This window comes from Neovison vison, chromosome X (genome assembly GCF_020171115.1).
Source record: "Neovison vison isolate M4711 chromosome X, ASM_NN_V1, whole genome shotgun sequence".
NCBI classification, from domain to species: domain Eukaryota; kingdom Metazoa; phylum Chordata; class Mammalia; order Carnivora; family Mustelidae; genus Neogale; species Neogale vison.
This window is the reverse complement of record NC_058105.1, coordinates 110,227,781-110,299,869: the sequence shown is the minus strand read 5'-3', so window position 1 is coordinate 110,299,869 and position 72,089 is coordinate 110,227,781. Positions and strand designations below refer to the sequence as shown.

General features: G+C 41.3%; 4 protein-coding genes, 1 non-coding gene and 1 pseudogene across 5 annotated transcripts; all 6 read left to right on the top strand.

Annotated features, from left to right (window-relative positions):
* Positions 1-4,301: 4,301 nt before the first annotated feature.
* On the top strand, positions 4,302-5,363 carry LOC122897223 (melanoma-associated antigen B17-like). The gene has a single exon (XM_044235409.1). The coding sequence runs from the start codon at positions 4,302-4,304 to the stop codon at positions 5,301-5,303; it is 1,002 nt and encodes a 333-aa protein (XP_044091344.1). The 3' UTR covers positions 5,304-5,363.
* Positions 5,364-12,531: 7,168 nt separating this feature from the next.
* LOC122897761 lies at positions 12,532-12,721 on the top strand (annotated as a pseudogene).
* A 20,707-nt stretch (positions 12,722-33,428) lies between these two features.
* Positions 33,429-33,531, top strand: LOC122897809. Its single transcript, XR_006382649.1, has one exon. It is a non-coding gene; the product is annotated as a U6 spliceosomal RNA (small nuclear RNA).
* A 3,813-nt stretch (positions 33,532-37,344) lies between these two features.
* LOC122896698 (melanoma-associated antigen B17-like) lies at positions 37,345-38,328 on the top strand. The gene has a single exon (XM_044234754.1). It carries the CDS (start codon positions 37,345-37,347, stop codon positions 38,326-38,328), a length of 984 nt encoding a protein of 327 aa, XP_044090689.1.
* Positions 38,329-43,305: 4,977 nt separating this feature from the next.
* On the top strand, positions 43,306-44,331 carry LOC122897026 (melanoma-associated antigen B5-like). The gene has a single exon (XM_044235160.1). It carries the CDS (start codon positions 43,306-43,308, stop codon positions 44,329-44,331), a length of 1,026 nt encoding a protein of 341 aa, XP_044091095.1.
* Positions 44,332-49,706: 5,375 nt separating this feature from the next.
* LOC122896914 (melanoma-associated antigen B5-like) lies at positions 49,707-50,789 on the top strand. The gene has a single exon (XM_044235004.1). The coding sequence runs from the start codon at positions 49,707-49,709 to the stop codon at positions 50,787-50,789; it is 1,083 nt and encodes a 360-aa protein (XP_044090939.1).
* Positions 50,790-72,089: the final 21,300 nt, after the last annotated feature.

Here is a 72,089-nt window from a genome sequence, read left to right as displayed (position 1 = left end):
GAATTACTGATGCTGAGTTTCAGGTACATTGGGTTCATTATTCTCTTCTCTGTAATGTGTGTATGATTGCTTTAATTATAAGTATCATGCCTTTAAATTTGATAATCTACATAAAATGAATAAGTTCTACAATACATAAACCTCTGTACTGAAGATAGTCAAAACCTATAGAACCATCAGAATTTCCCAAGACAAGTCAGGTTTGGAAGCCGATTATACCAAATGGTTAGGGGAAAACTAAATACCATCTTATTTAAATTCTTCCAAATCATACAAAATGATGGGAATTGGATCAACCATTTTAACAGAGTAGCTCTCCTTGATACAAATGCTAGGTAAGAATGCCCAATAAAAGAGAATTCGAGCAAAGATCACTCACATGGAGACAAATAATCTTTAAAGTAAATTTACAGATATTCAATATAAGCATGAATTAAATGAATAAACAGGGTGACTAAGAAACACAATGGCTGTTATCACAGAAGAAAATACTAACAAATGGAAATTACTACATTCACAGAAAAAGAAAATGCGTTTGTAAAAGTAAATATTTTTCTCTACACCTTTGCTTTCAGTGCTACAGACACCAAATGAATGAGGGTTTGGGTTTTTATCCCCCACACCAGCTAGGTATCTACAACTCGATTCCATTCTGACAATATTTACCTGAAATTAGCATCAAATCTCCCAAGTTAAGGGCTCATTCCCGTAAGACGATCATATACTTAATCACAAATCTGGGCCTCCCATACTTCTGACTGGCTATAAATCAGGGGTTCCCACACACCCCTCTTTGGGTTTGAAAATTTTCTAAAATGGCTCACAGAACTGAAGAAAACGATTTAATTACTAGGCTACTAAGTTATTATAAAAACAGAATGAGCCAGTAACACCCAAACATAAGAAATGCTTAAAGCTTGGTGTGGGAAAGGGGCACAGGGCTTCCATGCCCTCTCTCCAGCAGCAACCCCCCACCCCCAGTACCTCCAGGATTTCAGCAAACTGGAAGCTCTCCAAAACACTCTGGTTAGGTTTTTGTTGTTGTTGTTGTTGTTTAAGAGAAAGAGGGTGCAGGGGAAGGGCAGAGGGAGAGAGGGAATCTTAAGTATGATCCAAGCCCAGCACGGAGTCCAAATGCTGCGATCCATCTCAGGACCCCTAAATGATGGCCTGTGCAGAAATCAAGAGTCTGACGCTTACAGACTGCACCACCCAGGTGCCCCTGGTTAGGATGTTTACTGAGGCTTCATTACATATGCACAATTAAGTAAATCACTGGCCACTGCTGAGTAAGTGAATCTCCAGTCTCTCTCCCCTCCCTGGAGGTCAGGAGGTGGGGCTGAAGTTTCCAACCCTTTAAATATGCAGTTCAGGGGCTCCTGGGTGGCTCAGGTCATGATCTCAGGGTCCTGGGATATCCTGGGATGGAGCCCTGCATTGGGCTCTCTGCTCAGCGGGGAGCCTGCTTCCTCCTCTCTCTCTGTCTGCCTCTCTGCCTGCTTATAATCTCTGTCAAGTAAATAAATAAAATATAAAAAAAAAATATGCAGCTCATTGCCCTGGCAGGCAGCGCCCATATTTAGTGGCTTTCCAAAACCACCTCATTAACATAAACTCAGATATGGCTGAAAGGCACTTGTTCTGAATTATGCAAAAAGCACTCCTGTCACCTTTATTGCTCTTATCACTTAGGAAATTTCAAGAGTTTTGGGTGTTATGTGTCAGGAATGGGGATGAAAGCACGACACGTATTTCCTATTATAAATCATGATATCACAATTTAATGATATGCAAGAGTAAGGAAAAGGCCTTTGATAAAAACTCATCACCAGTTCAAGTTAAGGAATTTTAGCAAACTTAATTAGAGGTGAATTTCCACTTTGTATAATCTGTAGTAAACATACATAAATGGAGAAAGTTCTAAAAATGTCCAATAAAGTAAGAAACAAGATATGGATGTTTGGTACCAATTTTACTATCTGAAATTAAACAATTTTCCTGCTTTGACATGTAAAGATGTTAGAAGTCATCACTACCATCCTTCCAATAAGAAAAAAAAAGCCAAGCAAACCGAAAAGTCAATAATTGTTCTTGACCTATTAAGAGAATTGAAGTTACACGGCAAATCAATGACCCCCAGACTGAAAGAGACAAGGGAATCACAACTTACTGGGAGCAGAAGCCCCTGGATTCAGGAAGGGGTAGGAAATCTTACACTGTAAACATCCCCTGGCATCAGGGCAAAACCGCAGTGAGATACCACCTCACATAGGAAGGGGGGCATTGGAAATACTCTGGTGTAAGTCACTTGTACTAATAGTGACAGTACAGTGTTATTTGAAACAGGATTTGAATAAGGTGTAAATGTCTAATGAAAACTCTGGAAGGTCACAGGAAGGAGTGGTCAGATGAGGGGTACCCACATGATTTATCAGGAGGACTCTCAGAGAGTTGAAGTCTTTGGTATGAGGCCTTAAGTTAGCAAAGGGGAGGTATCACAATTCCCACAAGAAGTCAATGAAAGACACTGAGAGACAATTAAGGGAGTCCCCACCAAAGTGAACAGTCCCCCTGCCAAAGCTACCACCTGCTGTCAGACCTGGGAAGCCCTGGGAATAGGAGCGAAGCTCAGACCCCCAAATTCCTACTAGAGGTTGGGTACGAAATGACACCATTGGTCTCAGGCCAGCACACTCAGCACAGCAGAGGGAGAATCCACTGGACTTGCTAAGAGTCACTGAAAGCCCCTTTGTAAGTTCTGAGGGACTCCCCTCTACAATCCAGCACACCACACACTACCCACATTCACTCCCCACCCCAACCATAGGGCCCCGCCCACAGAGTCCCCTCCAGCCCACCCCCACCCTCCAGGGTCCTCCTTGGGGCCCAAACTCATAGGAACGGAAGTGGACCTCCTGCCCCTCAAGAACTTCCTCCTGACCACGCCGTGGGCAGTGAGGCCTTGTCGGACAGCTCCTGCCTAGGGTGAGCCCAGACAGGGGTCCTGCATACTGTTAGGGGTCAGGGTGTGAGGAGTCCCTGTTACAGCTGTGGGGACACACCCTCGACAACCCCCAGCACCTACTCCCCTGGAAAGAGGGGTCCAACAGGCGCTGCCCTGCTCCGCCCCTGCTCTCGGGGCTCGGAGGCCCCAACATGGCGGTTAAGCCCCAGATCCCTTCACTTACCTCGCAGGGTCTCAGGGATTGCAGGCTTTGGCCGGGGACTGCCAGACTCTGGCTCAGCTCAGCACAGGCAGAGACCCCCAGGCCTACTGGTGGGAAGGAGACGGGCTTTGTGACGATTGGGGGGAATCCATACCCCAAAAGAGAGGTCACATGGAGTCTCCGCCTTGGTCTGGGAGGGTCCGGGCTGGTCTAAAGACTGAGGTGCTGCCTCACTTTGTGCTCCAGAAACTCGGGGAGGTAGGGGCCCAGGTCTAGGGGGCTGGCTGCCCGTCAGCAGAGGGAGGATTTCCAGGTCGTGCCGGGACTCAGGGTGAGGACCTTCCGGCTCCTAATGAGTCTCCAGCACCTGCCGCCATTAGCATGAGTGGCCAGAAGCGGGGCAAGGGAGGACCCGGAGTGAGGACCGCGGGAACCAGGAACAATAGGGCTTGTCCTCTCCTGTCGATCCTTAATATGCCCAGAAAGGGACGTCGGGCTGAGACATCCCATCATTTCTCCCATCAGGTCTCAGGCAGGTTTCAGCTTTGATCCGCAGGGGCAGCCTGCAGTCAGAGGAAGGGAGGGTCCCAGGTCCTACATGGAGTCAGAGTGGGGGTTCTGCGTCATTCCGAGGATCCCATGAACTCAGGGCAGAGAAGCCCTCCCATCAGTGGTCAGCACTAGGTGCCCCTGACTTCAGTGGTGGGCTGTGAAGGCTCCCTCCTTCCCTTCTTGAGGGTACCATGTAAGATCCCAGATCGCCTTCAGAGCAGGGGAGGGGGTGGGGGCCCAGCTCTTCCCAACACTTAACAGGGGACCCTCCCCTCCACCCCCCACTCCTCAGGCCTACCTAGACACTGGGGTCTTCACTGTCAGGAACACTGACGTCACTCCCGTAGCGCCCAGGCAGGGCTGGCTGGCTGGGGCCCAAGGCTCACACCACCTTCCTCCTCAGGGTCCAGGCTGAACAGGGTAACGGAGCCCTGTGGGGTCCTAGAGCAGTGCCCTGGGGGCCCGTGCAGGGGCGTCCGTGGTCAAAACCAAGGTGGGATCTCTCTGCTGAAGGGCCCCCCCACCTCACTGTCCCCCCTTTCCAGGTGCCCTCACTGCCTGCCAGCCCTACCCAGAGTCACCATGCCTCGGGGCCAGAAGAGCAAGGTCCGTGCCCGGGAGAAACGCCACCAGGGCCGCGGTGAGGCTCAGGGTGTCGGGGATGCTCCTGCTGCTGTAGCAGCAGAGGAGGAGCCCCCCCCTGCTCCCCCGTGCTCCCCTGAAGAGGCGGGTCCATCTTCACCACCACAGGGTGACTCAGCCCCTGGATTTCCTGGCCCAGGGACCCCAGGCCTGCCAGGTGACCAGGGTGCAGAGAACCCGGCCGCGGCTGCCGCCCCGGCCGCCCCCCTGGCTGCCCCCCTGGCCGCTTCCCAGGCCACTCCCCAGGCCGCTCCCCGGGTTGCCCTCCGGGCCATCCGCAAAAACCCTCTGATCCGCAAGGTCGGGATGTTGGTGCAGTTCCTGCTGGAGAAGCACAGCTCTGGAGAGCCCATTACACGGGCGGCGCTGCTGAAGATCGTTGGCAGGAAGTATGGCGAGCACTTTCCCGAGATCTTCAGGCTCACCTCCCAGCGCATGGAGCTGGTCTTCGGGCTGGAGGTCCGGGAGGTCGATGCCCGCGGCCAGTCCTACGTGCTGGTCAGCAAGCTGACCCAACCGGGCGAGGGCACCCCGGGCGGCAGCGGCAAGGGGCTGCCCAAGACCGGCCTCCTGATGGCGCTCCTGGGCGTGATCTTCATGAAGGGCAACCGCGCCAGCGAGGAGGAGGTCTGGGAGTTCCTCAACGTGCTGGGCGTGCAGGAGGGCAGGAGGCACCTGGTCTTCGGCGAGCCACGCAAGTTCATCACTGAAGACCTGGTGCGCCAGGGCTACCTGGAGTACCGCCCGGTGCCCGCCAGCGACCCTCTGCGCCACGAGTTCCTTTGGGGCCCGCGGGCCCGTGTGGAGACCAGCAAGATGCAGGTGCTGCAGGCCCTGGCCAAGATCAACGACACCTTGCCCAGCTGCTTCCCCCAGCTGTACGAGGAGGCTCTGCTAGAGGAGGAGGAGCGCGTGGTGGGCCGTAGCAGGCGCCGGTTCTAGTCAGGCAGTTGGGGCAGCTGCTTTCCCCTGGGGTGGGAGAGGGCACTTTCCCAGTAGTGCCGAGCCCTAGGGATGGGAGGGAACAAAGCATAGGTGTTCTCACAGTTAAGAAAGAATTCAACATTTTAAGTAGTGGGGTTTGAGGTGGATGTAGTTTTAATAAAACATATCTTCTTTTTGTTCCTTCCTCACATGAGTTATTCAAGGTAAAGATAGATAAACAGATACTAGCTGAAGATATTTAGTATTTTTTCAAAATTTTTAATAGAAATTTTACTTAGCTTCATAGTATAAATATATAAACAACGTGGGCCATACAGTTTTTGCTGTTTAAAAAGGTTTTAATGTTCCAGTTTTAGTATTTATGAAACAATTTAAAAATACTCAATAATTTGTTCATGATCCAGACAATATAACACGCCATCAGAACACAATTTACATGGAGATGTGAAGGAATCCAATAGCAAAATAGTTGGGATCACAAAGTGTATGAAAAAGCTTTTAAAATTTAAGATGTTCAATTCTCTATTTCTTTTAGTCTTTCTTCCCTAATATTAGAAGTTATCTACCCTGGATTTGTGTGATTTATTAAAGACTGTTGAAGAGCAACTGTATATTCTCTAATATCTACTCGACTAAGAACAAAAAAAATAGGAGGTTGATAACTTGGGGTTTCAAAATAATCATAAATATCAATGATTAAAGATCCAATATTTCCCCATAAGTATGCCAAGTGCTTTACAATACAGTGTGCATTCCAACATTCCTACAAGACAGGACTTAGGAGACTCCCTTTTCTGACAAATAACTGTACATTTCTCACTTTCATAAGGTTGGCAAGTGATAGAGCTAGGGATGGTCACAGGGATGTGAAATCCTTGGAGTAACACAGGGAGGCCCCTTCCAGAAGAGGGTTTTAACAGAAGTCAAGGCAGTAACACTGAGTAACAATAAGAATACTTTTCCCAGAAAGAATGAGGCTATATACAGCCTTCTCCCTTGTTGGGCCTGAGAGACCCAGGTGTGGAAACATGATGAATCATACTCGCTTCCTCCCATGGCATCTCCTATAGGGGAGAAACCTCATCAAGTCAGCAGAGGGAGAATTTCTAGATTGTAGCAGGAATCAAGGTGAGGACCCTGAAGACTGAGGAGACCACCAACCCCATAACAGTGGGGGCTGAGGCACCAGTCCAGATCCTGACCAAGTGAGATCTAAGGGGGTCACCAGCCTCAGAACAGTGCAGTCCCATAGAGCCTCACCCCTTCTACCAGTCTAGAGAGAATATAGACCGGTGGGCGGTGGGGAGCAGACGGGGGTCATGCTTGCTTTAGCCTCTGAAGTCTGGAGTATGCCCATCTTAATCTGATGTGAAGTTCCTCAGTAGTGTTAGCAAATTGTACAAGGGGTCCAGTTTTTTCCCTAACCCTTTATATTTTCTATTAACCAGAACAATATAACATATTATTGGCATAGGGACTGTCATGAAAATGTGAACTAATTCTATGGGAAAATTACTTGGGAATCACGAAAAAGAAAAATTGGACAATAATGGTTAAATTCTTGGCCAGGCTCATTCTTTTAGTCTTTAATATGTATCTGCATCTCTACCTGTCTATATATATATATATCTATATAAGATACATATGTAGATATATATGATTATATACATATTAAATATATATGTACATGTATGTATGTGTGTGTGTATATATATATATAAAATTCATACACACACACACACACACATACCTGGATTTTCTCTGTTTATTCAGGATTGTGGGTGAAATAAAATCCTAATACATTAGAAACCCTGCTTACTGTCTAATTACCAAGTATTAATTCACCATCTGCTCTTTGGGAAACTCCATTGTAGTATGGGGGAATAGAAAGAAAAAGAAGACTGAGCCACTGCCCATAGATTTACAAGTCTAGGAGAAGCTGTCATCAAAGGAAGATGGTGAGATATACTCTAAGACCTAAAAGTCAACAAAAAAGAAGCAGTGAGGAAGAAGAGGAACTTCCACATGAGAGCAGTCAAGTGTAGATTACCTGAGGCTGGGCGGTTTGGAGCTGTGACTCTGGAGGTCTTCAGAGGCGGAATGTGTTGGGCTACGTGAGGCTAAGCGAACCCTAAGCAAAGGACAGACATCAGATTGTGTGTCTGGGAGTGGACAGACTGAAGCCTGGAATGAATTCTTCTTTTTTAAAGATTTTATTCATTTGACAGAGAGAGACACAGCAAGAGAAGGAACACAAGCAGGGGGAGCGGGAGAGGGAGAAGCAGGCTTCCCACCGAGCAGGGAGCCTGATGCAGGACTTGATCCCAGGACCCTGGGATCATGACCGGAGCCGAAGGCAGAGGCTTAGCGACTGAGCCACCCAGGTGCCCCTGGAATGAATTCTTAACAGCAACCTTGGGAATGTGGGAAAACCAGAGACACCTCTCCACCTGAAGCAGGAATAGATGGGGTCCTGCACTTTTGTCCCACTGCTGATGAACACAGTGGACAAACCAGGTGTTTCATGTACATCATATCTAAGAAACTTCTAAGAAACAGGGTTCTACTCTCTTAATGTATGGTCAAGAAGCCACCAAGTTCACACTCTGCCTTGGATGAGGAGAGCCAGAGCCCACTCCATTGAAATGGCATTGTAATTAGGTTTTCTTGAGTACAGTTCTGCAAATTCTAAGTCAGGGACCACTGAGCTGCACCTAACTGGGTAAGACTCATACTGAAATTAAAATACATACCCCTCGAATAAGGACAATTTTCTTGCCAGGAAACATATTGGCTATTTTGGTGTTTTCTGTCCTGCAGTGCATATTCTCTGACATAGGCTGAATGAAAGCAAACAAAAAAAAATTACAAAGGTGTGGGTGGTATCACCTGGGACCAAGATGATCTGAGTAAAAGTTGTCATTAATAAGAGACCCAATATTTGCCAATCAGTGTACTAGGTGCTCTATATACATGGATGGATGAAGGCCCTGGCCCTCCACATCCCACTCTGGAATCCCTTAACGGTGTGGTATTTGAGACTGGCCTCCGAACAAAGACACGGATGAGGGAGCTTAACCAAGTGGTCAATAACCAAAGCCTCCCTCGCAATTTGGGGATGAGGAATGACTCGGGATCTGACTATGCAGCAAGTACCTGCTGACGCTGAAATCAGAAGCCCAGAGCACTTCTGAGAGAGGAAAGTGGTTCCTTGGGAGACACACTGTCTTGTAACAGCAAAGATTAAAATAGTTGAGCACCGTTCTGTTGCCTCTTATCTCAGTCCTTGCCCCAGAGGAATACCTTGGTTTTTCCTCGCCTACTGGGGCTTCTAAAGTGTCCTGCCTGCCCAGTCATGCTGAGGGTTGCCCAGACTCACGAGTTAAGGTTTTGACCATGCTTTAATAGAAAGAGAACATTCTTTTCCTACTGAGATTCTGGAATCTACTGCAATGGTTAACCCAGAAAGAAGCTTTTATGAGAAGAAGATGTTCCTTCCCTGCTGAAGTTTTATAGGATCCTTTGGATAAACCTGATGTGATCTTGTATTGTGAAGCACCTGCCACATGGTAGGGTCTTAAGAATGTTGTAGAATTTTAAGGCAGACTTAGCCTTGCCAGAAATGCCACCAGGAGTGGAGGAGATTGTTTTCATAACAAATTCTTTTTTTCTTTTTACATTTATTTGAGAGAGAGAGAAAGCATATGCAAGGGAGGGGGCGAAGGGAGACGGAGGGAGTCTTAAGCAGACTCCCTGCTGAGTGCAGAGCTAAAGTGGGGCTTGATCCCATGACTCTGAGATCATGACCTGAGCTGAAATCAGGAGTGCAAAGCTTAATCGACTGAGCTACCCAGGAGTCCTGTGTTAGAATTTGTTATAATGCTCTTTTCCTGAGCATCTACTGTGTAACTTTATGGGAGAGACTAGAGCTACTCATCCATAGGTGTCTTGTCCTCCTCTTTGGCTCACCAGTAGACTACGCTGCCCAGTTCGCTTGTAGTTAGGAAGGGTCATGTGACTACCCTTGCCACTGAAATATAAGTGGAAGCATTTTTTTTTCTCATTTCTGGGCCTATATATTTGACAGAGTGTATTCCACCTCCACACTTTTCTCCTTTTGCTCTATAGCGAGCACTGGAACCCCTGTTTAGGTGATGCATAGAGCCTGAATCACTGGGTCACGTAATAGCACAGACTCCCTCCACCCCCGCTTCCAATCCACATCCAGAAATGCGCCTTCATTCGATGAAGCTGTTCAGACTTCACATTGTGTCTGTGGCATCAGCTAGCAGTTGCTTTAATACACACCTCCTATTTCTGTTGTTAGACTTATTTAAGTATTTTAATTACCAAGATAATGGTGATGTATTCTTGCAGCAAAATAATTCAATACAGAGAAATCACAACTGCCTACTCTACATCAAGCCTAGTAAATTCTGTAACAGCCTCTGTGGTGAATAAAATTAGCCCATGACAGGTATTATCTTAAAAATAATTCTATACTTTTTTTTTTTTTTCCTATCAGGACTCATTTATTTTACAACTGGGAGTTTGTACCTTTTGACTACCTTCACCCATTTTACCCACTTTACTTTCCACCTCTGGCAAAAACCAATCTGTTCTCTGTATTTAAGCATTGGGGATTTTTTTTTTTTTTTTTTTTTGGTTGCTGGTGGTGTTTTTTAAAGATTCTCACATATAAGTGAGATCATATGGTATTTGTCTTTCTCTGAATTATTTCACTTAGCACAATGCCCTCAAGGTCCATCCATGTTATTGCAAATGTCAGGATTTCCTTCTTTTTAGGAGTATGTAATATTTTATAGGTTATATATGATATATATAATAATATGTTTAACTATAATAATTAATATAATTAATATAATTATAATTATATAATTATAATATAATATATTGTATATTATATATACAATATAATATATAATACAATATAATATATATACAATATAATATATAATATATTGTATATTATATTGATTATATTATTATAATATATTAATATATTATATCATATATTAAATATAATATTTTATTTTTTATTTTATTATTTTATTACATTTTATTTATCCACTCATCCATCAGTGGACACTGAGGTTTCCATGTTTCCATGTCTTGGTTACTGAAATAATGCTACAATGAATGTGGGAGTACAGATATAGTTTTGGCTTAGTGTTTTCATTTCCTTTGGAGACACAGATGTGCTATAAAAACTTATTGTGGGGGTGCCTGGGTGGCTCAGTGGGTGAAAGCCTCTGCTTTCGGCTCAGGTCATGATCCCAGGGGTCCTGGGATCGAGCCCCGCATTGGGCTCTCTGCTCAGCGGGGAGCCTGCTTCCTCCTCTCTCTCTGCCTGCCTCTCTGCTACTTGTGATCTCTGTCAAATAAATACATAAAATCTAAAAAAAAAAAAACTTATTGTGACTTCAACATACACTAATCTTTTCTTCTGTCATATCTAATCTGTCATTAGTCCAAAAGAGTGTATGTTTTTATCTCAGGCACAGAAGTTAGTACCACAAAGTTCATTTGTGTTCCTTTGTCTTATGTATCTCTGTTTACCATGTTTTATTTTTATTTTTGTTTTTGAAAAGAAATGGAATATAGTTATAACTCTTTTGATGTAATTGTCTACTCATTCTATTAGCTATATCCTTTCTAGATAAATTTTAATCACTTAATTTTTATTCCTGCTAGTGGACATATTCTCCTGCTTCTTTGCATGCTGGGCAATTTTTAATTGGATGCCAAACATCGTGAATTTGGCTTTGTTCACACTTATCAAGCCCTGGTGTGTCAGATACTGTTTTTTTCCCAATACCTATATATTTTTGAGCTTTATTCTATAACTCAGACAAGATTCTTAGAAACACTTTTTTTTTTTTTTTCAATGTTTGCTTTAAAGGTTTGTTGGGTGTTGCCAAACTGCATAAATCTAAGACAAAGCCTGCATCATGACAGAAGCAACTTTCTGAGTACTCTCTCTCATGCTCTGGGCATGATATGGTTTTCCATTCTGACTTGTGCAAGTAGGAAATACCCCATGTGGAGTCTGAAATTCTCTCCCTGTGCACCTCTCTCAGTCTGGGACTTTGCCCTGTGAACTCGAACTTCCTGGCCACCCTCTGACCCTCAGTCTTATCTTCTCAACTCCTAAGCTATGGGTTTCACTTTAACTACCAGTCTCTGACCTATAGATTCAAGGCAACAAGCTGGTGCAATTCTGGGCTCACTTTTTTCTTTTCAGTCTCTCGGGGGTCAACTGTCTTTCCTTTCTTGATGGCCAATATATTGGAAATAGTTGTCATATATATTTTGGCACTTTTTCCTGTTTTCTTAGTTGTTTCTGGCAGGTATCTAGATCCATTTCCTATTGTTCCATCTTCGCCAGAAATATAAGTAATATAATCCAAATTTAAAACCTTAATTTTGGGGCGCCTGGGTGGCTCAGTGGGTTAAGCCGCTGACTTCGGCTCAGGTCATGATCTCAGGGTCCTGGGATCGAGTCCCACATCGGGCTCTCTGCTCAGCAGGGAGCCTGCTTCCCTCTCTCTCTCTGCCTGCCTCTCCATCTACTCGTGATTTCTCTCTGTCAAATAAATAAATAAAAAATTAAAAAAAATAAATAAATAAAACCTTAACTTTGGGGACGCCTGGGTGGCTCAGTTGGTTGGACGACTGCCTTCGGCTCAGGTCATGATCCCGGAGTCCCGGGATCGAGTCCCGCATCGGGCTCTCAGCTCCACGGGAGTCTGCTTCTCTCTGACCTCCTCGCTCATGCTCTCTCTCACTGTCTCTCTCTCAAATAAATAAATAAAATCTTTAAAAAAATAAAATAAAAAAAAAAATAAAACCTTAATTTTTGTGATCAACAAATGCCTTCAAACTGTAAGCCATCCAATATTTGAAATACATTAGAATAAAAACTTGGATGGAAAGACTGTGGAACACACACAAGTATGTTTGTGTGTGTATATATGTATGTATGTGTATGTGTATACATATGTACATATATTCACAGACACATGCATAAGAAGCAGAGTATAAACATTCAGGGCAAAATATCAAAAATATTCCTTTCCTCCTTGTGGAAAGGTATATGATTACTTAATTATTTATGATTTCTATATTTTCCAACACTGATAAAATATATATGCATTTCCTTTATGTTTATAAAATTCTATAAATATTCAAAATTTGAATTACATACCTTGCAGTGGCAGTATCGTAGCCAATGAGGTTTATCCGAGGCGCGATTATTGCTAATTGATTTACATACCTTGCAGAGAAACTGAACCTATAGGATGTTTGTGTGTATGTGTGTATGTGTGTGTGTGTGTGTGTGTGTGTGTGTGTATATACACATACATACATCTCTGTGTATCTATGTATCTATCAATCATTCTAGAGAGATTTATTGTAGGTAATTGACTCACATGATTATGGAGGCTGATAACTTCCAAGATCTGCAGGATGAGTTGACAAGCTGGATGCCCAGGACAGCTGCAGGTTTAGTTCCACTATGAAGCCCAGCAGACTTGAAACTCCAGTATTTCGAGTCTAAAGATAGGGGAAAAAATGTCCAATCTCAAAGGCAATCAGGTGGGAAGGAATCTCTCCTAGACCTTGTTCAATTCAGGCCGTCAAGTGATTATAAGAGGAGTACCCACATTAGGGAGGACAACCTATACATTTAAATGTTAATCTTATACAAAAACACCCTCACAGAAGCACCCAGAATCATGTTTGATCATGGCACCCCATGGCCCAGTTAAACTGACACATAAATCTAAAATATCCTGACACTGAAATTAAACACACATTCTCAAAATTTACCTTTTAATAATTAGGAAAAAATTTTAAAATCTATGGACTGGGCTATATGCATTCAACCAACTTAAAGGACTCCATCTAGAAAGATTTAAGTTTTATTTTAAAAGCAGAAATATATACATATGCATATACCTACATATAACTTATACAAATCTTCTCTGACATGATTGGATTCATTCACTATATTCAATATTTATATGAATTGCTGCTAAGCAACTAATCATTGCAACAACATAAAACACTGATCACTTTTAGTATTACACGTTGTATTTCTATGTTTGTTAGCCGAGCTCATATAAAGAAACTGTGCTCTTTATTTTTTTAATTTAATTTTTTTTCAGTGTTCCAAAATTCATTGTTTATGCACCACAACCAGTACTCCATACAGTACATGCCCTCCTTAATACCCACCACTGGGCTCACCTAGCCCCCCCCATAAAACCTCCTCCCCTCTAAAACCCTGTTTGTTTCTCAGAGTCCACAGTCTCTCATGGTTCCTCTCCCACTCTGATTTCCCCCAACTCACTTCTCCCAATGTCCGCTGTGTTATTCCTTATACTCCACAAGTAAGTGAAACCATATGATAATTGACTCTCTCTGCTTGACTTATTTCACTCAGCATAATCTCTTCCAGTCCCGTCCATGTTGATACAAAAGTTGGGTATTCGTCCTTTCTGATGGAGGCATAATATTCCATTGTATATATGGACCGTATCTTCTTTATCCATTTGTCTGTTGAAGGGCATCTTGGTTCTTTCTACAGTTTGGTGACAGTGGCCATTGCTACTATGAACATTGGGGTACATACATACACTGGGGCCCTTCTTTTCACTACATCTGTATCTTTGGGGTAAATACCCAGTGTGCAATTGCAGGGCCATAGGATAGCTCTATTTTTAATTTCTTAAGGAATCTCCATGCTGTTTTCCAAATTGGCTGCACCAACTTGCATTCCCACCAAGAGTGTAAGAGGGTTCCCCTTTCTCCACATCCTCTCCAACACACATTGTTTACCATCTTGTTGATTTTGGCCATTCTAACTGGTGTAAGGTGGTATCTCAATGTGATTTTGATTTGAATCTCCCTGACGGCTAATGATGCTGAACATTTTTTCATGTATCTGTTGGCCATTTTTATGTCTTCTTTGGAGAAGTAACTGTTCAGGACTTCTGCCACTTTTTGATGTGATTATCTGTTTAGTGTGTGTTGAGCCTGAGGAGTTCTTTATAGATCTTGGATATCAGCCCTTTGTCTGTAGTGTCACTTGCCAATATCTTCTCCCATTCCATGGGTTGCCTCTTTGGTTTTTTTACTGTTTCCTTTGCTGTGCAGAAGCTTTTGATCTTGATAAAGTCCCAAAAGTTCATTTTAGCTTTTGTCTCTTCAATAAATGGTGCTGGGAAAAATGGACAGCAATATACAAAAGAATGAAACTCGACCATTCTCTTACACCGTACACAAAGATAAACTCGAAATGGATAAAAGACCTCAACGTGAGGCAGGAATCTATCAAAATCCTAGAGGGGAACATAGACCTCTTCGAAAACAGCCACAGCAACTTCTTTGAAGACATGTCTCCAAAGGCAAAGGAAACAAATGTAAAACTGTGCAATTTAAAATATGTAATATTTTCACTGCTGCCATTAATTTCAAGTAGTAACTGAAAATTTATTTCTTTTTTTACTTATTTTCATGAGGATGATGTCAGATAAAGCAGATTTCCCCTCACAGACTATTATTTAACACATCTCCTAAGTTAACATGTGAGTATCTTTCACAAAGTAAAAACCATGGAAACAGAACTGGGATCCATGATTTACTTAATTCCTCTCTCCTACTGTCAATGCTGCTAACCTCTCTATTGTTAGTTACACATCACATACTTATTTTCTGGTGTCGAAATTCTTCTATTACAAAGTTTGCATTTATAAATTGTCCTCATAACAAAGGCACTAATGATTTTGTTCACATTGATATAAATTTCCATTATTTCACGCCCAAGTAATTTTCTCCCTGTGGTCTCACCTGCTCCGTTAGTTTCTTTTCCTTTATTAAAGAATTATATTCTCTCTTCTCCAGTGAGCATGTTTTATTTCCTTGTGTTTGAACCATGGTCTTCTTTTCAGAACTCATCAATTCCCAAGTTTTACCACATGCTTTTGATCTGAAGGTGATTCCGCAGATTCGCCATCACACAGGGCATATACATATTAGTTAGCAGTACAATTCTTAAACTACTTTACTTTTTCTCTTTAAAAGTTTGCCCGTATTCTCTAAAAAAGGTGAAAAAGAATGAATAGACATCAGTATTTTCCCTGATACGATTTTATAGTTAGAGCAGCACCTGAGTATTGCAAATGGAAACTCGTCTTTCGTTTTCCAATTTATCACCTTGTTTCTTTAGCATGCCTTTGCTGCAGATCTAAACGATCTGCTGCTGCATTCTTGCTTTTAAGTAGTTATACATTCCTACCAGATCATAAAGCAGTTGCTGTTATTTTTTTTTAAAAGATTTACTATTTGAGGGGGAGGCAGAGGGGGCCGGGCTGAGTGTGGAGCCAAACATGGGGGTACATTTCACGATCCCGAGATCATGACCCTGAGATCACAACCCAAGTCAAAACCAAGAGTCGGACGCTTAACTGACTGTGCCTTCCAGGAGTCCTAGCAGCTGTTATTATTTAAATGATTATAACATATGCTATCATTTTTGCCCTCTCTGTGACTTGTGTGTTCCATATTCCTTTCTGAACATGGGCATATATATGTCTGCTGTATTGAAAACCCACTTTGCCCAATATTCTGTTTTATCAAACTGGCATTAGATATTCAGATTCCATGTCCCTGAACACCCAACTCTCAATGAGCAAATTTCTTAACTCCTCTGTATTTTACTCAGATTTGAACATCAAGGTAGGACAATCCTCTTACCATCTAACACTGCATCGCATCTTTTATATCTATAGTCTTTGAAAAATGTTTCTGTGTCATTTTCTTACACACTTTCACTTTCCTTCATAACACGGCTTGATTTACTCATCAATATAATTCAGTCCCTTGAGTCTCAGGAACAATTTAAGGATATTTACAGTAAAAAGACTTTGCAATAAAATAATACAATAATTTAAAATTTGAATGATTAAAGATAGCTTTTTTAAAAAATTAGAGTAGAAATGCTATGTTGAATTCAATGAAGACCTAATACACAAAATATCTGTTGTAGATCCCTGTTTGGGAACAAAGTTTAGTCCTGTCCTTTCTAACATCCAATGTGAAAAGGAGATCAAAATACAGTAAGTAATTGATAAGGCCCATAAAACGAAAACAAAAGCCTTTATCTGACATAGCTCTTTTTCAGACTACCAAAAGTGAAGGACAGAGAAATAGAAAAAGAGAGAGATCCATTTGCCTTCTGTCCTTCAATGTCTGAGGAGGAAAGAGCGTAGGTGGCTCACCCTGTTCTTAGCTCCTCCTTCCCGCGAATGTGGCATCTGCCACAGCAATAACATTGTCGCACAGGATTATTAAGTAAATGCAATCTAATTCAGATGGTAAAGTTTGAACACGCACTGATCTGACAGGGGGTAGAATTCCTGAAGTTTTTATTTTTTTTAACCCCACATGTATTGATTCATGTAACAATAACCATAATCAGGATACAGAACTGTTCTCTCACCATATAAAATGTCTCCAGCACTCCCTACCTGAAGTCTCACCTTTCCCCCAAATCTTAAACCTGGACAACCAAGGATCTGTTTCCATTTCCTATAATTTGGTCATTTTGAAAATGTTTTAGAAGTGGGATTTTATGGTATGTAAATTTCACACTCAGGTCAGCTTTTCTGCTCAGCAAATAATCTCAAGGTCCACCCAGAATGTTTCTATCATCAATTTCCCCTTCTCTTGGGCTTGCTTCGGCAGCACATATACTAAAATTTCCCCTTCTCTCTCTTTTTTTTTTTTTTGACAGAGAGAGAGATCATAGGTAGGCAGAGAGGCAGTCAGAGAGAGGAGGAAGCAGGCTCCCCGCTTAGCAGAGAGCCCGATGAGGGGCTCGATCCCAAAACCCTGGGATCATGACCTGAGCCAAAGGCAGAGGCTTTAACCCACTGAGCCACCCAGGTGCCCCTCCCCTTCTCTTTTTAATGCTGAGGAGTAGTCCATTGTATTGATGTACCTGAGCCTTTTATACATTCCCCAGTTGAAGGACAGTTGGGTACTTAAGTTCTCTTAAATTTCCGACTGCTACAAAAAAAGTTGCTGTATGCATTTGCTCGTGACGTTTTAGCTGCTGTTTGATCATATGGTAGGTGTGTTTAACTACACAAACCTGGCAAATTGATTTTAAGAGATCCTGGACCATTTTCCTTTCTCACCATCCATGTATGAGCAATCCAACTGCTTGAAATCCTCACTAATACTTGGTATTTTGAGTAATTTCTATGTCAGCTAGTATAGCAGGTGGACAGTTGCATGTCATCACTGCATGAACTCACAGTTCCTTAATGGACCTTCATGTGGAACATAATTGCATCTGCCTCTTTTCCATTCATAGATCCTCTTCTGTGAGATGTGTTCAAGTTCTATGCGTATTTTCTAACGGTACTCTTTTTTCCTTATTGTTGTCTGGCATATTTTTTCTTATTTCGTTTGGGTCCAAGTGTTTTGTCACACATGTGAGTTGCAAACATATGCAAATCTTCCTGTCTATGGTCTTTATTCTCTGTCTTTCACAGTGTGTCTTTAAAGCAAAAGGTTTTAGTTTTGAGGAAGTACAATTGATCAGTGCTTTCGTTATGGATCAAAAGTTAGGTCCAAAAATGCTTCACAGTGGAAGGAAGGCACAAGCCATACACAGCTGTACTGGCTCTGGAGCCTGCTGTGAAAGGTAAATGGTGAGATCCCAGAAGGAAAAGGTCTTAAAGTTCCGCCCTTTTTTCTTCCCAGTGAGCCTTGGAAGACTGACTTTCTACTGCTACACTGTAGGAATCAGAAGAAGCACCTCAGCCTACACAGAAGGAAGTTGTGGCAGGGTGACTCCAGAGAATATAAAAACACCTGAAAACTATAGATAAGTACTAGAATTTTTAATTATCATTTTAATAAACTATGAAGAATGGATGAAAAATAGAATAGTTATTATCACAGCAAATCACATGGTAAGACGAAGTAATTCATGGAATTTTTGAGATGATGCCTACATATATATGAACACGAAGTCACTAACACACACAGTTGGTAGGTGTTCTTACTATTCCATATATATCTTACTATAATTGGTGTCCCCTCCAAAATTTATACATTGAAACCTAGCGTCATTAGGCCTTGAGGGAGGAGCTCTAGTGAAAAGGCACCTGAGGGATCCCTCACCCCTTCTACCATGTGAGGACACAGTGGGAAGTCAACAGTCTGCCACCTAGAAGAGAGCCTTCACCAAAGCTACCACATTGGCATCCTGATCTGAGACTTCCAGCCTCTAGAACAAGAGAAATTTCTGTTGTTTACAAGCTGCCCAGTCTAGTATGTTGTTACCAGCCCAAATGGACTAAGACACGACACTTCACCTGTCTTGTGCACTATGCCTTTTGCTGCAGATTCTTTTTCTTTTTCTTTTTTTTTTTTTTTAAGATTTTATTTATTTGACAGACAGAGATCACAAGCAGGCAGAAAGGCAGGCGGGGGGCGTGGGGAAGCAGACTCCCTGCTGAGCAGAGAGCCCCATGCGGGGCTCGATCCCAGGACCCTGAGATCATGACCTGAGCCGAAGGCAGAGGCTTTAACCCACTGAGCCACCCAGGCACCCCTTGCTGCAGGTTCTTCATCTCACATCTGGCCTGAGCAAAATCTCAGAGCTTGGAGGGAGGTGACATTGATAGAGAGTCTTACCAAGGGGCAACGGTTACATAGGAGGACCTGCCTGGGGGAGGACTGAAGTGACCACAAACCGCAGAACAGAAGCATTCCCACATCCTTGCCTCTGTTTTCAGATCTGAGAGGAGCCAGGCAGCTGTACTCAGCCTTGGATGGGTGGTAGCCAGGATCTAGAAGGATGTCAGGTCGCTGCAGCAACAGCAGAAGCATCCTTCATTTCCTCCTCTCCTCTTTTCTAGGTGTTCCCCAGACGCTGCCTGCCACTAGGACACAAAGCATTCTCCAGGCCTCTCAGATTCCCCCACCCACCACCCAGGGCACTGCAGATTCGTCATGCAACAGAACTGAGGAAGATGCCAAAAGCCAAGAGGATAAAAATCCAAGCACTTCACAAGCCCCACCTGGCACAGAGAACTCATGCAGAGACCCTTTAACCAAGAAGACAGCTTAGTTGATGCAGTTTCTTTTGCTCATATAGATGATTAAGCAGCCCATCACAAAAGCAAACGTACTGAAAAAGGTCAACAAAATGTGTAAGGACCATTTTCCTATGATCCCGTGGAAAGCCTCTAACATGTGGAGCTGGTCTTTGCCCTTGACTTGAAGGATTCTGACACAACTAACCATTGTCCTCGTTAGCAAAACGGATTCACCCACCATGGGAACTAGAGTGCTGCTGCCAGTGGTTGCAAAAGTCTGGTCTCCTGATGACCTTCCTGAGCATGACCTTTGTGAAGGGCAGTTGTACCACTGAAGAGAGAATCTGAGAATTCCTGAATATGATGTAGATATATGCTGGGAGAAAGCCCTTCATCCGTGGAGAGGCCAGAAACTCATTACCAGAGATTTGGTAAAGGAAGGGTACTTAGAGTATCAAGTGAGCTCTTAAGAGTGATCCTACATGCTATAAACTCCTGTGGGGTCCAAGAGCTCAAAGGAACCAACAAGATGAAAGTCCTGAAATTTCTGACCAAGGTCAATGATATGGCCCCATTTCTGCCTATGCCAGTATGAAATCTTGGTGAGATGAGCAAGGGAGAGCCTGAGCCAGAGCTGCTGATACTACGGCTATGGCTCAGATACAGTTTGGGGTCACATCCAGCAGCTTCATTAGCCCTAGTAAGGTCTTAGGCCAGTTCTTCACTTTCTGGTTGAATAGGTCCATCAACCATATAAGTAGTGAGGGGCTGCTGCTGGGCGGGTGGGAACACATTACACACCATCATCGTATTTGCTTTACCAGGTAACTTGGAGATTTTTCTTCCTACTTTCCACCCTTCCGTCCTTCATTTCATTCTTTCCACTTAGTTTCTGAATGTTGTTCCTTTAAATAGAAAATTTAAACAGCTTCGGAATGTAAGCTTATGAATCACCACTTTGATTATACGTTATTGTTTTGCATCAAGTTTAGGAGTAGAAGCTATGTGGTTTCGTAAAACCAACTGGGAAAATTTCCATCTTATTTTGTGATCTAAAACAGAATAATGTGGCAATTGAGTAATTGCTTCTTTGGAAATATGAATGGATTCAACAGTAAAATTGTTGTGCTTAAGAAAGAGCGAGGAAGTGAAAAACAAAGGCTCAACTCTTGAATTCCCTAAACATTCAGTTTGTTGCTCTGAAAAATTTGAACACACACAGATCTACTTAGCTTATTCAAGAATGCAGGAGAAATTCAATTTTAATAAATTAGATACTGTGTTCATTGGCTCATTCATTCCCTAAGCATTAACTGAAGATCTGCTTTTGGAAAAACACCACTCTATTTCTGGGGATGTTTGGATTTCTATTATCGGAGCAGGTGGATGTTGGTGGGGTATTATGGTATTTCAGAGGGATAATATAAAAGAAGAAAACAGGAGGTGGGAATCTAAGCAAGAGCAATTTACTTTAAACATCCTGAGACAAGTCTGTTCAGGGTTTCGGTAACTGCAATTCTTCCGAGGTTCTGGACTTCAAGTTCTGCCCTGTGGTCTGAGAGGTAAGGCTGTGGGAGTGGTGAACTGGTGCCAAAACCTCACATGATGTGTCTCAGAGTTGAGAGGCTAAAGCCCGCAATGCAAAGTAGCTCTCACAGTTATACATGGATCCTGAATAAGCTCGGGAGAATGTTTCTATTGGAGTAGGCAAGGTATGTGTTATGGGTACCTGTTCCACTACATGGGATAACCATTTGCAAAGTATTTCTCTATAGTCTCCACTGCAAACACAGTCTGCCTTAAATTTAAAAAGGAAGGATAACATGTTTCATAGATCCACACATAAAGATGTAATGTGGCCAGGGGGTATCCTTAATTAACAACTACACCTAGAAGTCTAATCATTGGTGGTGGACCTCATTTAAATGATAATATTTGAATTTTGAGGTGTTGTACTTGGATCAGGCTTTTAAGGATATTAGATGGGAGAGAGATATTTTGTATCAGGTAGGGACATGAGACAATCGGGCCTAGAGGATAGAGTGTGGCATAAAGAACTGTACTGGGGCCCATGACTCCCCACCTCCCAATGGCCATACCTTTGCATACTTGTACCTTCAAGTGTAGCGCTTATGGTTGGACTGACAAAAGTGTTGGGATGTCACTCCAATAATTACATTACATTACATGACATGTTAAAGGTAAGACAACACTCCTCTGATAACAGACACTATGTAAGACACCATATTGCTGTCAGATTTGCTCTTGCTATCTTGCTTATTTTTGAAGAGGAAATCTGCTGTGTTTTGAATGGCCTATGGAGCCGGCAAAGTGGCATGAAATTGCAGGCTAGGTTTAGGTACTGAGGTTAGTCCCTAAACTACAGTCAGCAAGGAAAATACCTTCTAAGTCCTAGAGACAAAAGGAAATTAACTCTGGCAAACAAAATGAGTTTGATAGTGGATTTTCCTTGGTCACTTCCAGTTTCCAGTCTACCAAGTAAGGAACTTACCTTGTCACTCCCATTCTCCCAACAAGAAAACATTTGAACCAACTGCCAACTGGCGATTCTTATATCCATCAGAGAACTGAGGTCACAACGCTAACTGCTGCCCCCCAAAATGAAGAGAGGAACTAGATGAATAGAAAATCACAGCTCAAGGCGCCTGGGTGGCTCAGTGCGTTAAAGCCTCTGCCTTTGGCTCAGGTCATGATCTCAGGGTCCTGGGATTGAGCCCCACATCGGGCTCTCTGCTCTGCAGGGAGCCTGCTTCCTCCTCTCTCTCTGCCTGCCTCTCCGCCTACTTGTCGCTTCTGTCTGTCAAATAAATAAATAAAATCTTAAAAAAAAAAAAAAATCACAGCTCACTGGATCATAAGTCCAAGAGCAGAAACCAGGGCTGGAGCTGGCACCAGGAAAACTTAAAGTGTATTTCACAAATTTCTGGAGACTCACTGCAGAGTAGCTTCAAGTTAAAAACTCTAGGCAGGTCTAGTCTAATAGGGACCCCAACACTTCCAAGTTTTACTTCCAGGAGCCCAACCAGGTTCTTACAGCAATAATAAAGGTCAGATATGCCATTGTATTTCTAGAAGGAGAAAGGACAAAGCAGCCAGTTTGAAAAATGCCCAAACTGATCTGTTCTTCATCAGAAGACTTTCCTACAGAGAAACTATTTACCAGAGCCAAACTGAGTAGGGTTTTATTAGCGCCTAAGCCATGTGGAGAAAGGGAAATGCCAATTCTAGATCCTCTAGCCTTCTAAGAGGAGAAAAGGAAATACCACAAAATAGGCCCTCTTTACTTACTGCTTTAACTAAGGCGTGAAAAAACTGAGAAGCACTTGCGAAGTCAGAACCGGGCATGGGCTCACTCTAAAACCGAGACCTAATCAGATTACGGAACACTCCCCCCGACCTCATGTCCCATCCGTCACTACCACATCAACAGGGCTCCTGTCTAATAACAAAGGATTACAACTGAAGAAGCTGTACATCTTGGGCCTTATTTAAGAAAAACAGAGAAGGGCGCCTGGGTGGCTCAGTGGGTTAAGCCGCTGCCTTCGGCTCAGGTCATGATCTCAGGGTCCTGGGATCGAGGCCCGCATCGGGCTCTCTGCTCAGCAGGGAGCCTGCTTCCTCCTCTCTCTCTGCCTGCCTCTCTGCCTGCTTGTGATCTCTCTCTGTCAAATAAATAAATAAAATCTTTAAAAAAAAAAAGAAAAACAGAGAAGATGAAAAGGACACCAGAGAAAATTTAGTCTCTGACAACTGCAGCTATAGCAAACAATAAACACTGCCTGACTCCAGGCCAGAGAATCATAAAATCTTTCACCCAGTACATTACATTTCAACGGCAACAACAAACATTATAAAGCATACTAAGAGACAAAAAACATAGTTTGAGGAGGGAGAGGGCAAGCATGATATCTAGAATCAGATAAGGCAGACATTATGGCATTGTCATAGCAGGAATTTAAAATAACTATGAGTAATATGCTGTTGGCTATAGTGGAAAAAGGAAAACCAGGCAAGGATAAGTAAGGGGTAATATGGGCAGAGAGATGTAAGATCTAAGAAAGAATCATAAAACAATGCTAGAAATCAAAAACATTGCAAAAGAAATGAAGAAAGCCTCTGACGGGTTCATCAATAGGCTGGACATGGCTGAGGAATGAAATCAATAAATTTGAAAACATGTCCACAGAAATATCCAGATGAAGCGTAGAGAGAAAAAAGAATGAGGAAGATGGAAGAAAAGAGCCAAAAACTGTGGGACGACATAAGATGTAACATTTGTGGGGGTTCCTGGGTGGCTCAGTGGCTTAAGCCTCTGCCTTTGGCTCAGGTCATGATCCCAGAGTCCTGGGATCGAGCACCGCATCAGGCTCTCCGCTCTCTACCTGCTTCTCTGCCTACTTGTGATCTCTGTCTGTCAAATAAATAAATAAAATCTTAAAAAAAAAAAAAGATGCTACATTTGTGTAATGGGAATACTAGAAGAAGGAGAAGGAGAGCAAGGAAGAGAACAAACATATAAAATAAAGACAACTGAGAATTTTCCAAAATTAACAACAGATCCTAAATCAACAGTCCAAGGAGCTGTAAGAATGCCAAGCAGTATGAGCAACAGAAACTACACCCAGGCATGGCATATGCAAACTGTAGAAAACCAGCCCAACGCAGAAATTCTTGAGAAAAAGAGAGACACATGGTTAAGAATCGCATTGGCCTTCTCCTCACAAACAGGCAGGCAAGAAGAGAGTTAAAGTTTGAAAGATTTGAAAAACAGAACCCTACCAACCTAGAATTCTATATTGAGAAAAATTCTCCTCTCAAGTGAAGGAGAATAAAAGATGCTCACAGACCAACACAGACCGAGGAAATCTGGTACCAGGAGACCTCCCTTGCAAAAAGTGTTAAGAGAAGTTTTTCAAGGAGAAGAAAAATAATATAGGTTGGAAACTCCCATCTATATAAAGACAAGGGGAATGCCAGAGAAGGAATAAATGAAGGTAAAAATTTTTTTTCCTTTATTTGCTCTAACAGATAATAGTCCAAAAAAGAAGAGACAATCAATTCCGTAATTATACCTTACAAGGAAGTGGGATGAATGACAGCAAGTTTATGAGAAACAGGAGGGAGGAGCCGGCACTACCTGCGAATGTGCGGCCCATCATTAGAAAGGGGACTTGGGTGAGTTCTAAATGCGTATTCCCGAAGTGAGAGCATCCACTAAAAACAAGTAAAAATAATTGCTATGCCGAAGAGGAGAGAGAAAGGAATCATAAAGTGCTCAAATAAAGCCAGAGAAGGGAGCAAAAGGGTGAAAGATAAAAAAAAAAAAAAAAAAAAAAAAAAAACAAAGAACAAGAGCGGCAAATAACAGGGACAAAATGTAATGGTAAGTATAAATCCAACTATAGCAAGAATTACTTTAAAAGTCAGTGGTCTGAATATACTACTTAAAAGAATACAAAATCTCAGAGGGGATAAAAAAACAAGACCATATAATACACTGTCTACAAGAAATCCACCTTAAATGTAAAGACACCGATAGATTAAAGAACCCAAAGAGATGGAAAAAGACATACCACTCTAATACAAATGAAAGGAAAGCTGGATTAGCCGGTTTTCTTTCAGACAAAGCAGAATTCAGATCAAAGAAAATTATCAGAGAGAACGTGAGGTATTACATAATCACAAAGGGGTCAATTCTCCAAGATATATTACTGTCTTTAATGGGTATGCACCAAAAAACACAGCGTCAACACACATGAGGGAAACACGGATGAGACAAATACACAATTATAATGAAAAGAGTTCAGCACACCTCTCTAAATTATTGACAGCTTAGCCAGAAAATTATTAATGGTATAATTAAACTGGATAGCACCATCAGTGAAGAAGGTCTACATGACATTTTTAGAAAACATAATGACAGGAGAAAACACATTTTTTTTTTCCAAGTTCACATAGAACATACATCAAGAAGAGCCACATTCTGTGCCATAAAACACCGTCTGATTTAAAGAACAGAAATCATACACGCATACTCTAGGGCCACAGTGGAATTCAACTAGAAATAAACAACAGAAAAAATAGCATAAAGATTTCAAATACGTGGAGATTAAACAACATACTTCTACATAAGAAGATGTTTACTACTATATTGCATTTGTAAATTATAAATTAAAAGAAAGATATACCACTACACCCCTGTTGGGATGGCTCAAATCTAAAACTCTGACAAACCGGAACACTGGAAAGGATGCAGAGCAATGGGAGCTCTCAGTGCTGGTGGGAAGGCAAAATGGTATAGCCACGTGGAAAACCATTTTAACAGAACCTTACAGAAGTAAACCTACTCCTACAACCCAGAAAATGTACTCTTTAGTGTGTACTCACATGAGCTGAAACATTATGTTCAGACAAAAACCTGTACACAGAAGTTTACAGCAGCATTATTTATAAATGCCAAAGAATGAATGCAACCAAGATCTCCTTCAACAGCTGAGTAGATAAACTGTGGTACATCCAGACAATGGAACACAATTCAGTGATATAAAAAATGAAGTTTCAAGCTATGAAAAGACCTGGAGGAACACTAAATGCGTACTGCTAATTTAAAGTAGCATATATGAAAAGATTATATACCCTCTTTTTTTTAACTGTTCCTCATTTTCTTTTTAAATTTAATTTTATTTTTTCAGTGTTCCAAGATTCACTGTTTATGCCTCACACCCAGTGCTCCATGCAATCCGAGCCCTCCATAATACCCACCACCTGGCTCACCCATCCCCCTACTACTTTCCCCTCCGAAACTCTGTTTGTTTCTCGAAGTCCACAGTCTCTCATGGTTCCTCTCCCCCTCCCGATTTCCCCCAATTCACTTCTCCTCCCCACCTCCCAATGTCCTCCATGTTATTCCTTATGTTCCACAAGTAAGTGAAACCATATGATAATTGACTCTCTCTGCTTGACTTATTTCACTCAGCATAATCTCTTCCAGTCCCATCCATGTTGATACAAAAGTTGGGTATTCATCCTTTCTGATGGAGGCATAATACTCCATAGTGTATATGGACCACATCTTCCTTATCCATTCATTCACTGAAGGACATCTTGGTTCTTTCCACAGTTTGGCAATTGTGGACATTACTGCTCTGAACATTGGGGTACAGATGCCCTTCTTTTCACTACATCTGCATCTTTGGGGTAAATACTCAGTAGGGCAATTGCAGGGTCATAGGGTAGCTCTATTTTTAATTTCTTAAGGAATCTCCACACTGTTTTCCAAAGTGGCTGCACCAACTTGCATTACATATGCTCTTATTTTAAATATGTGCCATTCTGGAAAAATGTAAAACTCCAGAGACAGGAGAAAATATTAGGAATTCAGGGGGATGGTGGGAGGGTGCCTCCGTGAAGCACAGGGGATTTTTCATGCAGCAGAACCACTTTCTGTAATACTATAATGATGGATACATGTCATTATACATTAGTCAAAACCCATTGAATGTACAATGCAAAGAATGAACCCTAATGTATGCTATCTACTTTAGTTACTAATAATATACTAATAAGCCAATATTGGCTTATTAGTTGTAATGAACACAATAAATGAATGCAAGATAAGATGTACATAATAGCAGAAACTGTGTGTAAGGGGATGAAAGGGTGTATAGGAACTTACTGTACTTTCTGCCCAATTTTTCTATAGATCTGAAAGAGCATAAAAAAATAAAGTTTCTGAATAAATAAATATCCCCTTAGAGCTATATATTTCGAGTAGTTTTTGTTTTCCTGAATTATCTGAATGCTGCAGTTGGCCAATTATTTTTATTGACTTTCTCAGGTGAAACCTCACTTTCTCTTCTGGGAGAAAAAAAAAAGGCAACTCTCTTACTAGTGGTTAAGTTTGCTCAAATTTCTTCTATCATTAATAAGTAAAATGAAAACAAAGCAAAATACCCCCATGAACTTTGGAACTTGAAACCTCCTCTAAACAACTCTATTTCGGTCTAGTACTTCTATGCATAAAAACACACACAGATGTTCAAAAAATCATAAAAGCATTGAGAGATACACTCAACTTGTAAAAACTGAGCACCACACATTCTATTGCTCAAACAGCCCAAGGGGGTACGTACAGGGATATTTACTACATTAATCAGATTTATTACAAACATGTTTAAAACATCCAAACAATTCAAGAAGCTAGAGAAAGAACAGCGTATTAAAGACAAAGAAGCAAAGGAAGGAAACAATACAGATGAATGCAAAAGTGGTCAATTAAAAGACAGTAGAGCCAGCTAAAGAAAGCCCATTCTTTAAAAGGATTTATATGACAATTTTTATAAGTATTATAAGCACAAATGAAAGAAGCACTTATACATGATAATAGGTAAATAACACTGGACAAAATTTAGGCGGAGTAGAGACGCGACAATGATAAAATAACACTGTAGGTATTACCAATATCTCAAGATGAGTGATGGGCAATGAAGAAGTTTTACCTAACAAAGAATTTCAGATACAAAACTCAGGAATTTTGGAATTAGAAAATGACCATCCTGCTGCCTCTAATGGACTCAATGGATAAAGAGGACTGCCAGCATTACCACAAAGGAGACAACAGACATCATGGACATCCTAATAGAAGAGCACATTTTTACCCCTGTAGTGCATTTGCAAACACCTAAACCTTAATAGGAACAGGATTCTACCCATGAAAATTGAGGACTGCTATTGACTAAAATCACGTAACTGGATTCATCATTCTAGTCTCCATACTCTTGTACACATTTGAGAATTTTTATAATACAAGGGCTCTATTTAAATATCCTGCCTTTAATATGAAATGTGATGTGGGGAACCTGGGTGGCATGGTCAGTTAAGTGTCTGACTCTCGGTTTCGGCTCAGGTCATGATCTCAGTGTCATGAGACTGAGCCCCGCATTGGGCTCCCCACTCAGTGCAGAGTCTGCTTGAAATTCTCTTTCAGGGGCACCTGGGTGGCTCAGCGGGTTAAAGCCTCTGCCTTCGGCTCAGGTCATGATCCCAGAGTCCTGGGATCGAGCCCCACATCGGGCTCTCTGTTAGGCAGAAAGCCTGCTTCCTCCTCTCTCTCTGCCTGCCTCTCTGCCTACTTGTGATCTCTGTCTGTCAAATAAATAAATAAAATCTTAAAAAAAAAAAAAAAAAAAGAAATTCTCTTTCCCTCTCCCTCTTGCCCCTCTTTCTTATGTTCTCTCTCTCTCAAAATATACAAATAAATCTTAAAAAAAAAAAAAAAGTTATGTACAGGCAGATCTCATTTTATGGGAATTCTCAGATCATTATATTTTCTACCAAATGAAGGTTTGTGGCAACTCTGTGTAAAGCAAGACTATCAGTGACATTTTTTTAATGCAATTTCCTCACTTAGTATTTCTTCTTTTTTTTTTTTTAAAAAGATTTTATTTATTTGACACAGAGAAAGAGCGAGAGCACAAGAAGGCAGAGAGGCAGGCAGAGAGAGAGGGGGAAGCAGGCTCCCTGCTGAGCAGAAAGCCTGATGTGGGGCTCGATCCCAGGACCCTGAGATCATGACCTGGGCTAAAGGCAGAGGCTTAAACCACTGAGCCACCCAGGTGCCCCCTCACTTCGTATTTCTGTTATATTTTGGTAATTCTCCCAATATTTCAAATTTTTCATTATTATGATATGTGTTATGGTTATATATGATCAGTGATCTCTGCTATAACTACTACAATTGTTTTGAGGTGCCAAGAATCACACCCAGAAGATGGCAAACTTAATCAATGCTTAGGTGTGCTCTGACTCTCCCACTGACCAGTCGTTCCCACCATGTCTCCCTTTCCTCTAGCTCACCTATTCTCAAACACAACAATATTGAAATTAGGCCAGTTAGTCATCCTACACTGGCTTCTTCGTGTTTAAGTGAAGGGAAGATTTCCATGTCCTTCACTTTTAAGTTGAAAGCTCGCAATTATTAAGCATAGTGAGAAAGGCATGTCAAAAGCCAAGACAGGCTGAAAGCTGAGCTTCTTGCACCAAACAGTCAAATAGTAAATGCAAAGGAAAAGTCCTTGAAGAAAATTAAAAGTACTACTACAATGAGCACACAAATGTGAGACATGGATAAAGTTTCAGTGGTCTGGGTAGAAGATCAAACTTGTCAGAATATACATCCCCTTAAGCCAAAACCTAATCTAGAGCAAGGTGCTAAATCTCTTAAATTCTGTGAAGTCTGAGAGAGGTGAGGAGGTCCACAAGAGAAAATCTGAACCTATCAGAAGTTGTCTCATGAGGTTTAAGGAAAGAAGCCATCTCCACAACGTAACAGTAAAACGAAATGTACCAAGTGCTAATGTAGAAGCTGCAGTAAGTTATTCCATAGATCTAGCTAAGATAGTTCGTGAAGGTGGCTACACTACACAAAGATTTTCAGCGTAGATGAAGCATCCTTCTATTGGAAGAAGATGCCATCTACGCTTTTGTGGCTAGAGAGGAGAACTCAAAGCATGGTTTCAAAGCTTAACTCTCTTCTTAGAGACTAATGCAGCTGGATGAAACCAAAGCCCATTTCTCATTCCAAAAATTCTAGGACCCTCAAGAATTATGCTGAATGTCAGGTCATGATCTCAGGGTCCTGGGATCGAGCCCCACGTCGGGCTCTCTGCTTAGCGGGGGGCCTGCTTCCCCCTCTCTCTCTGCCTGCCTCTCTGCCTACTTGTGATCTCTCTCTATCAAATAAATAAATAAAAATATTTTAAAAAAAAAAAGAATTATGCTGAATGTATTCTGCCTGTGCTCTGTAAATGGAAAAACAAAGCCCGGGTGAGAGCACACCTGTTTATAACATAATTTACTAAACATTTTAAGCCCACTGTTGAGACATACTGCTCAGAAAAAAGGTTCCTTTCCAAATATTATTGCTCAGTGACAGTGCACCTGAACCCGAGAGCTCTGATGGAGATGGACAATGAGATAAACGGTGTTTTCATGCCTGTTAACACAACATCCATTCTGCATTCTGTGGATAAAGGAGTTAATTTCAAATTTTAAGTCTATGATTTAAGAAATACATGTCATAAGGCTATAACTATCATAGCTAATGGATCCCCTGATGGATCTAGGCAATGCCAACTGAAAACCTTCTGGAAGGAATTTGCCATTCTAAATGCAATTAGGGACATTTAAGATTCATGAAAAATAAAAATATCAATATTAATGGGGGTCTGGAAAAAGTTATTCCAATCTTCATGGATGACTTTGAGGGTTTCAAGATTTCAGGTAGAGGAAGCAATTGCAGATGTGGTAAAAACAGAAGAGGACTAGAATTAAGTGGAGCCTAAAGATACGACTGAATTGCTGTGATCTCATGATAAAGATTGAATGGATGAGGCTTTGCATCCTAAAGCTGAGCAAATAAAATGGATTCATGAGATGAAATCTACTCCTGGTGAAGATATTATCAAATAGTGTCAATGCTACAAAGAAACTGTGACAGAAAGAGTCAACCGATATGGCAAACTTCGTTGTTGTCTTTTTTTAAGATATTGCCATAGCCACCACAAACTTTAGAAGCCACAAGCCTGATCAGTCAGCAGTCATCAACATAGAGGCAAGACCTTCCATCAACAAACAGATTATGACTTGCTGAAAGCCCAGATCATGGGTAGCAATTGTTAGTAATAAGGTACTTTATTATTACAGTATGTACTTTTAAATATTTTTTAAAGATTTATTTGAGAGAGAAAGTACGTGCGTACAGGGGAGGGGGCAGAAAGTCTTAAGTAGGCTCCATGCCCAGCACAAAGCCTGATGTGGGCTCAAAATCAAACCTCTGAGATTGCAACTTGAGCAGAAACCAAGAGTCTAGTGCCCAACAAACTGAGTCACCTTGATGCCCCATATTACTATATGCACGCTTTTTTTTTTCCCCATTTCAGTTACTTATTTGACAGAGAGAGAAATCACAAGTAGGCAGAGAGGTAGGCAGAGAGGCAGGCAGAGGGGGAGAGGGAAGCAGGATCCCCGCTGAGTAGAGAGCCCGATGCAGGGCTCGATCCCGGGGCCCTGAGATCATGACCTAAGCCAAAGGCAGAGGCTTAACCCTCTGAGCCACCCAGGTGTATTGCACAGTGAAAAAATGACAATACAGTGTAAACATAACTTTTATATGAACTGGGAAAACAAGAAATTCAATGGACTCTCCTTGTCACAATATTTGCTTTATTCTAGCAATCTGGAACCAAAACCACACTATCTCCAAGGTATGCCTCTATACCACAGCTTATCATGTATCTCTCAGCTCAATGTCTCACCATACAAAGCAGCCAGTCAATTAATCTATCTAATAGGTATTCACTGAGCGTCAGTCAAACTCGGGTTTTCTCCAGAAATTATTAAAAACCAATTTCCTCATTTTCCTCACTTCTAGTATAACTGGTATTCTTTGAAAAATTTTTTTTTTGCGTATATGTCACTATCTTTGATGACTATTTAAAACTCACTCACCTTTGAGTATTTACTACAACTTCTTAAGTCCTAGAAGTTATAATTTCAATATGGAAATTACCATCTTCTCACTTTATTTTTAAATGTACTTGTAGTATCCTTCGTTCAAATTACATAAAAGTGACACATATTTTATACTCATACATCACAAATAAAAATGAGTTTAATGCATTTATAGCTGAAAAGCATTTAGAAATTTCACTTAGTTAATATGTCCCACATAAACAGAACTGTATGAGCATGGGGTTTTCACTAAGCTATTTTTAAATTAAGGTATGCACACTGTATTTTTTTTTAGACATAATGCTTTTGTACAAGTAATAGACTATAATACAGTGTGAATATAACTTTTAGATGCCTTGGGAACCAAAAAATTCATGTGACGTGCTTTAATGCAGTATGTACTAGCTTTATTATGGTAGTATGGAACTGAACCTGCAATATCTTTGAGATATGCCTGCAAAATGGAGCATTTTATCAAAATACTGTGAAATTAAATAAAGGAAAACTCATCTACAATGGAGGCAGAAGGCCAGAAAAAGGAGCTCTCATAATTTACCACTTGTCTTCAACTGCAGACAAGTAGAAAAGTATTCCCAATAGGAGGAAGCTCATAATACTTCACTACAAGAGCAGGAGAAAAAGAAGATTTTTTTCCTTGCCCAGGAACAGCCCAACCAGTGAGAGACTCTCACAACTTAGCCAATGAAAAGCCATTTCAAACTCCAAGTTTACTCCAATGGACTTTAAAAGAGCTCCGCCAACTCTTCCTTCCAGCTATAAAAGACTATTCCTCTCCATTGTTCTTGGACTTCACTATGGTCGTGCCTAGTCTCCAAGTCCCAAACTGAAATTCTCTGCTATTTCCAGATAAACCCATCTTCCTGGTAAAATAACTAGATGCTTAGTTTTAAGGTTAAAGTAATATAAATAAGGAACTAAGCCCACAGAGAGACAGACATCTTCAATCAACAAAATTAGAAATTGAAACAGCAGTTTAACCCAAGCAACATCAAAAGACTCCAGGGCCATCCAGGCCTTTGGGCTTCTTACACAAAATGATAAAGGAAAAAGTAATCACCACCTCATGTAGACTTTTTTAAATTATACAAAAACTCGGGAGTATTCAACCATTAAAAAATAGGCTACCTCTTTTTGATACAAAGACCAGGTGAGAATTCCTCAATAAAATAACACTAAAGCCAAGCTCACTTCATAGAGAAAAATATCCTAAATAAATTCACAGTATTTCCAATAAGGCAGTGAATTAACATTAGAAAATGCATTCCAAATGGAAAGCACTATCATAGCAAAAAAAAAAAAAAAAAAAAAGAGGGGAAAAGGATGCGACTATGTGCAAGGGTAAAGAAAAAGCTTTTGACAAAATAAATAAATAACACTTGCTGATGATAATAAGTTTTGGCAAGCTTGCATTACAAAAGAATTTCCATGCTTACTTTGGCACCAAATACAGTAAAATTGGAACAATAAAGAGAACACTAGCATGGCCCCTGTGCAAGGATGACATGCAAATTTGTTAAGCATTCCATATTGGAAAAAAAAAATAAAAAGAGAGAAAGAAAGAAAGATTGATTTCCATTTTCTAAAATCTATAATGAATATACTAAACTGGAACTACTGCAAATATATCTAATAGGTTTGACAAGAAAACAAAGACATATGATATCAAATCCACTGTCTACAACTGGATGAAAATACATACACAGTGCACAACTATTAGGCAAAAATATGAATACCAAAGTAAATAAAAGGAAAGAATAATGAAAAGAAAGAGGTAAAAATGGTGGCAACATGATATCTTAATTAAAAAGTTCCAAGTAATTGATACAGAAATTATTAAGACACATAAACAACTTCAGAAAGATGCTGTATAAAAAAATCAACACAGCAAATTAAGGAATCTGATAAAACAAAATCACTAAAAAATTACAACATGTAATGGAAAATATATTACTGAAAACAATAATATCCAATATATACTTAATACAAAACCAAAAAGACATCTACAGTTTCTTTAGGAGATAACTACAAAAACATACTGATTGGCTAACACAAATCAAAACCACAATAAGATACCACCTTACATCAGTCAGAATGGATAAAATTAACAACACAGGAAACAACAGGTAGTGGTGAGGATGCAGAGAAAGGAGAACCCTCTTACATTGTTGGCGGGAATGCAAACAGATGCAAACACTCTGGAAAATAGTATGGCAGTTCCTCAAAGAGTTAAAAATAGAACTACCCTACAACCTGACATTTATCCAAAGGATACAAGAATATTGATTTGAAGGGCCAGCAACATCCACAATAGCCAAAATAGGGAAAGAGCCCAGATGTCCACCAACAGACAAATGGGTAAAGAAGTGGTGGTATATATATGTATATATATATCAATCACACACACACACACACACACACACATACAATGGAATATTACTCAGGCATCAGAATGAAATCTTGCCACTTGCAATGACATGATTGGAACTAGAGTGCATTATGCTAAGTGCAATATGTTAGTCAGAGAAACACAAATACCATATGATTTCACTCATATGTGGAATTCAAGAAACAAAACAGATGAACACAGGGGAAGGGAAGAAAAAATAAAAGAAGATGAAAATAGAGAGCGAGACAAACCATGAGAGGATCTTAATACAGGACGCAAACTGATGGTTGCTGGAGGGGAGGGAGGTGGGTAGGGGAATGGGCATTAAGAAGGTCACATGATGGAATGAGCACTGGGTGTTATATGCAACTGATGAATCACTAACCTCTACCTCTGACACTAATAATACATTGTACGTTAAACTGAATTTGAATGAAAAAAAATTAAAAAACTTACTGAAAGGGACACCTGGGTGGTACAGTCGGTTAAGCATCTGTCTTCGGCTCAGGTCAGGATCCCAGGATCTTGGGATTGAGGCCTTCATCGGGCTCCCTGCCCAGAGAGAAGACTGCTTCTCCCTCTCCCACTCTCCCTGCTTGTGTTCCTTCTCTCGCTGTGTCTCTGTCAAATAAATAAGTAAAATCTTTAAAAAAATACATGGGTTGTTTGTAGCAGTGTGACTCTGCAAGTTGTGCTAATAACGAATCGAAAATTTGCCATTGAAAGTGGACTGGGCTTTGTTAACATCTCAATAGAACAAAAGGTACAAGGTACAAACTAAAAGAGACTAGCAAGTATCACAATAATTATACACAAGGATGGAAATTCATTCCAGAACCTTGGAGCAATGAGAATGATGTCAACTAAAAGAAGCCCCAGGAAGGCTGTCAGGTTAAAGAGCACCCCACTTTCCCATGGGATTTCTAAGGGCCTTGATGGGGGTGTGGGAAGGTATGAAGTGAGAAAAGAAAGGAACTCCAGACCTGCTAACTCTCTGCATGTTCCCTGAATGAAACCTGAAGGGCTCATCCACCCAGAAAAGGGATCCCACGGGATTCTTACCCTATGACAGCCATGTCTGGGAAGCCTCAGGCAGGAGCTGTGTGATGTGGTGTACCTTGAATTCCTATCAGAAGGCTCACAGATTTGAAGTCTTCAGTGTGAAGAGTTGGCCTTAGGTCAGCTGATTGGAGGAGCCAAGGACCTTTTAGGAGTGTAGTGAGACACTGAGCGAGTAATGAAGTATGCACGCCCCACATAAGTGGGGCCCAAGAGTCCCACACGTGGAGGGCTCCAACAACGCAGCTAAGCTTAGGCACCCAAATACTTCCTAATGGAGGTAGAGAACAGAATGAGACCCTTCCTTGGTCTGAGAACAACAGGCTGAGAAGAGTCAGTGAAAGCCCCTGTGTGAGCACTGTGAGACTCCTCCCCCTACAACCCAGCACACCACACACTACCTCCATCACTCCCTACCCCGCCCACAGAGCCCCGCCCACAGAGCCCCACCCACAGAGCCCCACCCACAGAGCCCCGCCTCTACCTCCCAGGGTCCTCCTCCGGGGCCCAAACCCACATGACCGGAAGTGGACCTCCTGGCCCTCGAGAACTTCCTCCGGACCACGCCGTGGGTAGTGAGGCCTTGTCGGAAAGCTGCTGCCTAGGGTGAGCCCAAACTGGGGACCTGTATACTGTTAGGGGTCGAGGTGCGAGGAGTCCCGGGTTACAACTTTGGGGATACACCTTCGACAACCCCCCAGCCCCAAATCCCCTGGAAAGAGAGGTCCAACAGGCCCTGTACCGCTCCGCCCCTGCTCTCGGGGCTTGGAGGCCCCAACATGGCGGTTAAGCCCCAGATCCCTTCACTTACCTCGCGGGGTCTCAGGGATTGCAGGCCTTGTCCCGGGACTGCCAGACTCTGGCTCAGCTCAGCACAGGCAGAGACCCCCAGGCCTACTGGTGGGAAGGGCTTTGTGACGATTGGGGGGAATCCATACCCCAGAACAGAGGCCACATGGAGTCTCCGCTTTGGCCTGGGAGGGTCCGGGCTGGTCTAAAGACTGAGGTGCTGCCTCACTTTGTGCTCCAGAAACTCGGGGAGGTAGGGGCCCAGGTCTAGGGGGCTGGCTGCCCGTCAGCAGAGGGAGGATTTCCAGGTCGTGCCGGGACTCAGAGTGAGGACCTTCCGGCTCCTAATGAGTCTCCAGCACCTGCCGCCATTAGCGTGAGTGGCCAGAAGCGGGGCAAGGGAGGACCCGGAGTGAGGACCGCGGGAACCAGGAACAATAGGGCTTGTCTTCTCCTGTCGATCCTTAATATGCTCAGAAAGGGACGTCGGGCTGAGACATCCCATCATTTCTCCCATCAGGTCTCAGGCAGGTTTCAGCTTTGATCCGCAGGGGCAGCCTGCAGTCAGAGGAAGGGAGGGTCCCAGGTCCTACACGGAGTCAGAGTGGGGGTCCTGCGTCATTCCGAGGATCCCATGAACTCAGGGCAGAGAAGCCCTCCCATCAGTGGTCAGCACTAGGTGCCCCTGACTTCAGCGGTGGGCTGAAGACTCCCTCCTTCCCTCCTTGAGGGTACCATGGAAGATCCCAGATCGCCTTCAGAGCAGGGGAGGGGGTGGGGGCCCAGGTCTTCCCAACACTTAACAGGGGACCCACCCCACACCCTACATGGACCCTGGGGTCTTCACTGTTAGGAACACTGCCGTCACCCTGGTAACACCCAGGCAGGGCTGGCTGGCTGGGGCTCAAGGCTCACACCACCTTCCTCCTCAGGGCCCAGGCTGACCAGGGTAACAGAAGCCCTGTGGGGTCCTAGAGCAGTGCCCTGAGGGACCCTGCAGGGGCGGCCGTGGGCAAAGCTAGGGTGGGATCTCTCCACTGAAGGGGCTTCCCCCACCTTACTGCCCCCCCCCAGGTGCCCTCACTGCTGACCAGCCCTGACCAGTGTCGCCATGCCTCGGCGCCAGAAGAACAAGGCCCGTGTCCGGGAGAAACGCCACCAGGCCCGCGGTGAGGCTCAGGGTGTCGGGGGTGCTCCTGCCGCTGTAGCAGCAGCAGCAGAGGAGGAGCCCCCCCGCGCTCCCCCGGGCTCCCCGGAGGAGGCGGGTCCATCTTCACCAACTGAAGGTGGCCCCGCCCCTGGGTCTCCTGGTGCAGGGTCCCCAGGCCTGCCAGGCGACCAGGGCGCCCAGAACCAGGCCGCGGCTGCGGCCCCGGCCGCCCCTCCGGCCATTCGCAAAACGCCCCTGATCCGCAAGGCCAGCATGCTGGTGCAGTTCCTGCTGGAGAAGCACAGCTCCGGGGAGCCCCTGATGCGCGCGGCGCTGCTGAAGATCATCGGCAGGAAATACCGCGAGCACTTTCCCGAGATCTTCAGGCTCACCTCCCAGCGCATGGAGCTGGTCTTCGGGCTGGAGGTCCGGGAGGCCGACGACCGCGGCCAGTCCTACACGCTGGTCAGCAAGCTGGCCCAACCGGGCGAGGGCACCCCGGGCGGCGGCAGCAAGGGGCTGCCCAAGTCCGGCCTCCTGATGGCGCTCCTGGGCGTGATCTTCATGAAGGGCAACCGCGCCAGCGAGGAGGAGGTCTGGGAGTTCCTCAACGTGCTGGGCGTGCAGGAGGGCAAGAGGCACCTGGTCTTCGGCGAGCCGCGCAAGCTCATCACCCGAGACCTGGTGCGCCAGGGCTACCTGGAGTACCGCCCGGTGCCCGCCAGCGACCCTCTGCGCCACGAGTTCCTGTGGGGCCCGAAGGCCCGCGCGGAGACCAGCAAGATGCAGGTGCTGCAGGTCCTGGCCAAGATCAACGACACGGTGCCCAGCTCTTACCCCCAGCTGTACGAGGAGGCTCTGCTAGACGAGGAGGAGCGCGTGGGGGCCAGACCCCAGGCCAGGGGGGCTGCCACGAAGGGGGCCCGTAGCAGGCGCCGCGTCTAGTCAGGCAGTCGGGGCGGTTGCTTTTCCCTGGGGTGGAAGACGGCACCTTTCCAGTAGTGCAGAGCCCTGGGGATAGGAGGGGAAAAAAGCAGAGATGTTCCTCCTGTTTGTTCTAAACTGTTAGCTTCTATAAGCATATATAGTTATACTTATTTAGGTGTTCTCAAATGTTTTTTTTTCTTGTAATAGTTCATTTAGTTCTAGAATATAAACTTAAGAATGGCATGGATCTCATTTATTGCTGTCTCACAAGGGAGAGTTATAGGTTTGGTATATGAAAAAGAAAGTCACAAACCATCTATACTATATGTATGATCCAAAAGTAGGTAACAAGGAGCATTGCTTTTTTTTTTTTTTTTTTCCTGTTGCACATAAGTAATCTGTAGGTCTATTTTTTCTTTAAGTGTTCAAATGTTGTTCATTTTAATTGAATATTTTGCATCTGAATCTAAGTTTATTAATGCCATAGATAACACATTTATTACTATTCAGGTTTAAAATTAAGGATTTGTTTTTGTAAACAAGCTGAAAAACCTATAGTATTTTCTTTTTGCTACAGAGCAAGGTAACATGTTACTGGAATTGGGTTTTTCATGGGAATGTGAAAGAACATCATAAGAAAATACTTGGGATCAAAAATTGGTGACACATAAGTAACCATTCTTTTTGTCTTTACTTTTAAAGTTAAATAATATATACCTGGATATGCATAACTAATTCAAAAAGTGTGAGAAATTAAATCAAATAAATTAAACTTCTGGCTCATTCCCTTTTTTCCTCTAGCATTAATTGATTACCTGCTCTTTGGAAAACTCCCTCAAAGCACCGGGATGGTTAAGAAAAGTAAGACTGGCCCATGGCACATAGAATTGTAGACTTTAGGGGCACCTGGGTGGCTCAGTGGGTTAAGCCTCTGTCTTCGGCTCAGGTCATGATCTCAGGGTCCTGGAATTGAGCCCAGCTTCGGGCTCTCTGCTCGGCAGGGAGCCTGCTTCCCATTCTCTCTGTGCCTGCCTCTCTGCCTACCTGTGATCTCTCTCTCTCTGTGTCAAACAAATTTAAAAAAGAAAAAAAAAAAAAAAAGAATTGTAGACTTTAGCAGTAGTCAGCATATAATGAGGATGGTAAGATACATTCTAAGAAATAAATAAATGACAAGTAAGAAAAGAGGTGCACAAGGAGGGGGGTCCTAGATGAGAACAGTATGGTATAAATTACCTGATCAAGGCTGTGCTGCCCTGGGTAAAGTGCCAGTCCCTTGAGGGGGAGGTCTTTCTAAGCCAAGGTGTGCAGTGGGCTGGATGTGGCTGTGGGAGCGCCTGGCAGGACAGGACCAGGTCCTCAGTCAGTGGTTCCACATTGAGGGACTAGACCTAGAATGGAAAAGATTTTCACAGTTACTTTGGGATTGTGACAAAACCACTGACAGTCCCTGGCTGGGGCCGGAATGGAAGGGGTCCTGTATGCTTGCTCCAATGCAGGTAAGCCAGTGCACAAATGTGTTCTAGGCATAGAGTGTCCAGAGGGTTTCTGAGTAATCAGAGTAATACTCCATTGAAGTGAGATTCCAAGAAGCCCCTGGACTTTACCACTTATCACCGGGTAAGTAAAAGCTCTTACTCCATTAAAAGAGTATGCCATTAAAAGGGCATTTTAACTTAAGTTTTTTTTAGTATAATTTGTCAAACCCTTAAGGGAGGGGCCAAATTTTAGTGGTGATAAAATGAATGAAAATAGGGGGTGGTTTGGATGGAAATGGACCCAGGAGGGAAGTTGTTGATCCTCGGCACAAATAGCAACTTACAGTTGCATCCACCTGGAGAAGACAACCCCAAACCCATATTAAACAATAGATGTTTTGATGGACAAATACTATTGAGTTTTATTTGTCCAGGAGCATTTTGTGGATTTAGATTTATATATTGTTTGGAGTTGCATATTCTCTAATTCAAGCTGGAAATAAAATTTTGTGAGGAAACAATGTCACCATCTGGGGTCAAAATCATCTTAGTAATAACTGCCATTCATTAAAAGTACCAAACTTAGGGGCACCTAGGTGACTGACTGTTGGCTAAGCGGCTGACTTCACCTCAGGTTATGATCTCAGGGCCTTGGGATGAAGCCCTGAGTCCGGCTTCACACTCAGTGGGAATCTGCTTGTCCCTCTCCTTCTCCCTCTGACCCTCTCCCTGCTCATAATCTCTCTTTCAAATAAATAAAATCTTAAAAAATAAATAAATAAAAATACTGAACTTTGCCCAACACTGTGCCAGGTGGGTTAAACACATCAAATGTAGGTCTGTTGTCCTACCTGATAAACATTATCGGACTCACTTTTCAGCTGAAGAACTTAGAATATTCTCAAATTTTTTTTTTGAATATTCTCAAATTTAAGGCAGGAAAGTAACTCTGCTGGCCTAGACTCTGGCTCTGGATTCCTCTAGAGCCCACATTGCCACTCCTCCCAGGGTGAGGCACACCTGTGTCGCTTATTTCATTTTTTTAGCTCAGTATTCAAAATATTTTAGGTGTTAAAAAGCACAACTTCATACCCAAAATACAGTTCTGGAATACACAGCCCAAGGAATAAGCAATAAAAACAGCAAAATCAGGATGCAGTATGAATAAAGAAAGAGACAGTATTCAGTGACAATTACATTATCAACAAAGGAAATGTCAGTAAACCTCAAAAGATCAAGGACTCACAGTATCATGTGGCTGAGCCCCTTCATTGTGGAAAGTAAATCTTTTAGAAGTGAAATTATGGAAGGGGCTGAGACTGATGAGAAGGAAGAGATCAGCTTGCTTTCTGTGAGAGCATACCACCAACCGTGGGCCCCTACCCTTCCCAGCTTCTTCACCTCACATCACCCTGGGAATCAACCCAGTCACTGTTAGCTTTGCAGTAGGGAGACTAAGCAAGTGTTTGGAAGGATGGGGTATTTCCCAGGAAGCCTTTCAAAGAAGAGACTGAAACTGAAGTCAATATGAAAATTCTGAAGAATGAGGACTAAGGAGGCAAACACCCCATAATAACTAGAATCACGGGAAGACTGGCGGGTGACCCCCTTGGCAGAGCCGCCAAGATAAGCATTCCCTCACTTATTTTGGGGTCCTCAGGGCCAAGAGAGCTTTGGTCCACATGGGTGATCTTAGGCTGAAAGAAAGTGGAAACCCAGGGCCTGCTAGGAGTCAAGGTAAGGATCCTAAGAGAAGAGTAGCGGCAAACCCCCACCTGGGTCAGAGAGGGACCCCATGAAGCCTGAATCCTGATATCACACCTGGAAAGGAACAGGCAGGAGTAACTTGTGCAGGCCCTGTGTTTCCACTTTCTTTCAGCCTAAGATCACCCATGTGGACCAAAGCTCTCTTGGCCCTGAGAAAACCTAAACAAGTGAGGGCATGCTTATATTGGCAGCTCTGCCTTGGCCTCCTAGGTCTGAGAGGGGTTGCCGGCCTGTCTACCTATGATGCTAGTTACTATGGGGCTCCCATGGTTTAAGGTAAGAGACCTCAGGCAAGCAAAGGAAGGAGTCTCAGGTCCTACCAGTAATGAAAAGGAGGATTCTGAGAACTTAGGGAACCCTTTTCCCTGAGACCTGAGACAATCACATAGAACCCTGCCTTTGCTAGAAGCCCTTGGATACCTGAGCATTGTTGACATTATGTGACATATTCACTTCCTCCTATGGTGTCACAAGGGGATGGGAGACTTAGTCTAAGGGGTGTGGCTTAAGCAGCAACAGAGATTGCAACAGAGATTGAACAGAGATTTCACAGGCCAAAGTGAATACCCTGAGGACTAAAGGAGTCACACGCCCCTAACAGTAGGAGAAGGAAAGCATTAGTTTCTTACAAGTGTCCAGCTTCAGGACACCAAAGACAGGTATGAGCAGATAAAGAGATCCTCACTTTCTTCTAGGGGTCATAGGGTGGTAAAGACCTTGATATGAGGGGCAGGTCTAAGAGTAAGGGAGGGAGGAACTCCAGGCCATGAAAAGGGTCAGGGATCAATGCAAGGACCAAGGGAGTACCCACCACTGAACAGAGAGAGTGACTAAGAATCTGGCTGCATGCCTGGCTTCAGCCCTAAGAACTAGTGCCAGGTTATCAAGTCAAAAATCCCCCAACACTTTTTTTTTTTTAAAGATTTTATTTATTTATTTGTCAGAGAGAGAGGGAGAGAGAGCATGAGCACAGGCAGACAGAGGCGGAGGGAGAAGCAGGCTCCCTGCCGAGCAAGGAGCCCGATGTGGGACTCGATCCCAGGACGCTGGGATCATGACCTGAGCCAAAGGCAGCTGCTTAACCAACTGAGCCACCCAGGCGTCCCCCCAACACTTATTTTTATCAGATTTACAGGGACTGAAATCCTTAGTTTGAAGGTACAGTTACCATTCAATGAAAGGGGTGGAGTTGCCAGGCCCTACACAGATCCAAAGTAAGGACCCTTAAAGAGGATTGAGGACCACAAAGAGGCCAGGATAGAAAATTCCCCACTGAACATTCAGACCTAGACAGGATTTATAAGCTGGAGACCACTTTTACTTCCTTACTGTGGGTGCCAGGGATGCTTGTGATGTCAGCCTCAGGAGAAAAGAGGAAAAAACCCCATGACCTGCCACTAGTTGAATGCATGCCTTCCGTAAGAGACTCCTCAATTACAAGACCGGCAGCCCCTCCTGTCACCCCAGCATGCCTGAGGCAGGTCTGACAGGAAGCAGCATTAAACCTCACTCTACTTTCCTTCACAGGTTTCCCAACGGACTGGCTGATTTGGGAACGGGAGCCCTGTGGGTTTTTAGAGAAGTGCCCTCGAGGAAAACCACAAATGTAGCCTTCCTTATATACCACCAGCCAAGGTGGTGTATTCATGCTGAAGGTGGGCACATCCCGTTAAACTTTGTCTTCCTTCAGTGGGCCCTCATTGCCTGCTCTCCCACTCACTCCTGACCACTGTCCGTGATCATACTCAGTATGCCTCGGAGTCAGAAGAGTAAGCACCGCACTCGTGAGAAACGCCACCAGTCTCACAGTAACTCCCAGAATCACAAGGGAGTTCAGGCCCCTGTAGCAATGGAAGAGGCCCCCACCTCCTCTTCTCCTATTTTGGAGGGTAATACCCAAAATCTATCAGCTACAGAGTCAACTAGCACTTCCCAGGAGTCTTGGGGTGGCCCGTCTACCACCATTACCTCTGCAGATATTTCTGGTACAAAATCTGATAAGCGTGAGGACAGACAAGATAAGGAGCACCTATGTTTCCCTAAGGTCTCACCTTCTACTAAGAGCTCATGCATTGATATTCTAACTATGAAGGTGGGTTTGCTGGAACAGTTTCTTCTGTACAAATATAAAATGAAACAGCCCATTGTGAAGGAAGACATGATGAAGGTTATTGGCCAAAATTACAAAAACCAATATCCTGAGATCCTTAAGAGAGCCTCTGAACGCATTGAGGCTGTCTTTGCAGTCGAACTGAAAGAAGTTGACTCAACCAGACACTCCTATGACCTGGTCAGCAAAGTGAAACTCCCTAACAATGGGAGGGTGCGTGCTGGCAGGGGGTTACCCAAGACCGGTCTCCTGATGATAGTCCTGGGTGTGATCTTCATGAAGGGCAACTGTGCTGCTGAGGAAGACATCTGGAAATTCCTGGGTATGATGCGAGTATTTGCTGGGAGGAAGCACTTCATCTATGGTGAGCCCAGAAAGCTCATCACCAAAGACTTGGTGAGACTACGGTACCTGGAGTACCGCCAAGTACTGAACAGTGAACCTCCACGCTACGAGTTCCTGTGGGGTCCAAAAGCTCAAGCTGAAACCAGCAAGATGAAAGTCCTGGAATATTTGGCCAAGGTCAATGATACAGCTCCCAATGTCTTCTCATCAAGATATGAAGAAGCTTTGAGAGATGAGGAAGCAAGAGCCCGAGCCAGACCTACCACAACAGCCAGTGTGCATTACAGGGGCACATCCAGCAGTTTCTCCCACTCCTATTAAAATCTGAGGTTTCAAAAAAAATCATCTAAATAAGAAAATATGACATCATAGTAGGGGTTTTCAGGGAAATGTGGAAGAATCCCACAGTAAATTTACTGTGATAAAGGAATATAAAAAAATGATAAAACATCAACTTTGGTGCTCTTTATGCCTTCAGTCTTTTGTTTCATAAAATTAAAGGATCTACACTTCAATATCCTTAGTTTCTTAAAGAATTTAGGGGACATTACTTCACAAGTCAGACCTCATATTCTCTTATTCCCCAAATGTCTACTGAGTAACCTGCTTTCTGGAAGGTCCCATGCTAGGAATGGGAATGCGAAGATAAAGACCTAGCCTTTCCCATAGAACTTTAGAAACTAGTAGCTATGATCATAAGGAAGATACTGAGATACCCTCTGTGTCTTATAAAGTTAAAAAAAAGAAAAAACAGGATGAGAAGGGAGGTGTCCTAGGGCAGATGAGTGTGTATATTCCCTGAAACAAGGCAGCTTAAGTTTGGGGATCTTGCAGGTCAATCTATGTGATGTAATTTAAAATTAATCTACATGATGGACTAGACTGAGGGTATGGGAATGGTGATCAGAGGCTATACCATAAGATGATGCATCTCAGAGATGAGAGAAAAAAAGAAAATCTCTAAACGGAAAACTACACTGTGCTGTAAGGTCTGAAATTAAGGTTCAATATTATGGGTTCCTTGACATTTAGTGAAACCAACAGGGCCTCAAATTGCCTAAATGAAAGCTCCCCTCCAGACTGTACACTTGCAGATAAGGTCCACTATCAAACAACCATCTTCATCAAGAGGACAAGGGGCATACCTTGCTTATTCCTAAGTAGCAGATCTCTGTTCCCTTCCAGCTTGCAGAATTATTCAAAGACGCTGATTACATGGTACCATGGGAAATAAGGTCACCTCAACCTCTTGACACCAAACATTGCCTCCCCCAGATGTACTCATTCATTGTATACTTCAGTGACCCTCACATTTTACTATGTAGCACATTGTGCCCTTCTCTCCTAGCCAAGTGAGTACACATGATTAATAACCAGTTGTCTGTCTCATCTCTGCAGTGTCGGGTGGTGCATGTTTGAAGTCCACATAACCATAGAGTGGAAGTTCCTTCCTCACCTCATGGGGTAAAAAGGAGGCCATTAAAACAAACTCTGACAAATTACTTTGGCATTGTAGATAATCCAAAAAGAAATGTCTACCTGGGGCAGTGTATTAACTTGTTAGGAAAGCCCTAAGACCATAACACACGCTGGGTGGTTTAAAATCAAATTTATTTTCTCATAGTTCTGAAGGTTGGAAGTCCAATGTCAAGGAGCTGGCAAGATTGGTTTCCTCTAAGGCTCCTCTCCTTGGTTCCCATATGGTCACCCACTTTATTTGGTTGTCCTTTTGTGTGTAAGAATCTCTGATGTCTCTTTTGGGCCCTAGTCTTTTTTTTAATAAGGGCACTAATCAGAGTGGGTTATGGCCCACCCTAATGGCCTAATTTTAATTTAACCATCTCTTTTATGACTTCATCTCCAACGATAGTCACATTCTGAGGTATGCGGCCAGTGGGTGGGGGGGTGTCATGGCATCAACATACACTTTTTGGAGACACAATTCAGCTCCAAAAAAAAACAAGAATCAAAGGTGTCTTTGTTACTATCTCAATAAAGAAGAATATACTGCACAAATGGGTGTTCTAAATACAATGACTCCAGGGTGTTTCAAGAGAAAAGGATGAACTCCCTTGAGGTGACACCCTCAGAAGGCACTGTATTGACACTTATTTGCTTTGAACTGGTGAAGTCAGAGTCCACTGTATTAAAAGAGAATTTTAATTCTATTATCTTGGTTATATTTTTGCAAATTCTAAGAGAAGGTTAGATTTGGTGGGGAGGAAACGAATGAAAATAGAGGTGATTTGAATGGAAGGACAACTGGGAAGAATGTAAAGAGTAGGTCCCTGACAAAATGCAAGGAGTTTTAAGTTGTATCCAGGTGGGGAAAGAAAAGCCACACACCAAAATTCAATAATAAACACTCTAAGAGGGAAGAGATACTTCTAACACTCTAAGAGGACTTGCTAAAAGTGAATTTTGGATGATTTGATGTTCTTTTGTCTTTTGCCAGTCATCTTGACAGATGCTTTATAAACAGTACCTACATTCCTACAGTCTTTCAATATAGTTTATCAAACTCAGCTGGCACATGAAGAACTGCAAATATCCTCATATCCACAAGGTGTTAAGTGTCAGAACTAGACTATACCCCTAGTGTGAATTCATCCAGGGCATACAGTGGGTTACCACTCCCATCCTGAAGCAGACCTTATGAAACTTTATTCATTTTTCTTGTCACTACTTCAAAATATACCTCAGGGGGAAAAAAAAGGAATATACGGCCAGAGCAGTAAGAATACCAAAATAAATGAGAAGTACAAATAATGAAAGGAAGGATATAACAATGCATAGTGTTGCTTAACTTCAAAAAATGGCAGTCTCATGAAACTGTCTGGCTTAGCCTGGTTCCTATGGCAAGCATTTTAGAACAGAAGCTACCTAAGAGTACAAGTTTGGGTAGTAGAGAGAAGGAATGGATCAGTGTAGTTTTTCACTCTGATATTTTGCTGCCCAAGCTAAGTCTCTTAATTGTTTTTCACCTTCCCCATCTCCTATCAGTCCTGGGACACAGACTCATCCTCTTTAAGATTTGCAAGAGGGTGATCACTTGAAAGTTTGCAGGGATGTGGCATTGCTCTGAAAGCCTTTCATTAAAAAGACCAGAGCCAAGATGAGGACTGTATGAACAAAGGCGGACGAAAGCAACATGCAGTCAGGTAGGCAGTCACACAGTGACCTCCCCTCCCCTGCTCTTACATCTATGCTGTCAGACTGATGTGTCTGTAGGTAAGGTATCAAGGATGTGAGGGCCATGTAAGGGTGGTGTTGGAGAGAAGGGCCAGGTCCTCGATGAGTGTAACTGACAATCCTGTATGACACTAAGGATGTTCTCCACCCCAGAACAGAGGGGGCACCAGAGATCCCGCCCCCTGCTGCCAGCCTTGAAAGACCATGTCGTTGGTGACAGGAAGAACAGCCTTCACTTCCTCTTGGGGCGTCTAAGGAAGGTACGAGACTTTGCAGTCGGCGGCCGACTCAGGGCAGGCGAGGGAGGAATCCTCCCGAACCAAGCACAAGGTGAGAAGCCTGATTAAGGAATAAGAGAACCCCCTCACCCCTCAACAGGCCTCCTTCCGAGGCCCCGCCGCCACCGCCACTTTTGGTCCTAGCCGCCTCCCACCTACCCGTCACGCCCGCGCCTCCTTATCCGCCACCCCCCCCCCCCCCGCACGAGTGCGCACACGTGGCAGAGCGGTCAGTCAGGCTGAGGTTGATTTCTCAAAGGTTGCAAGGTGAGGGCTTTGGTGGGAGGTGCTAGTTCAGTAGAGGATGGAGAAGACCCTAACAAGAATCAAGGTTAGGAAACTTAGGTAGAAATTCTGACCAGAGCCATGCTAGCGGCTCCCGGGGAAAATAAGCATGGCGGTCGGTCAGGTGGGCCTGAGTTTTCCCTCCATATTTGAAGGACCAGGACGCTGAAGGTATTGATCTCAGGGGAAGTGTACCATGCCCTGAAGGAAATCAAGGATGTGGAAATCCGAGTTAGGACTGCAGGGACCAATAATTCTAGAACAATAAGGTGGCATAGAACTCACTGCGGCCATCAATCCTGGGGAGCTCCAGGGCAGGGCTGTTGGGCTTCTTGGGGGATGAAAGAGCCTTGGTCTGAGGGCCAGGGCCCTAAGTTAGCAAATGAAACTATTCAGCTGGGAATCAGGGCAAGGACTCTGTGAGAACTAAAGGAATCTCTGTCCTGGTGACATATTGACTGACATTCATTTTTTTCCTATGGTGTCACGTGAGAGTTGTGGGGGAGGAGAGTGTGTGCTGGGGTGGGGTGGGGAGGCAGGTGAGAGATTTGGTTTAAAAGGGATCGTTTGGGGCACCTGGGTGGCTCAGTGGGTTAAAGCCTCTGCCTTTGGCTCAGGTCATGATCTCAGGGTCCTGGGATCAAGTCCCGCCATCAGGCTCTCTGCTCAGCAGTGAGCCTGCTTCCCTCTCTCTCTCTGCCTGCCTCTCTGTCCACTTGTGATCTCTCTCTGTCAAATAAATAAATAAAATCTTTAAAAAAATAAATAAATAAAAGGGATTGTTTGCCCTCTGCAGTAGGAGGATCTCTAGATCTTTCTAAGAGTTAATGTGAGGACCAAGACGTCTGAATAGAACAACCACAGTGAGAGTACAAGAGAAACCATCCCCAGTTCTTATCCTTGGAAAACCATGGGCAGGGAAGACAACTCCCATATTCTCACAGGTAGTGTAAGGAGATATTGGCAGGGAGAGAAGATTTCCAGACTATGCTAGGGGCCAAAGAAAAGTTGGAAATGACCACTGGTCATTTGGAAAGATAACAAAAATGATAAAAAATCAGATCCCTAACTTTGCATTCAGAACTTGAGTTCTTTTTTTTTTTTAAAGGTTTTATTTATTTGAAAGAGATCACAAGTAGGCAGAGAGGCAGGCAGAGAGAGAGGGGAAAGCAGGCTCCCTACCGAGCTGAGAGCCTGATGCGAGGCTCGATCCCAGGACGCTGAGATCATTACCTGAGGCGAAGGCAGAGGCTTAACCCACTGAGCCACCCAGGCGCCCAGAACTCGAGTTCTGAGACTCACCCTCACTTATTTATTATCAAATCTGAGAGAGAAGAGATCTTTAATGTGAGGGTACAACCACCAGTGAGCAGAAGGGAGGTGTGTCAGGCACTACCTGGAGGCCAAATGAGTACCCTGAATGAGAAATAAAGACCAAAACAGACCAGGAAGGAGAGGGCTCCACACAGCTCTCAGTTGGGGACCCCCGACAGGGATAGGGAGTAAGAAGCTGCTTCCTCTGGGGTCTCTGGCTTTTGTTTGAGATATCGACTTCACAGCAATAGAATAGAGGAGGCCCAGGACCTGTGGAGAGTTGACAAGATGATCTTGAAATTGAACTGAGAAACCCTGGCAGCCCAGAATAGAGGTTCCCCACTGGCAGCCTCTGATGTCACTCCAGTACACCCCAGGCAGGGCTGGCAGATAGCAGTCTAAGGTTTCCTTTAATTTCCTCTGTAGGGTTCTCAAGGGACAGGCTGACTAGAACAGGATCTTTGTGGGTTCCTGGAGCACTACCCTCAAGTAAACCTGCAGAGGCAGCCTTGGTTAAAGCCAAGGTTGAATCTTCCTACTGAAGGTGCTCACATCATCTCATTCTCTTTCCTTCAGGGGTCTACGTCTCCTGATCTCTTGCCTGCTGTCTGTGACTCTAGTGTCATCATGCCTCGGAGACAGAAGAGTAAGCTCCGGGCTTCTGAGAAACGAGGCCGGGCTCGAGCTGAGGCTCAGGGTGAGGGTGCTCAGGCCCCAGTAGCCGTGGAAGAGGAGTCCACTTCTTCCTCTCCTCCTCAGAGTGAAGATGCTACCCAGAGTCTGCCTCCTGCTGTGTCAAGTAGCACTTTTCAGGGGCGTCGAAGAGCACAGGCCATCACCATTACTTCTACAGCCAATATGTGCACTAGATCTGATGAAGATTCCAACAGCCAAGATGAGGATAGGGCAAGCCCCTTTGAGGTCCCATACTACACTGAGAGTGCAGGTGAAGATTCTTTAATCAGGAAGCCTGGCTTGCTGGAGCAGTTCCTTCTGTACAAGTATAAAATGAAACAACCCATTTTGAAGGAAGACATGCTGAAGATTATTGGCCAAAATTACGAAGACCAATTCCCTGAGATCCTCAAGAAAGCTTCTGAGCGCATTGAGATTGTCTTTGCAGTTGATCTGAAGGAAATCGACTCAACCAAACAATCCTACGACCTCATCAGCAAGCTCAAACTCCCCAACAATGGGAGGGTGCGAGCTGGCAGGGGGCTACCCAAGACCGGTCTCCTGATGAATATCCTGGGAATGATCTTCATGAAGGGCAACTGCGCTGCTGAGGAAGACATCTGGAAATTCCTGGGTATGATGCGAGTATATGCCGGGAGGAAGCACTTCATCTATGGAGAGCCCAGAAAGCTCATCACCAAAGATCTGGTGCGGCTGGAGTATCTAGAATACCGCCAGGTGGCCAACAGTGATCCTCCACGCTACGAGTTCCTGTGGGGTCCGAAAGCCCAAGCTGAAACCAGCAAGATGAAAGTCCTGGAATTTCTGGCAAAAGTTAATGATACCATCCCTAGCGCTTTCCCGTCCTATTATGAAGAAGCTCTGAAAGATGAGGAAAAGAAAGTCCAAACCAGAGCCATGGTCACGGCTGGCACTATTGCCAAAGTCCTTGTACCTTCCAGGCCCATGCCCCAGAATATCTTCCCACCCCTAGTGAAATCTGAGGTCTGTTATCCTCAAGATAAGAAAACATAAATTCACAATAGGGATTATATTATTAGCAATGTGAAAGAATCCCATAGTATAGTAGTAAGCATAATGGAATAGAAAAAAAAAATTAAACATGGTTATTTGAGTTTTTACTTGTTCCCTTTAGTCTTTAGTGTTACAAAATTAAAGGATTTACTCTTCAGTTTTGTTAGTTTTTTCAAGAAAGAAATTAAATCTTATGAAATTATACTTTGTGTTTATTGGCTCTTCTGTTCGTCACACAGTGAGTATCTGCTCACGGGAAAGCTTAGTGTTAGGAGTGCGGACGCGAGTATAAAGGAAACCCAGCCTCTACTCACAGAATTTTAAAGACTCTGAGCTTCATTCATACAAGAAAGCTGATGAAATATCCTCTGTGGCCCACAGACTTATCTGTCAAAGGAATGGGTGAGGAGGAGGGTAATCATTGTGAGAATAATTAAGTGGAAATTTCCTGAACAATGCAGTTTGGAACTTTAGGAACTTGCCAGCCCTCGGTGGGATCTAATTTTCATTTCATTTCTAGCTGAGGTTGTGGAATTGGTGGGTAGAGGCTAGACTCCTCAGTGGTACACTTGAGAATTATGGGACACTAACCCTGTGTTAGTCGGCTCTGGCTGCTATAACAACATACCAAGGACTGGGTGACTTAAACAACAGACATTTTGACCGTGATGGAGGCTGGGAAGTTCACAATCCAGGTGCCAGCAGATTCAATTTCTGGTGAGAGCCCTCTTCCTACATTACAAATGGCTAACTTCTCCATGTGTCTTCACATGGCAGAGAGAGAAAGTTCTGGTTTCTCTTATTCTTAGGAGAATAATAATTACATCATGAGTGTGCTATCCTCATGAAGTCATCTAAACCAGATTATCTCCCAAAGTGCCCACCTTCAATTACCTTCAAATTAGGTGTTAGGGCTTCAACATATGAATTTTGATGTGGCGGGGGGGTTGTGGGACGGGGCACAAATATTCAGTCTATAACAGAAAACTGGTGCTACCAGTTTACTTTGGGATTATGGGTAAAACAAAGAGAAGTCACCAATTGGGACAGGAAAAGAAGGTGTCATTTGTTCTTATTTTTTTTTTAATATTTTATTTATTTATTTGACAGAGAGAGATTACAAGTAGGCAGAGAGGCAGGCAGAGAGAGAGGAGGAAGCAGGCTCCCTGCTGAGCAGAGAGCCCGATGCGGGACTCGATCCCAGGACCCTGAGACCATGACCTGAGCCGAAGGCAGCGGCTTAACCCACTGAGCCACCCAGGCGCCCTCATTTGTTCTTATTTCATGAATACAGCAGGCAAAGTAGGTAATCTATGCACAACATCCTCATGAAGTTTCTCAGAAATAAGTGTGAGAGGGGTGCCTGGGTGGCTCAGTGGGTTAAGGGCTCTGCCTTCAGCTTAGGTCATGATCCCAGGGTCCTGGGATCGAGCCCTGCATTGGGATCTCTGCTCAGCAGGGAGGCTGCTTCCCCCCACTCTCTCTGCCTGCCTCTCTGCCTACTTGTGATCTCTGTCTGTCAAATAAATAAATTTTTTAAAAAAGTTAAAAAAAAAAAAAGAAAGAAGGGTGAGAGCCCCTTCAGGTGGGATACCACTGTGCTGGCACTGCTTGCCCTGTGTTGGGAGAGCCAGAGCCTGCTCCATTAAAAGGGCATTTTAATTAGATTATCTTGAATATAATTTGGCAAACTCTGAGCAAGGGCTAGCTCTTGTTAAGGGTATAATGAATGTTAACAGAGGTCATTTGGGAGGACACTTAGAAGGGATGGGAGGGCCTGTACCTTGAGACCAACTGTAGGAACCTGAGTTGCATCCAACTGAGAAAGACAACTCCATGCCTAAATTAAATGACAGATGATCTAATGGGGAAAATGTAGTTACTTTTACTAGCTAGGGCTAATTTTTGATTGCCTGTGTTCTTTGAGAATACTGCATATTCTCTGATACTTTCTGGATTAAAAAAAAATTACAAGAGGGGTGGGTGGGTGGTATAATTGGGATCAAATAATATTAATTTCCAGTTTTAAAATACTGGGTAATATTTGCTAGTTATCTTGTCATGTGGTTATGTGTATATATTCCAAATGAAAGAGTTTACCAAACTCACTTGGGTGATGCAGAACTTGCAATTTTCTCAAGTTTACAAGAATGGTCTGTACCAGAGCTGGGACTAGACACCTGGCTTGAATTTGCCTAAAGGCCACATGGTTCTACTTCTCCCAATGCAAGGCAGACCTTATATACTCACTAAACCAAAATTTTTCTCAGGTACTACAAAGGCATTTGAAATCAAAGTACTGAAAGCAGGCCTACTGACGGGAAAGTAAACATAAAAATAAATCATAATTTGGAGATTATCCTTCATTTCCTTTTTCTAGGATCCTACTGAAAGCTAACTCTGCCCCAGACCTGGTATTTTGTCCAGTTCCAGCAACTTCAGTCATTACAGCACCCTTCACCTGGGACTTCCCAGTGTGCCCTCCTTCCAACTCTGGAACCTGACCTTCTGACCAGTTCTTCACTGTGGCCTCCTCTGATGGCTGCTCGCTGTTCTCAATGGAGCAGAACACCTGTATTAACTGCTTGTGCCCTAACTTAGAGCATTCCAACTCCCTGGCGGTCACTTGCTTCACCATATGTGGTAATATGGAGATCTTCATTTCTTTCTCTCTCTCTCAACACACCTGAAATTGCCTTCTCAAAATGGTAAACCTTTTAATAGATGGTTTAAATAGCTTCTGCATATAAATTTATGAATCATTTTCTTCACACATTTATTAACGTGTATCAAGTTTACAAGTAAGTTTTTGTATTTTGTTAATCAAATTGGAAGATCTTCCCAATTATTCTGAATTCAGAACAGGACAACAGGGCATCAGAATAGGTGCTACTATGGGAATATAAAATAACTTCGTAGGAAATTTATCTGGATCAATAAAAAGAGCAAAATAAAAGATTATCAATTCCTATCTTCCTTATCCTGTCTAGCCTGTTGTTCAATAAAACTTAATGACACATACCTAAATTTGCTTACTTAAGAATTTATAAGAAATTAAATCTAAAATAAATTGGAAAATATGCTCAACTATTCTTTTAATATTAATCAGACATCTGCTCTCAGAAATATACTCTGCCATTGCTGGAGATGCTAGGATTTTGGGGGTGGGGTGGGGTGGATGTCTAGGAGCAATAATCTTATAAGGATGATAGTAAGGTATTATAGTAAACTAGAAGGACAATTAAAAAGAGAGTGAAAAGGGGCACCTGGATGGCTCAGTTGGTTAATCCTCTGACTTTTGCTTTCAGCTGGGGTTGTGACCTCTCTTGGTGCTGTGGGATTAAGCCCTGCATTAGTCTCCTCGCTCAGCACGGAGTCCCCTTCTCTCCCTCTCCCTTTTCCTCTGCTCTTCTCCATACTTAACGCATTTCTCTCTCTCTCTCTCTCTCTCTCTCAAATAAATAAATACTTAAATTAAGGGGGGGGTGTTGGAGTCCAGATGAGCACAGTGAGGTGGCAGGTAGGAGGAGATGTTATGTTTGGAAAACTGCACTTTTTCAGTGAGACTGAAGTTCAGGTTTAGCAATGTGAGCTAGGACTGTGGGAGTGGGCCAGTCCTTCACATGAAGTGTTGAAAGACTGAGAGACAAACTTGGAGTGAAAATGGCTTTTGAATCCTGGATAAACTATGAAGAAACTTTCCATTGGCTGAGGTAAGGTAGGTGTTCTTGACTCCTTTTCACTGCATTGTAATACATTGTGTAAAGTCCTATATCTTATGTGCATAACAAAACCTACACAATTTTTGGTAAGTTATCTTATCATTTTACTTGATACAAGATACATTTAAAAATTTTCTCTTGCATTTTCTTTTTACACTCGTGCAATTTATTAGTGTTTTATTTAACCTTCATGCTTTGGAGATTTTCCAGTCATCATTTTGTTAGTGATTTCAAGTCTAATTCCATTATTATCTGAAATAGAAACTACTATTTGTTAGATGCGCTTTATGGCCCAGAATGTGGTTTATCTTGGTGAGTGTCCCATGCAAGCTTGATGAGAATGTGTATTCTGCAGTCGGATGAAGTAGTCTATAGATGTTAATCATATCCAATTGACTTATGATGTTAATGAGTTCAACTATGTCCTTATTGATCTTCTACCTGCTGGATCTCTTCATTTCTGATACATAAAGTTGCAGAAGTCTTCAACTATTCTTACAGATTCATCTACTTTTTCTTACAATTTTTGCCTCATACATTTTGATATTCTATTCTTAGGCACATAGCCATTAAGATACTGTTATGTAATCTTGGAGAATTAACACTTTATTATGTAATGCCCTTCTCTAGCCCTGATAACTTTCCTTGATCTGAGCTTTGCTCTGTGTGAAATTAATATACCTACTCCCACTTTCCTTTGGTTAATAATACCAAGGTATATCTTTCTTCATTCCTTAACTTTTAATCCATGTCTTTATATTTAAGGTGGGTTTGTTGTAAACAACATGCAATTGAGATTTGTTTCTTGATCATACAGATATTCAATCTTTTAACTGGTGTTTTCAGATTGTTGACATTGACTTCAAAATTATTATTAATATCTACCATATTTGTTATTCTTTTCTATTTATTGACCCTTTTCTATTTTCCTATTTTTGACTTATGCTCTTTTTCTGTCTTTTGCAATTTTTAAGGTTAATAAACTTGATTGGGGGAATCCTTACACAAGATAAATGTATACCAAGACATCACATTGCACACATTAAATAAACACAATGTGTATTTGTCAATCATTATCTCAGTAAAACTGGAAAAAATCAGACATTTTTTATGATGCCATTTCTCGCCTTTCTTAGCATATTAATTCTCAATTTTAAAACATCTTTTCAGGGGTCACCCTCGTGTTGACAATATATATTTATAAGGAATCCAAGCTGACATTGAAATAAAACTGTATATGGGGTGCCTGAGTGGCTTAGTCAGTTAAGTGACTACTTTTGGCTCAGGTCATGATCTCAGGGTCCAGGGCTCGAGCCCCACATCAGGCTCCCTGTTTGGTGGAGAGCCTGCTTCTCCCACTCCCTCTGCCTGCTTCTCCCTTTCCCTCAGCCTGCTGCTCCCCTACTTACGCTTTCTATCTTTCTGTCAAATAAATAAATAAGATCTTAAAAAAAAAAAAAGAAAGAACACTGTATAACTTTTATTATTATGTTCAGTTAGCCAACATATAGTACATCATTAGTTTTTGATATACTGTATGACTTTGCAGATAGTTCAAGTAACTTATGTAATCACAAAGTATTCCTAATTCCTTCCTGCTATCCCTTATTTCATTTCTGTCATTCATTTCACTTGTGCATTAAATTATAATAATTAAATATACTACTGTTATTATTTTTGAACAAACTGTTATCTGGTTAAGAAGTAGAAAAATAAGTCTCATTTTACCTCCACTCATTTCTTCTCCGAGGCTCTTCCTCTTTTAATATAGATTCTATATCTTCTTTCTTTTCTTTCCTTTAACAAACTTCTTTTATCATTTTTTTCCACACAGTTCTAGTGGCAACAAATTCCCTCAACGCTTGACTGTCTGAGGCAGCATTTCTCCTTCAGGATACAAACTTATAAATTGGTGGATTTCTTCTCTTGATACTTGAAATATCTCACTACATTCTTTACCTGTTTGTATGGTTTCTGAGAAGCAGTCAGAGGTAATTCTCATCTTTGAGGTATGTTGCTTTTCCTCTGGTTTCTTTGAAAATTTTCATTTTTTCTTTTCTGCATTTCAAATATAATATGCTACAATGTGTGGGTTTCTACAATCAAGAAATTCCCCAATTTAACTCAATAATGACCCTATCTACCTAGAGAATGCATCAAATTTCAGGCCACTCAAGACTGCCCCCACATCAGATACCCATCATCAGTCCCAGGATGCTAGTTGTACTTGTGACCTACAGGTTACAAAGTTCAAAGGTGACTCTCAGTCCCTACATCCATTAAACAGGACAGGATGGCTATATGAGATTGAAGTCATTTATTTTCATCCTCCCATATGGAAGGCTAGAAGTCTCCAGTTGAATATTTCCTTTCTCCCAAGTCAGCTGAGCTCTGATACAACTCCAATAGTTTCAACTCTGACAATAAGAATTTTTCCTGAGGACAGGCCTTTCTGAGAATGGAATGCTCTGGCATATCTCAAATGATTATTTTTCTCTCCCCTTCTAGAAGCCAAAGAAGACTTTCCATATTCATTGTGAAAATCTGTAGAGCTCCTGAAGGTACTACTCACAAATGTGCAGAGTTTTAAACTCTCAGTCTTTTCTATGAAGAGCCTCTAGCTATTTATCAATTACATTTCAGATTTTCCTACCCTGGTACTAGCTTCCATGGAGGTTTCTCCTCTGCTAAGTTCTGGTTCCCTGTACTCCCTTTAATTGGAGGGACAGTAGTTTGCCATGTGATCTCACTTCTCTGGTAGATATAAGATTTGTTGATTTTTCAGTTCCCTCACCTTTTTACCCGATGTTAGGATGGAATGATGACTTCCAAGCTCTTTATGTGATAGACAAGAAACTGGAACTCCTTTATTTCTTCAATTATTCTTTCTGTCCCCTTCTCTCCAATGTCTTTGAGACTCCCATTATATGTATGCTTTTATAATTAATGGTGTACCACAAGTCTCTTAGGTGCTGTTCATTTTTCTTAATTATTTTTTCTTTTAGTTTCTCAGAGCAAATAATCTCAAATGACCTATCTTCAAGTTTATTAAGTCATACCTTTGTCTTCTCAGATCTCCTGTTGAATCCCTACAATGTATTTTTCATTTTTGTTATTCTTTGAAACTCAAGAATTTTTATATGTTTCTTTTAAATAATTTCTATATCTTGATTGATATCCCTTACTTGGTGAGACTTCAATTTCATAGATTCCTTTAGTTCATTGTAGATGGTTTCCTTTATTTCTTTGATAATATTTAAAATAGCTGATTTAAGGTCTTTGTCTAGTAAGTCCAGCCTTTGGGTTTCCTCTTAAAATGATTCAATTGATGTCATTTCCCCCCTTACTTTATTATTTTATTGCACGCTTCATGATTTTTTTTTTAGACATTTTTTTAGTTTAGACATTTTGAATATTATAATGTGTCAGCTTTGGAATGAGATTCTTCCCCATTCCTGGTTTATTTTTTTTTTCTTCCTCTTATTGTAGATTCTGTTTGTTTGCTTCATGAATTTTGTAAACTAACTTTTTAAGATCTGTGGCTTTTGCCATGTGTGGCCAATGATATCTCTGTTCAATTCATTTCTATGCCATCTGGTAATTCGGCAAAAATTTCCTTAATGCCTGAAACCAAAATATAAATCACTTCTATTCTCTGCAAATGGGCTCTGTGTTTGTATGGGAGTATGCCTTCTGCAGTCAACTGGGAAGCTTACAATTTTGCCTATACTTCTGCTTGCACAGAGCCTAAATGTGAGCCTGAAGGAAGAGATTTAGGGCCTTCAGTTTCATTTTTCAAACAGAACCTTATTCTAGGAATTCAGAAAGTCATCTAGAGTCCTAGGAACATGTGATAGCTTTTCAAAACCTCTTTTCCCCAAAGTAGCTCATTCCTCAAATTTTCTTTCCACGGTTTTTTATTTGTCTATTGTTTGCCCCAACTGTTACCCATTGCCATAAGTATCAGCAGCTAATACATTCATCTTTAAAAGTTTTTGACAGACATCCCCTAGAAAATAATTCCACCCTGGGAGAGTTCTGAGTTAGGAGAAATAAAAGGAGTCCTTTGAACTCATCCTTCAGAGAAACACAAATCAGGCCAAAACAACCATAATCCCCAAGAAAAAGTCCTTTCTGCCCTCTCTGGCATGAGGGACCCATATCTCTAGAAAGCAAGCTCTTATCCTCACTGATTGGGGGAGCCAGGTATGTGGTAAGTAAAATTTTCACAAAGATCTCTGAACAAGATTCAGCTACCTTTTCTTAAATGGTCCACATGGTTGCTGGAAATCTGTGATTAATTTCCAGAGTTCTAATAAAGTTGGTTCTGACAGTTTCTACCAGTTTATTAGATTTTTTTGTTGCAGAATAGACTTCTGGAGTTCTCTACTCCACCACTCATGGATTTAACTCCATTCCCCCCTGCCTTTTGCTAGAAGAAACAGCCTTAACTTCTATGGTTGTGAATTGTTTCATAATATGTTTGTGACTTTCCTCCACATACTTGAAATAGGAATGGTTAAAAGCTTATTATATATTGCTGGCCAAAGCAAAAAAAAAAAAAAAGGCTAAATATCATTAGGTATATAATGAGATTTTAAACAACTTAATAGTAAAGGCTTTTGATGGATTTTTGGTTTTCCAATATTCTTTCTAGTCTCACTGAATTAACCCTTCAAAAGGGAAAAGTTGTTTACAAACATTTTTTTCAATAATAATGTTTATATCACATAGCATTTCTAAGTATTTTTTACAGGATCATAAATTCTTTACTGTGACTTATTTTTGTCATTTTTTTTAACATTGCTGAGTTAGTGAGGCAAATTTTTTTCCCATAAAGACACAATAAATGCACAGCTAAGTGGTCTGCAAAATGTCACACAGAAGTAGTAATGACATTAATATTATAAATTTTATTCATAATTACATGGCCTAAAAAATCATGATCTCACTCATTTTCCTCAAAAATCTATAGATAGAGCTATAGTGTGACCACAGATAGGCTATGCAACAGAAGTAACCTCTGCACTATGTAACTTATATACAATTATTAGAAAATACAGCACTTTAAAATACTGATTTCCAAAAAACTACTTTGGTGCGTTAAAGTTTATGCATGCATACCAGATAATATAATAGTAATGCCCATTCTTACAAAGAATTCATATAATGAATACTGATAGGAATCCCTTGAGAATTAATATGTATAATTGCTTTCACTTCATGAAAAGCAGTTTGTGAAAATTGAAATTTAAAGCACAATGCTAAAATACTGCATGGGTCCTAGCCACCTGCTCTCTATGAAGACAATACTGCTCTTAAAACAGTATTTAGAATTTTTAAAGTCTGTCATATAAGTATTGTTGGAATAGTTCACATTATAATAAGGTTATTTTTTTTAATTGAATGTGACTAGTTCATGATATGGTCCAGTGAAGTATAAAATTTCTCCAAGAGAAAAAATGTTTTTGGACAAATGCATGATACTGAAACTAAAATGTCCTCCTTTGCCTGTCATTCATGTGACCATACTTATTAAGTAGGCTTTCAGGCCCTCAAAATACTTTTTTTAGCTTTTGCAAATGGGGTATTATGTATTTGGTAAATAAGATGTAATCACTTTTTGATTTGTAGTTTGTCTAGCATAAATTCTTATATGTAGTGAGTGGGAATTCTTTAAATAATTGTAGCAAACTAAGAATAAGTAAATTCCTTAATTCAATAAAATCTTTAAAATAATATGCCACATTATTCCTTACAAAGTATAAGTACTGCATTACATAGGCCGTGCATTACACAAGATATTTTTATCAGACCATACCAAACATAGAGTACAAATATTATTTATGTAGATTACGATTATATTTAATTGTAATTCAGCTAAAACCTATCTGATTTTTCAGCCTAAAAATTAAAAAAGCATTAAATGGCTAAAATAATGAAGGAAAGGATGCCTTATGATCTTTTATTTTGTATTGACTTTGCTGTGATATTTTGAAAACAATAGAAATACCACAAATTATTTAAAATAATTTAATGAAATTCTCATTAACAGTGGTCCTAATAGACCTCAAAGTGTTGATGCTTAATCTGACCAACCAAAGGATATTAAATGATATAAATTCCCCTTGGAAGGATACCTCTGGGTATTCAGTACAGTATCAAGCATACTATCAATATTAAATGTTTGAATATAGGCACAGCAATTGATAAATTGGATGACACATTCAATTAAAGTTGGTGTTACTGTACTGAATCACATTCTACTGGAAATAAGTGGGATTTGTGTTAATTCTTTTAACCAGAATATCAACTTAACCATCACATCCCATTATCTTTCCAAGACAGGTAATAGGAAAAATACTACCCAGAGCAAATGACTAAAATACCTTTGAACTTTCACAATAGATACCCAGAGAATGTGAGAAGTGAAAGGGACCATAAAGGTACTAGAAAGTGTTTACATTTAAAATCACCTCTTTGACTTGATGTATTCTGTAAAATAAAGCTATATGGGTAATGACAAAAACCCATTCAACAGACTAAAGAAACAAATAGTTTAGAAATTACAGCTCTGGACTGTGAAGTCAGTGTTCAGGAAACAAAACTGATGTTAAAAAAGCTTTCAAAGAAAGACAAAAGTAATGACTATTTATATCAATTCCACTTACTGCTTTTGAGTATCTAGTTCTAAAATGCCAGAGAGGTTTCTGCTGATGGACATTACTTTCCTACCCTCTTTTAAAGTGAAGGGGAGTAGAATTTGCCATACCAAAACTTGTCTCTTTGTCAAGAAGATTATTTTGAGCAGATTACTTTTTATGAAATTCGGAGAAAGAAGAAGCTCTGAGAACCAATCTAAGGTTACCCTTTCTGTAATAGATATTTACAAAGGAAATCTCAATTTGTAGGGATGTCTCCCTTTCTGTACCTGGAAGAGACAGATGACAGATGAGTCAAAATCTCTAGAAACTCTTTATCACTGGAGAAAGTGAAGATGTAAATTGGCCTAAAATCAATAACCTTTATTACTGTTCTTTTCTTTGTAACCTCCCATTATAGGCTTCCCCTCCTCCATTCTTCACAACATGTTCTTTTGTTTTTAGCAGGAGATGTTATTTAAGGTGGTGATCTGAGAGCCATTTTGAAGAGTCAACTCAGTTTTCATGGGTATCTCCTATGTATACACGAAGTAAACATGTTATTAAACTTATTAAAGTATTAAATTATTAAAATTAATTTTCTCTTGCTAATCTATTTTTTCTTCTGCTAATATTTTACTTGGTTTCTCAGCTAAGAACATAGAAAGACAGAGGGAAAGTCACTTTTCCTCTCCTGAAAAAGTATATTTATTAAAACACAGATTTCATCACATACCTCATTTTGCTCATTTTGTTTTACAAAAGCAAGCATTATTACTGTTTTGGAAATACTATTTAATTTTTAATTATTCTATAAATTGCTAAGCAGCTCAATAGACATCCATGAAATCTAAAATAATAAATGATGTGGGAAACAAAGGCAGAAGAAAAAAATTGTTAAATTTCCTTACAACCTAGAGCCCACTGACAACTCCTTGAAATAGGCAGAGTGACAATTCTTCAGGGACTCAATTGTCTTGATGTTAATGATGAGGGAGCAGGAGGCTGGCTGAAGACAAAGCAAAAGCTGGCACCTTGCACACCCTCTCCCACCCGCCCTTGCTAATGTGTGTGACATTCCTCGGGCACCTCTGGGTGCCCTAAAAGAAAAACAAATAGTTAACTTGCAGAGATCACAGTCCTGCAAGACAGGAGTCTCCCTTGGTTTACCAATGTCCTAGAGATTTACAACAAAGAAGCTATCTAATAATAGCACAATTTCCAGAGGCAAATAACTCAGTTCCTCAAACCCTAAATAAAGTTAAATTTCTTCTAAGCCCAACTCTCACTAACAAGGACACTTGATAGGAGAAATGTGAAACTTTATCTCTAGATCTCCAAGATAGTGTGGAGAATCATTCCCAAGCATATGGCCCACTGAGAGACATCTAAAGGGTCTCACAAGAAGATTTTTACTACTAGTAATGAATAACCTTTCTCCCAACAATAGCTAGCCCCTCAAGGTCCTGGAGACCTTGCTTCCAAAATTCCTTAGAGACTAACATCACCCTCTTTGTCCTCACCTACCCAACTCCTGTGTATATAATCAGTCACTCCTCAGGATAATGGCACAGCAGCATCTCCGTCTACCCATGGGTCCTGTCCCCGTGCTCTAATAAACCACTTTTTTGCACCAAAGACGTCTTAAGAATTCTTTCTTAGCTGTCGGCTCTGAACCTCACCCCACCGAACCTCACCTAGGTTCAAGAACTTCATCATTAATACTTTGCTAAGGGCAAAAGGCAATCCCAGCCTGAGCTTCTGCTTACCCCAGGATCCTCTAAGTCTACTTTAGTGTATAAATGGGTGGGAATGGAAAAGATTATGCTGTGTGAAATAAGTCAAGCAGAGAAAGTCAAGTATTATATGGTTTCACTTTCTTGTGGATCATAAGGAATAACACAAGAGGACATTGGGAGATGGAGAGAAGGGAGTTGGGGGAAATTGGAGGGGGAGACAAACCATGAGAGACTGTGGACTCTGAGAAATAAACTGAGGGTTTTGGAGGGGAGGGGGCAAGGGTATGGGTGAGCCTGGTGGTAGGTATTAAGCAGGGCATGTATTGCATGGAACACTGGGTGTGGTGCATAAACAATGAATGCTGGGACACTGAAAAGAAATAAAATAAAATAAAATGGAAAAAAATTTTTCTTTAGAGATTTCCTTTATCTCCAACCCCCCCCAAGATTCATTTTGGCAATCATCACCCAAGCATATGGCCCACTGATATACATCTGAAGTATCTCATGACTAAGGTTTTATTGGATGGTAATAAATGACCTTTTCCCAACAATAGCTAAGTCCCCTCGAGGTCCTGAAGACCTTGTTTTCCAAAATTCCTTAGACACTTATGCTATCCTTTAACCCCGTCCCAACTCCTAAGTATATAACCACTACCCCTCACGACCGCACTGCAGCTCTTCCTGTCCATAGGTCCTGTCCCCGAGCTTTAATAAAAATCACCTTTTAGCCCCAAAGATGTCTCAAGAATTCTTCCTTGGCCACTGGCTTCGAACCCTAAAGTCTTTCCTGTGTCACTAAATACATTAAAATCCAAAAAAAAAAGTGCAAAAAACAGGCATACAAACTGCTTTGTCCAATCTGGCAATTGAAAGACTGTAAGTGGATGAATGCTATAAAAATTCCAAGATACTTTTTTTAAACCACCAAAATGAAGAGAACAAGAGGAAAGTATGAATCCTCATATTTTGCTGATTTCTGAGATAACCATGCTAATAGATTATTTAAAAAGGGAACTAACAGCAGCAGCTATATAAAGACACAATTGAAATGTGAAATCAAGAGAATCACCATTAATCAGCATATGAACAAGACCCATTACCAACATACTCCCACAGAGCAGACACAAAGAGTGACCAAATACTTTGTAATTCATGTTTAAGAAAATATAAACAAACATTCAAATATCTGACTGATGGCCCAGGACAGAAATACAATAAAGTAGGGAAGAAGAGACAAGAAAATGATTAAGATGAAAATTAAGATGGCAAAGCTGAGGAACATCATTAGTATGAAACAAACCATCATAGAAAGGAAGATGTACTTTAGAATGGACCCAAGGGGGGCAGAACAAGTATCCCCAAAATGTGCCACTTTGGCACATGGACCATTTTAAGCTGCAGGCAATCAAGACCCAGCTGACTCAAGAAAAACTTCTACCTCTCCCTTAAGCTACCTAAAAGAATTTATTTTTTGTTTAATATTTTTTCTCAAGTAAACTCCATGCCCAGTGGCTTGAACTCATGGCCCTGAAATTAAAGAGTTACATACTCTACAGACTGAACCAGCCAGATGTCCCATACCTAACAGAATTCAGATAGCAATTCTGGCCCAGAAAGCAGATATTACCAAGAGGTAATCTGAATGACCTATCTAGAGGGCAGAACAACCTTCTAATTACCAAACTCTTTTTTTTTTTCTTTCAGTAATCATCTTGTGAATGATCTTACTACCCCTTAAAGCCCCAGACTTCAATTGCCTGACTAGTCCTTACCATATTATTTATGTGGCCCCCATGGGTAGGGAATTATAATCGCTTTTCTACTGTTAACCTGTCTTATGTTATTTGATTATTAGACCAGCCAAAGAACCTAGAAGGATAATTTTTTTTTCCTTCCCAACAAACCCAATAGATAGTTTAGGAAGAACAATAAGGAATATTGAGGTTATTAATGATAAAGGAGAACATTATAAAACTGAAGTGTATGTTAACTTAAACCATGTCCAAAAGGGACAGTGACAAGTCCAATTCTGGCAGTGAGTGGTTTCAAATAACCAAAGATGCTGTAGAGACCACTTTTATTATTATTATTTTTAAGAGGTCACAAGTACGCAGAGAGGCAGGCAGAGAAGGAGGGGAGAGGGAAGCAGGCTCCCTGCTGAGCAGAGAGCCCAATGCAGGGCTCCATCCCAGGACCCTGGGAACATGACCTGAGCCGAAGACAGAAGCTAAACCCACTGAGCCATCCAGATGCCCCTGTAGAGGCCACTTCTAGGCAGCAGGTTTGAACAATGGAGAACTGAGAAAGATGAAAGGGCCCAGAGCCACCACCAAGATGCGAGAAAACAGGCTCAATAGGTGACTCACCTCAAAATATACATAGGTCCTCGCTGACCAACTGGCTACTAACAACCTGGCACAGGTACCAAAAAAGGAAAATTCCATATGTTCCCATATCTCCTCACTCTTCTCTTAACTAGAGTCCCCCAACACTGCTGCCTCTTGGTAAAAAGTCTCTCCTTTGCTATCCTGCCCACTGCTTCCTTGTAGTATATTCAGTAAACTTCTATCTCTTCTGTTTTGCCTTGGGTCAATGTTTTCACTGCATATCCACCAGCCTCTACCAGATCTGGTTGCCTCATAGGTGCAATACAGTATTGAAATATGAAAACTGGTATTTTTGAAGGTTATTATATACCTAAGAACCAAGTAGAATGAGCTTATAAGAATTGGTTAGGAAAAAAAAAAAAAAAAGAATTGACTTATTTGTGGTTTTGATATTCAATTATCTTTGTACTTTTGTATTTTTAATTTTATTAAATATATGGAAAAGAGTGATTTTTAAATATATGATCAAAATGGATATAGATATCTTATTTCTGGTATAGCCTTTTTTTTTTTTTTAACATTTAGTTTTTGTTTGGCCTGCCTCTTCTCCCTCCCCTCAAATCCATAAATGCCACATTTTCTGTCTTCAAGATGACCAATAAAACATAATCTGCATCCTTACATATGCAGTATAAATAGGAGTACATATCTATGTATATAAGGGTAATGTTTATTTTTGTTACTACTGATTTTATAACCATCTCATTAAACTGTACACATATGTCTGCATCGTGATATCTCAATACCTCATGAAAAACATCCAACTCGGTTCGTAAAGTTTTAATTCAGTATTTCAAATAGCAATATAGTAACCGAGAATATGGATATGCTGCAATAGAGCCTGACATTTCATGACGGAGATGCACATTGTTTTCAAGTTGTTTTTTATTTGTTTTTAATGAATACTGCAGCAACTTTCACATGCATGTGACCTCATGCACTTTTATTTCTACGGGGATCCCACGAGTGGCTATATGTATTTTTAATTTTAATGTATGTTGCCAAGTTACTTTTAGAAAGCTTTCAGTGCATCAGAATTTCACTAGCAGTTATGACAGTAGCTGTTTCCTCATTCACCATCAACAACAGAGGTTGTAGCTCTTTTTAGTTTTAGCCATTTTAAGAGATAGAATGGTATTGCATTGTTACTCTGATTGGCACTTCCCTCATTGCTGGTGAATTTGAGCCTCTTTACATATGTCTATTGTCTCTTTGGATTTGCAATTCTGTGAACTATTTTTTTCTACTGGATTGCGTGTAACACTTTTACATTTGTCATTTTATATACCATCTGCCCAATATTTTGTTGATTTTTAAAATTCCCTTATGTATTTTTATAAGTATTCTAAAAGAAAAGTTGTATCATTGCTATCAATTAAAATAGTTATGGTAAGGGGCACCTGGGTGGCTCAGAGGTTAACATCTGCTTTTGTCTCAGGTCATGATCTCCAGGTCCTGAGGGCTAGCCCCAGCTCAGCAGGGAGTCTGCCTCTCCCTTTCCCTCTGCCTCCCTCCCTCTCTCTAAAATGAATAAACAAAATCTTTAAAAAAAATGTTATATTCAATGTGTGCTAAATCCACATAAATGAATGAATGAATGAATAGACGAATGAATAAATAAAAAAATAAATAAATGTACTGGGAGAGGGGGCAGGGCAGAAAACCCAGCTGTTTTCCTCTTAAAATTATAGCTTCTCCCATTGGTGTAGTTTTGAATATACCAGTCTATATGAATCCAAAAAGTTGATTTGACTTAATAAAGGAGTAACAGGCAGATTTTATTACCAATTAATCTACTATTGAATGACTTTTCAAAATATATAGTCAATAAGCAAATGTATGCAATAGTATGTCAGCTAGGATGCAAAGGGAAATTACTCAGATAAGAAGATGATAGCTCTCAGGAAAAAGGAGAAGGAAGAAAAGCAGGGAAGGCATGTGTTTTGTTTCATAGAACCAACAATTCCACCCAAGGAGATACCCAATAAGGTGTTTCACCTGATAACCCCTTGCTAGGTGTGTCTGGCCTGACAGCTCCTTACATGAACCAGTTTGGGCTGGTTCTGAGCTGAGGACAGGTGCATAAGGCACCTGAGGTGAACAGAAGTTACTTTTAACTCATTGTAATCCTAAAATTTCCTCTCATGGGTGGGGATTTCTGCCGTCTTTGGAACAGAGGTTATATGCACTAAGGCATTGACATGCTAGGCATGTGCAACTGAACCAAAAAAGTGCCTTTGTAAGCTCCCTGCCCCTACCCTGTAAACACTGAATCAATACTTCCTGCCCAAATTCCATGTGGAGAGAATGCTTTTAGTGCCATCTCCCTGTCTCCTTATTAGAGTAAGTAATCAACAATTCTTTGCTTTCAACACTTCCTTGGGATGTATTCAATTTGATGCATCCCAAGCAGTGAACCTCTTGAGTTCAGTTACACTTAGTCTTTGCCAGTCACTGTTCTAGGCATTCTGCTAATTTACTTGTCATACCAACTCTATGAGGCCAGATATTATGTACTGTATAAGATACAAAAATGTCACAGACTTTTAGGAGATCACTCTACTCACCATGTATCTTTGAGAGAATTGTTATAAGAGAAAAAATAATATAGAAAAAAAATTCCTAGGGACAGTATTCCATTTCTCTCCTGATTATGTGGAATGATTGGGAGTGATAAGTATTTATTTGCTACAAAGCATTGTTATTACATGCTGTCATTTTCTTTTTAGTCCCTTATGTCAAGGGAATGTACAATAGATTTTCCACATCTCCAGTGGGAATGCTAGAGCCTCGAATCTGATGACTGGATATTTCTTTAGTGTCTTTTATACCCTTATCTCTGATACAATAGAAATCGGGATGATGCCAGTAAATACTTCACCAAAAAACTTTCTTCTTTGGACTAGATTTCTAACTCAATAACAATGTCATCAAAGATCAAATAAAATTTGATTCCACCTTTTTTTCACCTTTTCTTTTTCCTTTGCCTAAGCCTTCAGAAAAGACCAATATATATATATATTTAAATTTCTTTGGTTATATTAAGCTTGTAGACAAACTATTTGAACTTCTGTATGATTTTCTATGATTTCTACAATTATAAATCTTGAAAGAGGGGCATGTGGATGGCTCAGTTTGTTACCTGTCCAACTCTTGGTGTTGGTTCAGGTCATGATCTCATGGGTGGTGAGCTGGACCACCACACCATGCTCCAAGATCAGTGGGGAGTCGGCTTGAGGACTCTCTCCCTCTGCTTCTCCCCCCAGACACATACTATCTCTTTCGAAAATAAACAAATAAATCTTAAAAAGAAATCTGGAAGGAAATGATCAAGTTCTTCTCACCCCCAAATAGGGAAATAGACTGTTCATATCAAGAAAAATGTTTATCTGTCTCTTTCTGCTATTTTCTTTAGCATTTTCAAAGATAATGTCAATTAATCTGAAGTACTATTATCTTGAAAGCCAAGATGTCGTCTTTGTCTCACTTAACTATTAAAGCCAAATATCAGTATAAATTGTTACTATTCTTGCTTGCTCTTGCATTTCTTTTTATATAATTAATAAATATATTTTATTATTACTTTTCTTTTAACACTATTGTTAAAAGTCAAATAAGCTTAATTTTAATGTTTGATGTTTTTGGTGTATACCACCAAAGCCTGTATCCAAAAATATAACTACTAGCCCAAATGATCATATTCAAGGATGATGTAAAATTTATTTTTCATGTCAAACACTTACAAATATTCAGTAAGAATAATCTAGATCTGTTCCCTTAAGCATTTTTCAAAAGTGATTCCTTAGTTCTGATTTATATATATTTCATAAATCTTCATATACCAGGGACCAAGCACAAATTATTATTAGTGTTTATATTTTCATCCTGCATATTTTTTAAATTTTGCAACCTGAAGCCAATTCATCAAATATATTTGCTCACAATATGCACAATGTAGTTTGGCTTCATTCCAATAAACTTCTTCCCATCAAAGTGTCTGCTTGCTTGTCACTGTCAGCCAGTTGTAGTCTCTGTAGATCAGGTTTTGTTTGACATAGTTCCACTTTTAGTTTACGTTACATTCTAATTCTGAAGTGTGAATGGTACCTTCTGTTCTTTTACATCCTCCCTCCTATAAATGTTAAAATTATTATGTTTCAAATAAAAGAACAAAATCTGTTTTTTACCAATAAATCCATGAAGTTGCCAGATGGCTTTATCAGCATCTTCAGTCCACTCAATTTGATGACTTATGTTTAAAAGCATAAGCATCAATTATATCTCCTGTCATGAAAATATTAGGGATGGCCTACCCTCATCAGCACTGATCTATGCATATTAGATTCTCAGAAGACTCTGATTTCATAATCAGCACCTGCTTTGTGTTCCACAAGGAATCCCAATCATGTAAGCTTCCAAATGAAAAGAGGCACATTATATATATTTTTAAAAGAAAGTGTTAAAAAAATTTTCAGTATTAAGTTATAATAATTTTAATATTCTTAGTGTTTTTCATATGACCGATGAAGTTAGATCATATTTACTAATCAGTAAAAAGCCCAATTCTCATAAATCAAATATTATAATAACTTAAGTTCAGCATTGTGCACAGCTGATAACTTGCATTTTTGATATTATATTTGACTCTAGTTGGAAATTTTCATTGCTTTAAAAATTACCCAATTTTGGGGCACCAGGGTGGCTCAGTGGGTTAAGCCTCGGCCTTTGGCTCAGGTCATGATCTCAGGGTCCTGGGATCAAGCCCCACACTGGGCTCTCTGCTCTGCAGGGAGCATGCTTCCCTTCTTCTCTCTCTGCCTGCCTCTCTGCCTAATTGTGATCTCTGTCAAATAAATAAATAAAATCTTTTAAAAAAATTATCCTATTTTTTCTTCTGTACTGTAATTTGCAAATGCACATATAGTTATGCTACCTTTAAATTAAAGCTATTTCATTATTAATTGGTAGATAAAATTTAACAGAATTAAACATAGAGTTGAAAAAGGAATGGTGAGATAAAATAATCCAGAGTAAACCACCACAAAAGGAAAAACAAAACTCACTAGAAGAAATGTAGACCAGCACTACGTATCAGGGCATAAATCCATTAGCATAGAAGACAGAAGAAAAGTACAAAATTGAAAACAAGAAGGGATGAATTGAAACAGGTAGTTTTGGACAAAAGAGAGTGAAGAATCACTCTACAAATTCATAATGTCTTTGGAGAGAAAAATAAATACCAGAAGAACTGGAGCAGAGGTGAATATATATATATGAGAAAAAATATCTTCCTGAGTAGATAGAGAACTCCAACTTTCAGATCAAACAGTTAAGGAAAATTTCATTAAAGAGACACAATCAGAAGTTACAGTAAGCCAACAGGTACATGAAAAGGTGCTCAGTGTCAGTAATCATTATGGAAATGTAAATCAAAACTGTAATATCACCACACTCTTCTTAGAATAGCTATTATCAAAATGAAGTAGTAAGTGTTGACAAGGCTGTGGAGAAAATGGAAACCTCATGCAATGTTGGTGGGAATGTAAACTGGTGCGGACACTATGGAAAGCAGTATGGAGTTTACACAAAAAATTAAAACAGAACTACCAGAAGGTCCAACAATTCCACTTCTGGGTATTTACTGAATGGAAATGGAAACACTAGCTTTAAAAGATAGGAGCACCCCCATGTTCATTATAGCGTTACTTATAATAGCCAAGATATGGAAGCAACCTTGGTATCTATCAATGGATGAATGGATAAAGCAAATATATAAGTAATATTTATTATATACTATTTATCATTTAAGTATTGGTAAATATTATTTGTTATATATTAGTAAATGCTATTTGTTATATATGATTTATGTATATATAAATAAATATATATTATATATAATATATAGATAAATATAAATATATATTGTTATATATGCTATATATGATATATAGGTGTGTGTGTGTATATATATATAATGGAATATTATACACACATAGTAAAGAAGGAAATCTTGCCATTTCTGACAATGTGGATGGAACCTGAGGGCATTATGCTAAGTAAAATAAATCAGATGGAGAAAGACAAATACTGGAGGGCGCCTGGGTGGCTCAGTGGGTTAAGCCGCTGCCTTCGGCTCAGGTCATGATCTCAGAGTCCTGGGATCGAGTCCCGCATCGGCTCTCTGCTCAGCAGGGAGCCTGCTTCCCTCTCTCTCTCTGCCTGCCTCTCTGTCTACTTGTGATTTCTCTCTGTCAAATAAATAAATAAAATCTTTTAAAAAAAAAGAAAAGAAAGACAAATACTGGATGATACAACTTATAGGGGGAATCTGAAAATTTATAAAAAACAAAAACTAAATTAAAACCTAAACTTATAGAGAACAGACTAGTAGTTGCCAGAGGTGGGAGGGGGAAGGGTGGGAGAAATGGGTAAACATGGTCAAAACATATGAAATTCGAGTTATAAAATAAGTAAGTCATTGGGATTTAATGTACATTGAAGTGAGTATCATTTTTTAAAGATTTATTTATTTATTTATTTGAAAGAGAGAGAGAGAGAGCGCGCTAGCATGGAAGAAGGGGGAGGGGCCAACTAGAGAGGAAGAGACAGAATCTCAAGCCGACTCTGCCCTAAACACAGAGCCCTATGCAGGGCTCTATATCACAACCCTGAGATCATGATGTGAGCTGAAACCAAGAGTCACAAACTCACAAAGCTGAGCTACTCAGGTGCCCCAAGGTGATTATAATTAATGAAACTATACGGTATATCTGAAAATTGCCTCATCTTAAAAGTTCTCACAAGAAAA

What these genes read in the sequence shown, in the direction of transcription:
- LOC122896914 (XM_044235004.1), top strand. Translation starts at nt 49,707, where the DNA reads ATGCCTCGGAGACAGAAGAGTAAGCTCCGGGCTTCTGAGAAACGAGGC.
- LOC122897223 (XM_044235409.1), top strand. Translation starts at nt 4,302, where the DNA reads ATGCCTCGGGGCCAGAAGAGCAAGGTCCGTGCCCGGGAGAAACGCCAC.
- LOC122897026 (XM_044235160.1), top strand. Translation starts at nt 43,306, where the DNA reads ATGCCTCGGAGTCAGAAGAGTAAGCACCGCACTCGTGAGAAACGCCAC.
- LOC122896698 (XM_044234754.1), top strand. Translation starts at nt 37,345, where the DNA reads ATGCCTCGGCGCCAGAAGAACAAGGCCCGTGTCCGGGAGAAACGCCAC.